At 39.7% G+C, this 69,740-nt stretch overlaps 6 protein-coding genes and 2 long non-coding RNA genes across 11 annotated transcripts in view; 4 read left to right on the plus strand and 4 right to left on the minus strand.

Moving 5' to 3' along the window:
- Window positions 1-5,442: 5,442 nt before the first annotated feature.
- On the minus strand, window positions 5,443-8,175 carry polr2k (RNA polymerase II, I and III subunit K). Its single transcript, XM_036145200.1, has 4 exons — window positions 8,076-8,175; window positions 7,787-7,853; window positions 5,693-5,785; window positions 5,443-5,567 (listed from the first exon to the last, which is right to left on the minus strand). Exons 2-4 carry the CDS (start codon window positions 7,845-7,847, stop codon window positions 5,545-5,547), a joined length of 177 nt encoding a protein of 58 aa, XP_036001093.1. The 5' UTR covers window positions 7,848-7,853; window positions 8,076-8,175; the 3' UTR covers window positions 5,443-5,544.
- A 1,841-nt stretch (window positions 8,176-10,016) lies between these two features.
- On the plus strand, window positions 10,017-20,323 carry stk3 (serine/threonine kinase 3 (STE20 homolog, yeast)). Its single transcript, XM_036145201.1, has 11 exons — window positions 10,017-10,176; window positions 10,767-10,847; window positions 10,955-11,083; window positions 11,254-11,368; window positions 11,544-11,708; window positions 12,135-12,302; window positions 12,555-12,692; window positions 12,792-12,917; window positions 13,982-14,183; window positions 15,411-15,604; window positions 17,466-20,323. The coding sequence occupies exons 1-11, from the start codon at window positions 10,154-10,156 to the stop codon at window positions 17,622-17,624; spliced, it is 1,500 nt and encodes a 499-aa protein (XP_036001094.1). The 5' UTR covers window positions 10,017-10,153; the 3' UTR covers window positions 17,625-20,323.
- A 993-nt stretch (window positions 20,324-21,316) lies between these two features.
- LOC118565210 lies at window positions 21,317-22,759 on the plus strand. 2 transcript variants are annotated; one of them, XR_004932266.1, is made up of 4 exons: window positions 21,317-21,557; window positions 22,051-22,144; window positions 22,349-22,445; window positions 22,629-22,759. It is a non-coding gene; the product is annotated as an uncharacterized LOC118565210 (long non-coding RNA). The 2 variants fall into 2 exon arrangements; XR_004932265.1 differs by having other exon boundaries at window positions 22,349-22,435.
- A 529-nt stretch (window positions 22,760-23,288) lies between these two features.
- Window positions 23,289-24,289, minus strand: LOC118565535. The gene is made up of 2 exons (XR_004932423.1): window positions 24,066-24,289; window positions 23,289-23,508 (listed from the first exon to the last, which is right to left on the minus strand). It is a non-coding gene; the product is annotated as an uncharacterized LOC118565535 (long non-coding RNA).
- Window positions 24,290-25,828: 1,539 nt separating this feature from the next.
- On the plus strand, window positions 25,829-32,801 carry rida (reactive intermediate imine deaminase A homolog). 2 transcript variants are annotated; one of them, XM_012865890.3, is made up of 6 exons: window positions 25,829-25,937; window positions 27,362-27,467; window positions 27,620-27,674; window positions 27,771-27,839; window positions 30,447-30,502; window positions 32,492-32,801. In XM_012865890.3, the coding sequence occupies exons 1-6, from the start codon at window positions 25,873-25,875 to the stop codon at window positions 32,546-32,548; spliced, it is 408 nt and encodes a 135-aa protein (XP_012721344.2). In that variant the 5' UTR covers window positions 25,829-25,872; the 3' UTR covers window positions 32,549-32,801. The 2 variants fall into 2 exon arrangements, with proteins under 2 accessions (XP_012721344.2, XP_036001095.1); XM_036145202.1 differs by lacking the exon at window positions 25,829-25,937 and adding an exon at window positions 26,060-26,246 and having other exon boundaries at window positions 32,492-32,658.
- A 517-nt stretch (window positions 32,802-33,318) lies between these two features.
- Window positions 33,319-42,802, minus strand: si:dkey-284p5.3 (uncharacterized protein LOC557830 homolog). The gene is made up of 4 exons (XM_012865865.3): window positions 42,675-42,802; window positions 38,995-39,468; window positions 33,495-33,539; window positions 33,319-33,388 (listed from the first exon to the last, which is right to left on the minus strand). The coding sequence occupies exons 1-4, from the start codon at window positions 42,763-42,765 to the stop codon at window positions 33,375-33,377; spliced, it is 624 nt and encodes a 207-aa protein (XP_012721319.3). The 5' UTR covers window positions 42,766-42,802; the 3' UTR covers window positions 33,319-33,374.
- A 1,789-nt stretch (window positions 42,803-44,591) lies between these two features.
- On the plus strand, window positions 44,592-50,176 carry rpl30 (ribosomal protein L30). The gene is made up of 5 exons (XM_036145204.1): window positions 44,592-44,682; window positions 44,790-44,838; window positions 45,268-45,413; window positions 47,737-47,867; window positions 50,081-50,176. Exons 2-5 carry the CDS (start codon window positions 44,818-44,820, stop codon window positions 50,131-50,133), a joined length of 351 nt encoding a protein of 116 aa, XP_036001097.1. The 5' UTR covers window positions 44,592-44,682; window positions 44,790-44,817; the 3' UTR covers window positions 50,134-50,176.
- Window positions 50,177-56,198: 6,022 nt separating this feature from the next.
- laptm4b (lysosomal protein transmembrane 4 beta) overlaps window positions 56,199-69,740 on the minus strand; it is a 16,136-nt gene continuing 2,594 nt past the window's right edge. The window contains exons 2-7 of one of the 2 annotated variants that reach the window (XM_012865879.3): window positions 68,057-68,174; window positions 65,723-65,796; window positions 65,504-65,626; window positions 65,119-65,217; window positions 62,471-62,566; window positions 56,199-56,911 (exon numbers count right to left, since the gene is read on the minus strand). In XM_012865879.3, the coding sequence (XP_012721333.1) occupies window positions 56,837-56,911; window positions 62,471-62,566; window positions 65,119-65,217; window positions 65,504-65,626; window positions 65,723-65,796; window positions 68,057-68,174 (585 nt within the window). In that variant the 3' untranslated portion in view covers window positions 56,199-56,836. Of the gene's footprint in view, window positions 56,912-57,787; window positions 58,402-62,470; window positions 62,567-65,118; window positions 65,218-65,503; window positions 65,627-65,722; window positions 65,797-68,056; window positions 68,175-69,740 lie in introns of those variants that run through there. The other variant, XM_036145205.1, reaches the window with a different exon arrangement.

Here is a 69,740-nt window from a genome sequence, read left to right on the forward strand (position 1 = left end):
AAAGTCATTGATAAACCAATGAAAGGATGGTTTAGCATTTCTCCATTTAGCACAATGGATATATTTACCCAACAGCAGGATGATGTTAATAGTGTCAGAAACAGGCAAATGAAGATGGTCCATTTAAAAAAAGACATCATATAATGTAAATGGGGGCACATCATTAATTTTCAAAGAAAGCCAATCTCTCATCTCATTCCAGAACTGTTGTGTAGTAGGACATTGGTAAAACAGATGTTCAAGAGTTTCACTGTTATTATTACAAAAGGAACATCGATCCACCTCAAAACCAAATCTTTTTTTTTTAAATTCTGCCACAGGATACATTTTGTTTATGATTTTAAAATGAGTTTCTTTAACTTTAGTTAAAATGGGCCATTTAACACATTTTGAGAAGGTTTTATCAAGTGTTTCTGGACTAACAGCAATTTCTCCCTGGGGCCTCAGAGGTGGAGGCAGGGCCGGGTTCTCCCTCCCTTTGTCAACACAAGACCGGGCCGCAGTAGAAGCCCGTTTGGCAAACAAAGCTCTTCATCATACGACTAATTAGAACCATTAAAAGAATAAGAAACACTTACTAAAAAAGTAAAAAAAAAAAAAAAAAAAGGATTTTTTTTCCGAAGTTTGAAAACGTTTTACTTCCTATCCAGAAAGCTTTCTCAGTTCAAAATGTCTGGAGTAATGTGGAGTTGCAAGCTTTATAGTACTGCCCAACAAAGGCCTTGTCATGGCTTAGATAACACGCAAAATGAACCAAAACAGGTCCACCCACCTAATAATCAGGAGTCGTTAAGGTCATTGCTGGCCAGTTGAGGCGTGGACCAGTTTCGGTCAATTTGCATTTCTTTCTAGATAGGAAGTTAGCTGAAGCTAAAACTGGACTCTGTATCACATGTGTCCTGCATTGTTTACATCTCTTTATCCTGGAATGTCCTGCAAAATTACTTTTTTTCCCCTGCAAAGTTACTCTACTATCCTGCAAAGTTACTGTATTTATCCTGCAAAGCTACTTCATTTATCCTGCAAAGTTATTTTATTATCCTGCAAAGTTACTTTATTATCCTGCAAAGTTACTTTATATCCTGCGAAGTTACTGTATCTGCAAAGCTACTTCATTTATCCTACAAAGTTATTTTATTATCCTGCAAAGTTACTTTATTATCCTGCAAAGTTACTTTATTTTCCTGCTAAGTTACTTTATTATCCTGCAAAGCTACTTTATTATCCTGCAAAGTTACTTTATTATCCTGCAAAGTTACTCTACTATCCTGCAAAGTTACTTTATATCCTGCGAAGTTACTGTATCTGCAAAGCTACTTCATTTATCCTACAAAGTTATTTTATCATCCTGCAAAATTACTTTATTATCCTGCAAAGTTACTTTATTTTCCTGCTAAGTTACTTTATTATCCTGCAAAGCTACTTTATTCTGGAATCAACTGCAATTCACTGAAATTCTTAAGCTCAGCTGTATGCAAATGATATTTCGTTCTGTACGCACTCTGTGCATACAAAATGACAATAAAGTTTGTCTAAGTCTAAGTCTAAGTGAAACGCCTTCAAACTTCGTAAAAAAAAGTCCAGTTGTGTTGTTTATTTTACTTTTTTGGAATGACGATGACCTGTAAATATATATATAAAAATGTGTGTATATCTGGAGCATGTAACAAAAGTAATTTCCCTCTGGGATTACTAAAGTATGTCTGATTCTGGATGACTAAGAATCTTTACCAGCAAATAAGCAACACTTTACAATAAGGTACACAAAATTTGGTTAACTACCAGAGAAAGCCTTTGGAACTAATCATGTACTAATGGGTGGTTAACACGTACTGACTGGCGAACACACAGCTAAACCTTATTATCTAGTGCTATATCATAAACATTGTATCTAACAGATCAATTAAAGATCCTTTCTTGTCAGAGATAATAAAAAAATAATTGTTAATATTGGATAATAGTCAGGTACTGATTAGGTAATGATTGGTTGGTTCTGCCATAAGTAGTCTATTTGGTATGTTACACTTTACTTTAGGGTACACAAAAACATACAAAGTAAAGACTGGTTCCTAAATAAGTACTTGATATGATGTTTCACTACATGGTTAAGAAAAAAAATAGCCAGGCAATTATTTGGTATTCAGTAAGTGATAGACAGACATAGTTAAGATGACAGCAGTGCAAGAATATAAAATTGCTAATGCCTTTCATCAATAGGTTTACAAAAGAGAGAATCCAATAAAATCAGTAATCACTAGGAAGCACTTTTTTTTTTTTTTTTTTTACAATTATGAGCTGCGACCTCACTGGTGCAGGGTTTATTCAGAACCAACATGGAGAATTTCTCCTCTGTTTCTTTGGTAACAACCCAGTAATCCTGTAATAAGACTTGGCTGCGTTTTCCCCAGTAAGTACTGCTTAAAAAAGCTGCGCTGTGTGTTCCCCAGTCAATACTGGTTAATTACCCATCAGTTCCTGATTCATCCCTCTTTGATTTCCTAATACCAGGAACCCTCTAATAAGGCTGGGCTGTGTGTTCCCCAGTATGTACTGGTTAACTACCAATTAGTGCATGATTAGTTCCCAAGGCATTCCTTAGAAGTTACTCAAATTGTATGTACCTTATTGTAAAGTGTTACCAAGTAATAATACACATTTTGATTGGTTGGAGGCCATGAAAGCAATGAAGATTCAGTTTTTCGTGTTTACACAATTCAAGGTTTCATGAATCTCAAATTTTGTTTTCAAGGTTTGTTTGGTGTCGAATAAGGCAGTCGAGATTTGACCAGATATTAGTCAAATGCAGCCCAGAGTCTTGGACTGATTTAAAAAATAATAAAAAAATCCTTTAATTTAGCGCCAATTCATCTGACACAACCGTCAGTCAGGAGGCCCTAGCCTGTCAACACACCCATTTGGGTTGGATGTGGGCTGGTGAGTGGGCCCCATCTGCGCTTCCCAGCTGGGTCCCACATATTTTTGTCCAGGGGTTCCATGTGGGCAAGCCCAGATGGGCTGAGGGTGGGTTTCACACTGGCCCCATTTAAAGGTTGCCCATTTAAATTACATGGGCAACCCAAGTTTCTCCCACATGGGGCCCACACTAGCTGGACCCTTTGTGGGCTGATTATGGGTCCCTACTAGGTCCTACACTGTACCCATAAGGCTAGTAACCATAATTATTACAGGCTAACTATTTAATTTTGGGGGGGTTCCTATTTTGTTTGTATTACTTTGTCTTTATGTAAAACATACTGAGTTTCCTCTTGGTATGACATGCACTATATAAATAAAAATTCCATGCCATTACTCGTGTTTATGATATATATATATATATATATATATATATATATATATATATATATATATATATATATATATATACATAAGATGTATATGTATATGATGTCTATGAGCGAGACCATAGACATCATATATGATATATAATATGGTGAGACTACTTACTAAAATGTCTAGTTTGACAGATGTTTGACCTGGTTTAGTTCAGTTTCAGACCATTTTCAATCTTGTTTAGTTAGCTTGGGTGATTTTCCACAAACAACGTTAGTTCTCCACTTATTAAAATGTGAACATAATGAACGTTCCCCTGTCTCGTGTTCACTGCCGCCCAAGGGTCTGGAGTTTTGTGACAGTATCAAATAAAAGAACGCATATGGCTAAATAGAAAAGCAAGGCACTAACTAAAAAAGGGATACATTTCTGCATAAATAACCTAACAGTGAAGATGCTCGACATTTATACATGTTGCTGTTTTATTTATGAAACAAAAAGTCATACATTCTCAGTCTGTTGTAGATTTTTTTAGATGTTTTTTTTTTTACTATACTTTAATCTTTCAGAGAACATGCTGAAACATCAAAACAGAACAATATTAAAATTATTTTATATATGGCTTTCTACATGTTTTAAGATTTATCTGTAATCAGATTTTAGAAATGCATAATATCGTTTTTTTTTGGCATAATCCAGTCATCTGCAAGTGAATCCCAATAAAAATGTAATCATACAGTAATTTCTGTAATTCAAGAGTTGAGAATTTTGTACCAGGGTGATTAATTATGCAGTGATATGTTTTTTTTTAAAGAAATCGGTTCAATTTCACAGCTGATGAAGATCCAACATAGTTAGATCTTCTGAAAATTAGAATTTTATGTGAAACTAATTAGAAAATGTTTCAATTTTATGTGAAACTAATTAGAAAATGTAGTTTTTATAACACTGGGGAAAGACAGCTGAAGAGGACACGTTTATATATATATATATATATATATATATATAAAAAATTGATAAATTTTGATAAAAAGTTGAGTGGAAGGAAAAACTCTGACACACAAATGTCCACAAGAAGCAAGGGAAAGCTGCAGTCCACAGAGGAGTGTGATGTAAAGCATATTTTTTTGGGGGGGGGGAGATCATTAAGGTTTAGACTGCTGCCAGTGTCTGGCAACAGCCCCCATACGCAGGCGTATCCAGAACACAAGCTATAAATGTCATACTTCTTCTCTAAAGACACTTCTGAACAAGAGATGTCAGCTAAGGAGAAAAAGTTCCCCGTTTAGGCAAAAGAAAAATTAGTTAATATTAATTTGGAAACCAGTGTTCGAGGAAGGATGGAGAGGCACAAAACCTAAGTTGCCTGAAGTCCAGAGGAAAGTTTCCACAGCCGACGGTGATTTGAGATGCCATCGCCTCTACTGCTGTTGCTCCACTGTGTTCAAATAAGCCCAAAGTCAGCACAGCCAGGTACCAGAAAGGTTTTCGGGCACTTCATCCTTCTCTCATGAATAGCTTTATGGAGAGGCTGGTTTCATATTGCAGCAGGACTTGGCACCTGCTCACACGACCAGATCACCAAAAGCTGCTTTAATGGAATTACTGTATTGTTTTCCAACCACAGGCTGATCACCTCCATGCCACATCGCAATGATGCAGTAATTCATGCAAAATGAGCCCCAGCCAAGAAGAGACTGCATATACTGGACAGTACATGGACTCCTTTTCAGTAGGTTGACCATTCTGTTTCCTTTCTAATGGCTTTTGTGTAAAAAACTTTTGTTTAGACAATGTTTTCTTTAGCTATTAGCCATAATTATTAAAAATAACAATAAAATCAACGTGAAATACTTTTACAATACATCTTTAGGAGAAACGTTTAATTTTTAAATGGAATTACTCAAATAAGTGTTATTTCAATTTATTAACTATGCTCATGTAAATGTAGCTATATCCGTTTTAAGTGTTCCCATAAGATATCTGTTTTTTAAAAAGGGGAGGAAACCCATTGCTCTTCACAACATATACAGAGAAAAAAGTACAATTTGTCTCTTTTAACAAAAACATTTGATCACAAGAAAAATCCTTCTTATTATTTATTGGTAAAATAAGCTACAAATTCATAGGAGGAAAATGAACAAAACAGTGAAAGCTGAAGCTAGTCCTCAAAGACTGTTTATTTACATGGTGGTACACTATAAAAACAGCAAACAACAACAACTAAAGTCAAATCTGTCGCTCTGCTCTTCCTCACCGGGCATCAAATACAACCACTGTAATCAGGGAGTTAAGGAAACGTGCAGAAAGAGAAGCACTGCGTTTATAAATCTACCCGTAATATAAAGAGAGAGAGATCTTATGGCTCAGTCTCGCACGCAAACATTCAAGAAAAGGATACATCTCTTCGTTCTCTTCTTGTACATGATTCTGTAGCCACACTCTCTGCATCTGATGGGATCGCGAGCTTTAATTTCATTCTCAGTGTGACATTCTGCAAGAAAATACAGAAAGAGTCAGGTCAGGTCCTTCAGCATCTTCTAAGGCATGATAATAATAAAAACTCAATTATCATTGTGAACAAGTCTTAATTGAATCATTCAATGCTAATAAATAATCACTAACAATGCTGCTTTTTAGACATTGAATGGATTACTTTTTCAGATTTAGACATTGAAATATGATACAATTTTAGATAACACTATTGTGTAACACATTACTAGAATCAAACAGAAGTTAACCATGATTCTGTTACAATTATCAAAAGTACACCACCAGACTATACACTAGTCAACTAAACATTTAAAATTAGGCTCATATAATTTCAAAACATCAAAAATACACACTGCCTCTAAAAAGAGGATTTCTGCAATGGACTAGATAAGAACTGCTGTGTCCCTGATTGATAAATTCCTATAAAACAAGGCTCATGTTTTTCAATTAATGTGTAATTTGTCACACGTCTGACTCCGAATGAGATTGAAGTGCGGCACTGGCTTAGCCTCTTGGTTCAAATGAAAGGAAATTTTAATGATTACAATTTTTATGCCCCCGAATCTGTGGGAATATTTGAGGAATAAAACACAAAACTTAAGGAATAAGACACACAATGCAGAACTCCAGATGAAAAAGAACAGATCAGCAAGAAATAAACAGTCACAAGTGTTAAATGTAGATTATTATACTAAAGGATGGGCATTTAGTGTAGCTGTGCTTGACAAAAAATGCTGTTTCCTAGTCTGTTAGCGCATTTGGTGAGAGCTGTATGGTAAGAGTTTAACATCTAAAATAAGGCAGAAATTCTGACACTTGGAGATCGTTTGTCTTCTCAGTTTCACAACTCATCACACAATTATTTATAAACTGGAGGATGTTAGAGTAAAGATTTTTCTTGTTTTAAAATGATGCAACCACCTTGGTTTTTAAACCAAATCCATGATTTTGGTACAGTTAGAAAGGTCTTCTGATGTTATTTTGAGCAAAACTGGTTATTGTGACTGCTTTGTTAACATAGACAGGGTTCTCGCCAGTATATCTCAGCGTAATGATCCGTTCCATTGAAAGTTGTCAAGGTTGCGCTGAAATAAAATCATTACGCTGATTAAAAATGAGCGTAACGGTAACATTATGGAACAGCGTGACACGGATGTTTGAGAGCAACATAGCAAAATATAAAGTAAATAAGGCTGATCATAATGTATGTTTCAATGACAATAAAGATGATATTACTATTACTATTATTACTCTTCAACATGCATCTGCGCAGCTATAAACCTCCCGAACGGAGTAAGCTAACTCGAACTGCCCCCTTCGAGCTGCACTAGGCAACGTCCCGCTGTGGGAACGCATCCAGAATAAAAACTGTTGCCGATTGGTCCAAAGTTCCCTTTTCTGATGAAAGAAAAGTTTACATTTCATTTGAAACATCAAGTCCCTAGTGTTAAAGAGTTAGATTGGAGGAGCACAGGATCCACGTTGTTTGAGGTCCAGTGTGAAGTTTCCACAGTCCGTGATGGTTTGGGGTGCCATGTCATCTCTCAGCATGTCAGTCCTCTGTGTTTTCTTAACGCCACAGTCTGCAGCCACCTAAAAAGGAAACTTTAGAGCACTTCATGCTTCCTTGTGCTAAAAAAAAGCTTTATGAACAGGCTGATTTCCTTTTCCAGATGAAGTTTGTGCCCCGCCACGCTCCCAAAGGTACCAAAAGCCGGTCTGATGGCCACGGTGTTACTGTAACTCAATGGCAAGAACCAAAAGAAATAAAGGTCTGAAATGTTTTACTCTATGTAGTGAGGCTAAAATATATATAGGAGTTACTTTTTGAAATGAGTGATGAATATATAGAACTTTATCCCGATATTCTATTTTTTTTTAGATGCACTTGTATCTCCCAATCCTTTTATGTCCGGCTGAAAACAAACGAACAGCGTCTATTGCCAGTAACAGCCAACTTTAAAGGTGTTAGTCGTAATGCTCGGTAGCGACAGCTGATTACCTCCACAGATGTAGATCATCGGCTGTTGTTTAGGCGGCTGCACGTCTTTCTGTGCGTCCATTTTATCCTACAAAAACAGGGAGTAAAACCTGCTAGTATCAGCACACTTGATGATAGTCCGGGATGCTAGCAAAAACAGCATGGTGCCTACGATAGGGTCGGGTCTAAACCTATTGCCTCGTGTATTGAAATAAAAACAGTTTACATGAATTAAACAAAGCAATAATAACGAAACAAGCTGTTAACAGACAAAAGAAAAGCAAAAGAATCAGACAAAGTATCGGTTTACCTTTCTAAATGCTAACTGTTTACCACTGCTTTCCTCGCTCCATGCGCACAAGTGACGTTGCAGTAGTTTCCGGTCTTCTTCTTCGTTGCCCTTTTTTTTTTTTTTTGCAAACCACGTTAGAGATACATTATTGCCACCTGCTGGGCTAGACTGTAGATGCAATTAGAATGAGCTTTATTTGCCAGGTATGTGTACAAATACGAGAAATTTGGCTGTAGATTGGACATTGCTTACAATGCACCTACATTTATCTATCTATCTATCTATCTATCTATCTATCTATCTATCTATCTATCTATCTATCTATCTATCTATCTATCTATCTATCTATCTATCTATCTATCTATCTATCTATCTATCTATCTATCTATCTATTTATTTATTTATTTATTCATTCTTTGTTAAATTAGTTTTTCCAGCAGTAAAGTTAGAGGACATTAATTGTGTTAATGCTAATACTTCGTTGGTGTACACATATTAAAAATACCACACAGTTTTAGACTTTATTCTCGCTTGAAGTGAAATAAGTGCACCCGCTCTAAATAATGGCATCCTTGAGCATCAGTAGATGCAGTGCCTTTCAAAAGTATTCAAGCCCCTTCAAATTTACCACATTCTAATCTGTATTTAAATTTATGTGATTTTATGTGACAGGCAAAAGAAAAAGTAGTACATACTTTTAAACTTAAAAATAAAATTATACACTGTTCCATCTATATTATTGGAAAGAATTATATGTCTCAAGGTTTATTAGAATTATAAATCTAAAAAGTGATTTAATGCATATGCATTCAATCTTTTTTCACTTTGACACCCCTCAATAAATTAAATTTCCCTTCAGAAGACACCTAATTATTAAATGGAGTCCACGTGTTGTAATTTAATCTCAGTAAATACCGCTGTTCTGTGTAGGACAACATCTGTGAACAAATAACATAATGAAGAGCAAAGACTAGCATCTGTAGCTGCAGCCTCGGGGGATTCTACAAAGTATGGATAAGGACAGCAGAATACAAGGGTTTGCAATGTTTCCTATACATACTTGAAAGGTGTGGTGTACCGTGAAAAAAAGGCAAAAAAGTTCATGGGTCCTGAAATAATGTTCAAATAATGACAAATGGAGTATGCAACCTCACTTTGTCTTCCTATTTCCAGATACATTTTTGGTGGTGAAATAGTATTACTGCAGGGGTCTGCAACCTTTACAATCCAAGTTGCCCTCAGGCTAGCTAAATACAACTTTTGTAGAGCCGCAAATGTTGCACAACCTTTCAAAGAGAGAGCATTGATAACATTGACAATAGGAAATTTGCTTTCCTTTTGTAAAGACCCACCCCTTTATTTCTTTGTTTTTAAGTTTTAATAAAAACCGCACATCTTCTGCAAAAAGAGGATGGGTAAATGTTCTATGTGATGTTGATATTTGTGAAAATTTATTAATTAATTTAATTAATTTTGAAAATGTAAAAAAATATATCCAATTTCCAACCTAATGACAAATAAAAAGACAAAAATGTTGCTGGTATTTTTAATATAATCCTATTGTAGCAATTAAACACTATTATTTCATGAATATGTTGAAAAACCAGCATTTGTTATAACTATCTCTTATAGCATTATTTGGTTCCTTACAATTTTGTGACATAAGCTGTTGAGAGCCACTGTGGAAGGCTCTGGGTTTGACCCATATGTAGTTAGTGCATCTCAACAGAAGATGAAAATAAAGTGGTTTCTGGTTAACCCGAAGGAACTTTCTTGTAATTTTACTGGATGGTTATACTCGTCGAAACTTAAATTAATCTTTGGTGTAACGTATAAATTTAGGTTTTAGTTGTAATCAGTGCTTTCCCTGCTAATCCCGGCTGTTGTTGCATTCCCTTCCGACAGGGGGCGACGTGGTGCCGTTGCAGCCACAGTCGAGTCCGTCATCTACCGAACTCCCCCTCAGCTGGCCCTCCACTAGTTTATTACAAACAAGGCTACTTCACTGACGATGTCCGTATCCTGGCCTGGTCCTGACACAACTGGCCGCATAAGTTCCCATCTTTTTTTGGCTTATTTTTTTACGTGTGCCTGTCATGGAGCCGTCCGCGCCGAAAAGGTTTGTGGACATGTCCGAAACCTTCATTAAAAAGCCGTTAAAAATGACTAAAATACGCGGTAGCATCAGCTAGCTGATGCTAAGCTAACTTAGCTTCACATTTATGTCAAAGTTTCCACTCAGAAAAACAACAAAAGGATCGGAAATACACCACAGGCGCCACTTGTAAACGGATATTGTGCTTCTGGATTATTTGTTTATTTATTTTGGTAATGATCGACGTTAAGATGGTTTTGAAAGATTTTATTTTTCGCTTTTATCCGAGAAAACTTGAGTTATTAAAAAGCGCAGTTAAATTTTTCAGGTCGTGCGTAATGCATTCTCCTTTTGTTTAAAGTGGGGGAAAACCATAGCCAGTTGGAAATAAATGTATGCGTTGCATTGATCAGGTTTGCTTTAATTGCATCTTTTTAGTCAGACTTTTAACACTTCTTACTAATCTGATCATTATACATTAGATACAACTACTTAAACATACATTTTTTTTAGGTGTCATTAAAGTATTTTATCAACCTAAACCATTCAGATGAGTGATTGATGAATAGTATCAGGATTACTGAGATCACAAGATGATTTGTTTCATTTTGCAGCAAGCTGAAAAAGCTGAGTGAGGACAGTTTGACCAAACAGCCAGAGGAAGTGTTTGATGTCCTGGAGAAACTTGGCGAAGGGTAAGAAGTGTTCTCCTTATTCCCACTTTCTAACTTCTAGGTTCTCTGCTGGCTGTTCGCGTCCTGCTATTACTATTTCCCGTTAAATGTAACATGTGTCTGTTTAGGTCCTATGGCAGCGTATTTAAAGCCATTCACAAGGAGTCGGGTCAGGTGGTGGCCATCAAGCAGGTTCCTGTGGAGTCTGATCTGCAGGAAATCATCAAGGAGATCTCCATCATGCAGCAATGTGACAGGTGAGCTGCAGCCGACCCGATCATCTGCATCATACGCAACGTTTTAGCAGCCAAAGGTCAAACCAGCTTTTGGGGTTTTTAATTTGGGAGACAATCTTTTGAAATAACAGTCTTACAGTTTAAAATTAAGCTTTTTTTTTTTTTTGACCTAATTTCCTGTCTCCCCGTAGCCCTTACGTTGTAAAGTACTACGGCAGTTACTTCAAGAACACGGACCTGTGGATCGTCATGGAGTATTGTGGCGCTGGATCTGTGTCAGACATCATCAGGCTGCGAAACAAAACGGTGCGTTTGCAAACAGTTATGACTGTGCGTGCATAGCCATTATTTATTGGCACACCACCATTACATTTCATAATTCTTTATATATGAGTAGATTCGTATCAGGATGGAGGACTCGTCCAGTTGGGCACCACTGTAATGGTGTATTTTATTCCTATGCTTGTTTCTCTCACTCCAGCTGACAGAAGATGAAATTGCCACCATCCTGAAGTCAACACTCAAGGGTCTTGAATATCTTCATTTTATGCGGAAGATCCATCGTGACATCAAGGCAGGAAACATCCTTCTAAACACGGAGGGTCACGCCAAACTGGCTGACTTTGGAGTTGCGGGGCAGTTAACGGTAAAAAAACAAAACATCAACAAACTAAATGTATTAGTTGTAGGAAAACGATTACAAAGTACTTAAAAGTAACAGCAGACGGTGATTCTAAAAACTGGTGACTGAGGGTGTCTGAATACAGAACTACACCTTTTATTTTTCAGATTGTTTCTAAAATAAATTAGAAAACCATTTATATTTCCGTTCCACTAAACCGTTATGCTCCTCTTTGTTTTGGTCCTATCACATGAGATCCAAAAAGTTTGTTAAAGTTTCTGTTATGAAACGCCGTCTATAGATGTGTTGTGAAAGATTTTTTACATTATTTTGAACTCGTGCTTTAAAGAGAAACGCAGTTTTAGGTTCATTGGAAAGGCACCAAATGTCTTTTAACAGTTTTTATGAATGCAAATGAACTAAATGTATTGTTTTATTCTTCATTCAAAGGACACGATGGCAAAAAGAAACACTGTGATTGGTACTCCATTCTGGATGGCACCAGAAGTGATCCAGGAAATCGGCTACAACTGTGTCGCAGACATCTGGTCTTTGGGCATCACTTCCATAGAAATGGCAGAGGGTAAACCTCCTTACGCTGACATCCACCCAATGAGAGTGAGTGTCAAAGTTGCCTGTGCAGATTCTCGGCTATCCGGGTCATCGCAACAGCAAACAGGCTTAAATCAGAGGCAGCCGGACTTTGCTCAGTTCTTTCGACACCTATCCTATTTGATAAAGACTCCTGGATATAGTTGTCAGGACGTTTTCAGACAGAGCTGAGCGAAAGTCTGAAAGCCAGAAGCTGGTGGTTGCATTAAGTTGCTGTTATAATTATTTCTCCTCCGCTATCTCTCTTCTCTCCCACAGGCTATATTCATGATCCCCACCAACCCTCCGCCCACATTCAGGAAGCCGGAGCATTGGTCAGACGAGTTCACAGATTTTGTCAAGAAGTGTTTGGTCAAAAACCCTGAGCAGAGAGCTACTGCAACTCAGCTCCTGCAGGTTGGAGAAGAAGGATGAAATGACTACACTCTCATTAAAAATGAGCAACGAGACCGTATTTATATCGGTAAAAATATATTTTTAATTTTTCTCATGCAGCATCCGTTCATCAGCCAGGCCAAACCCGTCTCCATCCTCCGAGACCTGATAACGGAAGCCATGGAGATGAAGGCCAAGAGGCAGCAGGAGCAGCAGAGGGAGCTGGAGGAGGAAGATGATAACTCTGTAAGTGTGCTTCAGGCGCTCCGTCCCCAGGAACAAAATGACCCGACAGACTAGGGCTGAACAATTAATCGCATTTTCAATGTAATCGCGATTTTAAAAAAACGCAATTTCCAAATCACAGAGGTCAGCAGTTTTTGGCTATGTGACAATTATGGAATTAGACACGTCCATTAGGTGTCGGTAAAATGTTTAAAGTGGGTTTGCCTAAACATGGAAGGGAAGACAGTTGCAGCAGTGAGATAATCTAATTTTATTACTTGTTTTAGAGTTTATATAAATCATACATAGCTTTAAATTCTGGTCAATAAGTTTCATACATAGACTTGCTTGTTGGTTGGACTTTATGTTCAACAAGAATTGATGTCTAGTTAAATTAAAAGCTGCACTGCAAAAATGGATCTAAAAATAAGTAAAATGTTCTTAAAATTAGTGTATTTGTCCTTGATTTGAGCAGGTAAATACGATTATTTGCCAATGGAATGAGTATTTTGACACCTAAAATAAGATAATTAGACATCCTGCACTTGAAATAAGATGATGGAGATGAGTTGTTCCTATTTCAAGTGCGAAAAATCTTATTCCATTGGCAGATCATCTTATTTACCTGCTTAAATCAAGGACAAATACACTCATTTAAAGAACATTTTTACTTATTTTAAGTCCCGTTTTTGCAGTGTGTTCTCTTGAATAATATTCTGATTAATAGAAACATTAAATGTTGTTTTAAATAGTCCTTGTTTTACAAACATCTTTATTTAGAGGACATTTTTGTTGCTTGTGGTTAACGCAGAGAAAAGTCAAAATTGCAATTTTGGTTGAAATATTTCGTAGGCAGAACGCAATAATTTCTGCTCCGAGTTTAGATGCTGTGGGTCTTTTAGCAACTAATCTGCACAGCGAGGAAACACATTGATTTGTTGTTTTGTATATGTTTAAAAAGATATTAAATCGCAATAGTAAGATATAAAATTGCAATTAGATTATTTTCCAAAATCGTTCAGCCCTACGACAGACTCTTCATTGTTATGCTGCACGTTTTTGTTTGTTTTGTTTTTTCCTCCTAGGAGGAGGAGACGGAGGTGGACTCCCACACCATGGTGAAGTCGGGCTCCGAGGGTGCAGGGACGATGCGGGCCACCAGCACCATGAGCGACGGCGCGCAGACCATGATCGAACACGGCAGCACCATGCTGGAGTCAGATCTGGGGACCATGGTGATCAATAGTGACGACGAAGAGGAGGAGGAAGACCACGGGTCAATGAGAAGTAAGACCAGATGTTTGTTTGTGAAAGAGTTCGTCCGGGAGAAGCTCGCTCTCAGCTTCTGTGGCGTTCTGCGTCTTTGAAACAAACGTGTGCGGCGCCCCTTGAACGTTTTAACACCACAAACCCAAGAGTTTAGATTTCTGCGACACACAGAGCAGGGCCTGATTATAAAGTAAATAGGCACATAGCTTTATGATTTAAAAAAAAACAACTAAACAGTGGTGTGCCTTTTGTATTAAGCCACATCCTGAGTCAAAACCTTGAAGCAACTGGTGTTGGCTGCAGATTAGTTGAGGTGACGTTTCATAAAGCTCTTTGCACGTCGAGAGGCTGAAATTTATTTATTTTTTTATTGTGCAAATTAACAAAAACCTGCAAGCAAGTCCACAGAACTGAGCCAGAACCAAACTCTTCTCCAGCCACGCTGCAGGATGGACAGGTCTACCGAGTCGACGGAGATGTGCTCTTAAATCTATTTTCGTATTGCGGTGAAGGCGCCTTGCCTTGTTTTTCCTGACATCTTTTAGCAGCAGCCAGATGCTTTCTTCACTCTCAGGTCTCTGTCGTGGTTATAATGCAGGAGAACACGACTCGCTCGCTCTCCTCTCCACTATCTGTTGCTGCTGTGGCTGTTTCCTGCTCAGGAGCTGCGGCGTTTTACCTCCACAGCTGATAACCGCACTTTGCATCCATGTAGGAGCAGCGTAGGCTGTAGTTGGTGGAAGTGAGAGCGAACGTGTCACACCAGTCGCCCCCTCCGGCTGGAACGCGGTGAACTGAATGGTTAACCAGAATTCAACGAAGCTTTGAATCATTTTAAGGACTCGATTCATTTGAGGAATCACTTCAGCTGTAAACACTGTCTCCAGATTACACAAGCATATTATTTTTTCTGTTTTCCACTGATAATTGTCAACTTGATCATGTGATATAATCATAACTCATGGTGTGAACAAGTGTGTTTTATTTTATTTCTGCTGTTGCTCAGTTTGATCCCAGATCCTCTTTTTAGTCTTTGGCTCTTCCTGGAACAGATGTTGTCAACAAGAGTTTATTCTGCATTTAGAAACCAAACTGCTCAGGCAGTCTGGCACGAAATAATGTATTTTCACAGTGATATTTTATTTATTTTCAAATAAAAAATAAAAATAAGACTATAAATGGTTTTAAAAACAACATATTTTTGTTTTCTAAGGTGTCATACTCGAGCCTCTCTCTCTCCGACAGGGAACGCCACCCCCCAGCAGCCCATGCGCCCCTCCTTCATGGACTACTTTGACAAGCAGGACTCCAACAAGGCAGCCCAGCAGCAGGAAAACTACAACCACAACCAGCCGCCCGAGCAGCCCGGCTACCACATCCAGTCCAAAAACGTCTTTCCTGATAACTGGAAGGTCCCACAGGACGGAGACTTTGACTTTGTGAGTGCTGCCGGGGGTTCTCAGCCCGAAAGCTAAGCATGATGGGACAGAAGCTGGATCCCCGCCGCAGTCTGGGGGAAAAACGTGGAATAGGATTTAAAGATATTGAAGTTTTTGATGAATATTGGGAGGAAAACAAAATGTGTTTATATCTCCAGACTTTATTTCTTGTCTTTTGTTTAAATGTTTTAATCTTTGGTCCACCAGCCTTCCTTAAGCTTTGAGTAGGGCTGGGCGATAATAAGTTTACATTTTTTTAAGAATACATTTATGGAAAATCGGGATTTTATTTTTCCAAATTAATCATTGGGCTTCTGTGAATAGATCAGCACGTAATGCTGAATATATGTTTAGGAAAATATATTGTCAAAGTAGTGTAAAAGGAAACCCTCTTATTTTTACCGTAATGCGAGGCATTTTAATTTACTCATTTTACTTATTTTTTTCAAACTTAGTTTGAAGTTACACAAGTGATGTGAAGCCTGCTCTTAAAAGCAAGTTTTTAAATTAATTTTATTTTTTTCATTTCTTTTTATGAAAAGAAAAGGAGGAAAAAAAGAAATCGATTAATCGGATTTGGTAAAGTCAAATCGGAGATTTTATTTTTAAGCCATAACGCCCAGCACTAGCTTTGAGTTTGTCCGTTGATTCGAGCCTCTCCAGATCCATTCGTTTATCAGATCCCTCCATCTGTCATCTCTCCATCGCTTCATCTGTTTTTGTCCCTTATCCATCTTTGGTTGACAGCCTATTAGCCTGTCCGTCCGTTTGTCTTTCTTTCAGTTTTTGTCCAATCTTTTCATCCATTTGTCCATCCATCTTTTGTCTATCAATCGATCTCCCCGTTTGTCCGTGCGTCCCTCCATCCTTTCAGTCAGCGTAGTGAAGCTCGGTCGACGTCAAAGCGTCTGCCGTAAACTCTCTGACCTTCATTACTATTACTATTTATTACTATTACTATTTATTACTATTACTATTACTTCTGTATTTCTGCTTTACAAACAGGACAAATCCTCAGTCTGACAGTGTTCGGGGTTTTGACCAGGGTTCCCACGGGTCCTTGAAATCCTTGAAAGTTTGTGAATCTGAAAAACTAAATTCAAGGCCCTTGAAAGTTCTTGAAAACAGCCAAAAAAAAAACACCTTGTCCTTGAAAGTCCTTGAATTTTTTTGTGGGGTTGAAAGTTCACACGGATGACGCCTCATGTGTCATTATTTTACTACCACACGATCTTTTAAAATTATGTTTATTCCGGCGACTTTTAATTTGCAAAAGTACGTTCGCTCTTCTTCGTTAGTTGGTAGGCTACGGTTTAGGCCTACGTGCGTCCAATAGGTTACATTCACGCAGTGTTGCCAACTCAGCGACTTAGTCAAAACTAGCTTAATCAAAGATGAAAGTAAGTGAAACAAATTGATATAATTCTGAACATCTCAATGCTGCACTTTTTTCCATAAAACTCCATGAAACGGTAGGCTAATGTATGTCTTATATGTAATGTAGTATGGCATAGCCATGCACTGTGGATATAAATGTAGGCTATGAATATGATCAATATCAATGTAGGCGATAAATTAAGTCCACTTTCTTGCATTGCTTCTGACCCAACAACTTCTATGCTGTTTAGTCTTTTATTGAATTCGCATTGTATTAAAATATGATAACCTATTCAGCGGTCACAGTAGGTAAACGTCCTTGAATTTGAGGAAATTGGTCCTGGAAAGTCCTTGAAAGGTCTTTGAATTTGATGTTCACCATGGTGTGGGAACCCTGTTTGACGTATCTGTGGGCCTGCTGTTGTCGGTCTGTCTCATTTCGTTCCAAACTTTTTTTTTTTTTTTTTTTTGTGTGTGTTTCCAGTTGAAGAACCTGGACTTTGAGGAGCTGCAGCTGCGCCTCACTGCCTTGGATCCCATGATGGAGCGCGAGATCGAGGAGCTGAGGCAGCGCTACACTGCCAAGAGGCAACCCATCCTGGACGCAATGGATGCTAAAAAGCGACGACAGCAGAACTTTTAAGGGCTTCTCCATTCACCACCCCCCCCCCCCCCCAAAAAAAGCCAGCAGGAGAGCGAGACCACCTTGTCGCTCTCATCTACACCCCCTCTGACCTCCTGACTAACTAACTGGCCTCCTAGTGACATGGAGTGCTGCGTTTCCTGGTTTCTTTCTCGTAAACGCCGTTCAAGGCTGCGGGCAAAAAAAAGAAAAGAGAAGTGACCCCCACCCCCCCACCCCCCCTCCCCCTTGAGGCCATCTTAAAAAGGAATTTCCTCTTTTCTCAGCGAGCTGCCGGCCGCGTCATCCGCAGCGTCCGCTGGGAGTCACCGTCTGCACACGAGGAAGCGAGTCCTCCAGCGGGGGGGCAGCTGTAGACGCAGCCGGTTTTAATGAAGTGCTTCTTTCCTCCCCCCCCACCCCCACCACCAGACTTTTTACTTCTAATGTAAATATAACACAGAGCCTAGTTTTTGGAAACGACCTCCAGTCAGATGCGGTGGAGGTTCGTCCATGACCAAAGACAATCAGAGTCACGCTGACATTGACCATGCCTTAAAATAAGCGAGCGATGTAAGAAAAGCACCAAGCAACTCTGTTCTAGAAGCCGCGAGGGGAAACACGGCGCTCGGGTTATCTCGTCTTTTCACCCGGAGCGCCAGACGTCCAACGCTCATCCGTCTGTCGTGGTTCTGCTTCACCGTCTGCGCTGAGCAGACTTCGTGTTTCTCCAGTGCCTCTCGGGTCAGAAACAAACGCGTTATTCTCTCAGCGACCGTTATGCATTTAAAACCAGAGCATTTTATTCAGCTAATTGATCCACATGACCAAGTAGTAAAAAAAAAAAAAAAACATTCCTGGTTCTTGGAGAAGTCAAATGTTTCACTTCCATCATTCGTTTTTAAAAGGATTGATTCACAGCGAGACTTTCGGGTTCTGAGGCACTGACAGACCGAACTGTTGCATTTTAAATCCCCTTCTTTTTTTTTTTTTTTTGGTTGCTGGATTCTTCCTGATTTCCCCTGCATGAACTGCTTCATGTCTGTATTTAGCGCTCTGCTATCAGTGAGGGAAATGCAGTGGTTTAGCAAGACGATCCTTGTCCCTTTTAAACAGAAAACCTGTTTTGCACACAGATATTTGGCTCCCTTTTTTTTTTTTTTTGTAAAATAAATCAGTTCATGTGTTTTTTAAGAATCAGAGATAAATAAGATGATGTCTAATGAATGGAAACTGTAGCAGTGGAGGTTCTTAAGGCGGACGGCGCCACATTAAGAGCCGGGGTGACGGTCAATTATCACTATCACAGGTCAGCTTTTCAGCGCAATCTGAATGTGAAGAAACTTTTTCCCACTATAAACATTAACAACGTTAACGCTCAGCTCTCATTTTCTACATAAATGCATCGACTAACAGCGTTTGCTTGGATGCACATTTGCTGAAATTGTAATAAAAAACAAATGAAGGGTTTTGGGACAATATTAGGAAATAGTGCGATTTATTCTATCGGTTGTGATAAATATTTTACACCCGGAGCATATTGGCCTATAAATATTACATGTCAGTCATTTTTAATATAAATATTGCACACGCTGATGTAAAGGCATATTTGCAATATATTTAGTCCCATTAGGGCCCTATGGTGCATAAATGGTGAAATTTTGTAATTCTCTAGTTGTTCTTGTTTGATCTCTGTCAGGAAACCTATTTTCCTCTTTAAAGCTGTTATAGTCGCTACCGGGGGAATAAATACATCAGCAGGTTTGACATTAAAGAGAATCAGTAATCTGTATCGGCTCAAAAAAGGTTTGATTGGTGCGTCTCTAAATGTTAGGATGACTTTTATTGAAATCAGGCTAAGCTGTCCGAAACGATCTCAGAAATACAACAACAAAAAAACAATATTTGCTGATTTAAAAGCTGCTAAAACATCTAAGAAGCTGTTGTTGCTTTGATATTTGCCTTTTGTTCAGTTTGAGATTTTTCTCGGTTATTTTAAATGTAAAAAAAAAAAAAAAAAAAAGACCCTGAATGAAATAGCCCTGTCTTAACATCTGGTACATGTGAGTTTTGCAGGTTTCTGTTACATCTGAATGTGGATCACTTTTTTTTAATGAACAGATCTGTTACACCCGTCTCACTGACTTATCTGGAATAAGCGGATCATTTAAACAGGAACATAGACGTTTAGATCAGTACTGTATCTAAATCAAAGCTATTCATTTTTTTCCCCCATTATAATTGAAGAGAATCAAGTAATTTGCAAAATATCACCTTTAATCTTAATGCCTTTAGTCTGTGCTCCAATAAATTGCATAGGAATACGATTATTCTTTTGTTTGAACCTTTTTTATTTATTTAAAATGTGATCTTGGCTGTCGATAAATTTCACCCGCCGTGGGCCAAACCGATGTTTTGATCCATTTTTTTTTTTTCCGACTATGCATGTTTGCGTTTCAGAGGGAAGTTATTTTAGTGAGTGGACTGTTGAAATTAAGAACTTTGCAAAAATCCAAAATGGGAAACTGACCTGGCTTTCCACGTCACTTGTGCGATTCTAAAAATCGGGTTTGTGTTCACCTACGTTATTTCAGCTTTATTTTGACTTGATGCGTAGTGGAATGTAAGCATTAAACCTTTTTGTTTTTTTTATTTATATTTTGTTTGTAACACTTTGACAACGTGTAATAATTAATAAAAGTCGCATATAGTTACTTGGACCTTGGCTTCTTATCTGTGATTGTCTGAAATGAACTTTGAACCTGAGATTTGGACGCTTCAGTATGAAAGCATAGACATTATATGCGTAGATGTCTTGTTGGGCGGGTTCTGCCTATGCTGCAATGCGTCAGAGCGTCCGCCATGTTGAATGTGGCAAATCCGCTGTTACACTCAGTCACTTAAACAGTATCAGAGGGAGTTTAATCTCAGAATATGCTTTATGTTCGTAATATTTTTATTTTTGTAATATTACGAGTTAATTTCATATCCCTTTGGCTTAATTCTCCTGACTTTATTCTCGTAAAGGACAAAAATAATTATAAGAATCTAACCTGGTCCTATTACTCCAGGACTAAGATACTTCTGCAAACTGTGACTATTCTGGAAATGTTCCCTCTTAATTGTCATAATATGACGTTATTCTCATAATATTACCACTTTTGTCTTTTTTTTACTTTATTCTCCTGTGACTTTTTTCTCATATTAGTAATTTTATTTCTTTAATACTCCCCCAAAAAGTCTGTTGCTAATCTGTGTCTACCAGGTTGACACGGTTTTAGGAAATAATGAAGACCACAATGTTTAGATTTAACCAATTGATTTTTATATTCATAACAAGTGCACACACACACACACACACACACACACACACACACACACATATATATATATATATATATATATATATATATATATATATATATATATATATATATATATATATATATATCTTTCTCTGTCTCTCATATATATAAAGACACACCTATTTATTTAGAATACTTCAAAATCTATATGTGCACATTGATCAAAACATCAATCAAAAGCCAATTAGGCTACCAATCTCTATCAATTAATCTCTATATTTTTTTAGTATATGTAAGCTCCATCTATATCTTTCTATCTGAATACATATAAGCTGTGTCTCAATTCGGCGGCTGCGTCCTTCGAAGGACGCATTTTAAGGCCGGTGACGTCACAACGATGCGCGGAGGCTGTCCCATTTGGCAAAAATTCTGAGGACGCTTAAAATGCAGCCTTCAAATGCGTCCTCCTTTTCCCCGAATTCTGAGGATGCACCGCGACCATCCTTACTGGCCTTGCCTGCCATAAGATTTCCCAAGGTGCTTTGCTCGCTTTTTTTTTTAGTAGTTTAAGAAGAAGAAAGAAGGCGGATTTTCATCAAGACTAAAGGAAAGCAGCAGCAGCGCTGGCAGTAGTGCTGAGTACAGCTATGTAAGTAGTTTGTTTTTATTTTTTTTAACTGAACATTATTAAAATACATGACGGTAACGGAGCCACCGGAATTTGTAGGACCAGCTATAGCTAAAGCTTAGAGCTAATCTGTTGATACGAGACTTTTAGCAACATTAAAAGACTGAATAAAAATGTCACAATTTTTTATTTTAACCTACATCTTATTGTAACTGTGCTGATAGCCATGTCCCTCACAAATCCGATCAATTTATTCTCATACAGTTTATTACAAGTGATTAGAACTGTCAAAGCTTAAGGCAGCTGAAGAAATAACATCAGTCCAGCTGTGCTGGGCTGTCAATACTGCAAACGTTTTGTTTGAATACTCAATAACGTATAGTTAATTTACAGTACAGTATAATAAGGTTTAAAGTATAATTCACTTGAAGAACAATACCAGCGTAATTATACAGAACAGTCATTTTTCCTGTTGACATAACAGAAATATGCTTTACATGTCGTTTTGTTCTAGGGAGCAGGGAGCATACAGAGGAGTTGATAAAACTCCGTGGGCAAAATGACCACCTCTTTACCAGGGCCAAGAACACTGCCGCAGTCGAATGGAGGTAAGAGTTGAGACATAATTCCATATACATGTTGCATTTATATGTAAAAGTCACACAAGTTCAAAGAAGTCCTGTTCAAACACCAACGTACAAATATAATCTTTTGATCACATCAAATGATGCCCAGATGTCACTTTTTTTAATCTTATAGTTGTGATATTAGTGACCCTTGTGTGTTTATCTCTTCTCATTTCTCTTGTTTAGAACAATCCTGCAAAAAACGGGCCTGGAGGGTGAAGTTGAGCCACAACAGGCCAAAAAAAAGTGGGACAACTTGGAAAAAAATACAAAGTATGTTCAGGTTTGGCTAATGTAATGAAATACACACACACACATGTATATATGTATATATATATATATATATATATATATATATATATATATATATATATATATATATATATAAACACTCCTTTTTTCTAGCTTCAAAGAAACACTACAGAAAATTGCATCTGTTGACACAAATTGTTTTCCTCTACTTTAGGAATGCAAAGATCCAGGGACAGGGCAGGGGGTCAGTGGGAAGCCTACTGCTGCCACCTGGCCATGGTTTATCCTCAGGTTCTGTGTTGCTGTTATTGTTAAATTAAATTATTAAATTGTTTATAAAAGTTATTGTTGTCTGTGTGTTCTTAAAGTCTTTTAACCTTTTACATCATCTGTTTCATCACTTCTTTACAATTTAAGTAAACTTAGAACAACTTCTCAGTGATAACATCAATTTATTTTTAGGGAAACAAGTATTTACAATAAACTATCAAAAACATTTTAACTATTTACAGAAGATATAAAATAAATATTACTAAAGAATATATATATATATATATATATATATATATATATATATATATATATATATATATATATAATTTTGACTGAGCAGGAGTCCCTGGTGGTGCTGCTGGACTGGATGGGATGCCACACAGATGACCTTGGAGTCTTATCACTGCGAGTGGGACATCATCTGGGGGGTGGGGGATGCCTCTCTCCACTGTTCACCACATCATCCATCAGGGTTTGCAGGGCTGACCCAATCGACGGCTGCCATGTTCCTAAAAATGTTTAAGACGACGCAGAAAATGACTTTACTACAACTGTTTTCATAACCCTTACATGAGAAAAGCTAAAAAGTGATTATACTTGCCATCTAAATGTAATCGTGGTCGGGTAGACCCTCCTCCAGGGCAGACACCTCGGCAGACAGCTGGTCCCGCCAGGGAGCACCACTGACTGCCTCCAACACGTTCTCCCCCTCCTCATCCTCTGGCATGTCGTCCTGCACTTCATCGTCTGGGGCCATGAGATCACTGGCTCCCAGGCAGATGTTGTGCATTTAAGTTGATGCAGCGGTACATCGGCCTTGTCTGGATAGAGACATGAAGATTAAGAACAACAGGATTAGATGATAGCAATTTCATTTTAGCTGATATAATTCTAGTGAATGTTAACCCCTTAACGCCTGGTGTTGCTAATTTGTGACCAAACAATTCTGGCCTTTACTTATTTTACTTCATCTAGATCCCCTATTTAACTTTTTTTTTTTTTACGTTATATATTTAGATTTATATTTCCTGTATTATTTTTTCGTTATATAATTACAAATAAAATCAGGCAGTAAGGGGATAACAATTTAGACAAATAATGATTTATTTCTCAATATTAGTTTGGCTTCTCAACACAACATTAGTGATAGTGAAAGTAGTGATTTAAGTCAGTTATTTACAGGGTTTGTACACATTTAACTATTCAATTCAAATTACTAAAGTTACAAACATAAGCCTATATCAAGTCTTACAAATAAATATAACATTTTATATTTAAACATATTCATCAATCTGCTGACAAGCGTTTGTTTAATAACTGGTATATTATGATCAGTAGCAGACCCCTGTGGGTGAAAATAATAGCAGGTAAATGTTACCTCTCCACTGCGCTCCTCCACCCTGAGAAAAATTCGTCGCCGGTTTTACTGCTGCCGAAGCCGGCTAAACTGACTCTCCTCCTCCAATAACAAGTAAATAAAAAAAATAATTCAATATCCATTTTTTTGCGTCGTTTATCGGCGCTGGTGCTGTTTTCGCCAGGCTTGGGGTAGACGTGATGACGTCGTGTCGCAACCAGGAAGGGCTCCAAAGGCTAGACCGTCCCATTCATAGACATCATATACGTAGACGCCCCATTGTACGCTGCCGGCCGCTGGGCCGACGTGCCTACATGGCGGCCATCTTGGGTCAGACCACAGATCAGACATCTGCTGTCAAAATGAATAGGAGGCAGCTCAGATCTCATTTTAATCATATGTTCACAACGCTCGTGACATTTCAGACAGATTACATATATTTATTCAGAACCAAAACTATTTAAATTGAAGTCAAACTGGATGAAAAATGTACATGCACTTACATATTTTGCAGTTATATATTAATCTAATATACACACACAATTTATACACACATAAATTTCTCTCTCTTTCTTCCTATATATATATATATATATATATATATATATATATATATATATATATATATATATATATATACTGTATGTATAGGCTATGTACACAGACACCGATCTACAGACAACAGCACTGATCTACATAGGAGCAAAACTATATACAGACAAGTGAGAGCAGAGGTGCTCATAACAGCATTTAAAAATTATATATTACAAACCGCAATCTGGGGGGAAATAAATCAACAAAAAACCTTACGCATCTAAGAATCAAATACATTACAAAATCATAGCAAAAACTGTATAATATCCCCCCCACCACAAATCATGTCTATCCAGTAATTTAGGACCATTTTGTTTGTTTTTGGTGTTTAATGTACTTTTCTCTGCTTCCATCCCTGCTACCCATTAGCACATATTGTGTTTATGCCAGAAAAACTGTAACTGTAAAGCATGAGGAATATCTATTATAAAATCTTACTTATGGAAAGTAATTCCCCAGGATCTGGTTTCTAGTAGGCCTATCCTTTTATTTGCGCACCCATAAGCGGAGTAAAAGTCAGGCTTCCTGGGACGTAGCTCTGGAAGTTTGCTTACTTTCAATACAAAATCGAAATTATATATTAAGTTAGACAATAATTTAATTTCATTCAATTGGTCCCATGTAGCCCCTAAAGGGGTGACGTTTCAGTCAGTTGATTTATCTGGAAATCGGGTGAGAATTCACCGCATTCAGAGTGTCTGAAAACATAAAGTACATTTTTCTGAATTGACTTGTATTCTCTCTGAGCGCAGCTAGGTCTGACCTAAGATGGCCGCTCTGTCGGCACGCCTCTCACCCGAGGACGCGGCGTCTACGTATTCATGTCTGTGGTCCCATTTACCAACGGCTGAGGATCCTCCGGAGCATCCTCCAATGGCTGGGTCCTCCTAAGGCTGAGTAGGCTGGGTCCTTCGAAGGACGCAGCCGCCGAATTGAGACACAGCTATAGACGTTCACTACTTTCTGCCACATACAATATGGCGGTGACGTCGACGTGCAAACCTGCGCCCAATCAGGGGTCTACGTGTATGAAAGCAGCAGCAAATTTTTTGTACCGTAACTCTTGGTCCAAAAGCGCAATGCTACTTCACGCATGCTTTTCCGCCACTGTAACCCCGCTGCTACGCTAGTGTGGGTTTTACGGTAATGTTTTACAGCCAAAGCGTTCCCAAAAACTGCTGCGTGCGCAGCCATTTCGTCCAACCGGGGAAAAAAAAAAAAAAAGTGGCAAAACATGTCTGCTCTCGGCAGAAAGATCGTGTTCACCTCATCGGCTCCAGCTGCCATCGGTCCGTACAGGTGAGACCAGAAATCTGAACTGCTTTCTGTTTTTATTGCTGCAGGATCTGGGAGGTCTGAGTGGAGCAGTGTGGTTAAAAAAATAAATAAATAAAAAATAGAGACCGACGTGTTTGTTCAGGGGCGGGACTTCCTGTCCAGTGAACTCACCTGCAGTTTCAGGTGCTAAAGTTTAACTTTGCAGAGAAAGAGAGGGAAGGAAACGCTGCAAAGCAGATAAATCTGTGACTAGGACACGTTTGAAATGGCAGCAACTCCTCGGAAAATCGTTTACACAGCAAAAGCCCCGGTGAGGCAGGGCATTTATAGGTAAGGTTATCAGAATTACGTCCCCTGACTCAACTATCTGGATAAATAAGCTTAAAATTCAACACCGAGTTGTTTCTTACCTTCTTTTTTTTTTAAATAATTTTATTATTTAGTTATTTGTTTTGATTAATGTGGTTTAAAAGAACTGTAGTACACTGAACCAAAAGGGGTGTTCCTACTCTGACCAATCAGCTGTTAGTTGGAGGACAGAGCTTAAATTTATCAAGTGCCTCTTTTTGTTTGCGGTTTACTCAAAAACAAATCAATAAGTGTTATTTACTTTTTAATTTTTTAATTTTTTTATTTTTTTTTGTCTGGTTTAGTTCATTTATAATATCACATCTGAGCTGTAGTGACTTGGAAACAAGCGTTCAAACTTGCTTCATGTAACGCGCCTGGGGGAGTTGCACCGCCCTCTTGTGGTGACTGAAGATAACAGCAACCTAATTTATCACTACGGATACTTCTGAATTAAAAGAAAATTGAAGTTAATCTTTTTCAGCAATTCAAATAAAAAACGAAAAGTCACAATGTAGCGCGTGTTAGGGCTTTTTTAAACCGCATTACGTTATAATACAAATGGTTAAATCATATTTTCCCCATTCTCATTGTCTGTGAATAATTTTTTTACTTAAGGGAATCAACTATTGTGGTTTATTTTTAAAACCCCAGCAGTCAATCCGTTTCTCGGCATTGCAATATACATCTGTCAGAGATGAGGACCCTGAAGCAATAGCTTGAATCAAATCTTTTATAATTGATCCATCTATCCATCCATTTTCTTACACGCTTCTCCCTCATGGGGTCGCGAGGGGAACTGGTGCTATCCAGCTGTCAATGGGCAGGAGGCGGGGTATAATTGATCCAGTAATCTATCTTTACTGATGTAAGTAAAGGTTTTGTGCAACGAGGATGACTAAAATGACTTGGAGGTGATTAATAGTCATGATAAAAGTTGCTTGTGAGTTATTCAGTGCTCTGCTGATAAGGTTGCAGGAATTAAGCCAATCAGGATGGGATTGGCTTAATTCATGCTGGAGTAGCAGAGGTTGTCTCACTCATCTTTTCTCTGCTTAAATGTTTAAATCCTCCATGTGTATCTGTGTTGCTCTCAGCCAGGCGGTTGTGGTGGACAGGACGGTGTATGTCTCCGGTCAGATTGGGATGGACGTGGCCTCTGGTCAGCTGGTGGATGGAGGGGTGCAGGCTCAGACCAAACAGGTGACGCACACAGGAGCCGAACACCTTCAAACACTCTTTTAACTTTCACTTCTGACGCGTTAGACAGAAAAAGGTTCACCTGACCCCAAGTTTAACCATCTAAACTTTAACAGCTCTTAATTCCTCCTTGGTCTTCCTTCCTTTTTACTCAGGCTCTGAGCAACATGGGGGAAATACTCAGAGCTGCAGGCTGTGACTACAGTAACGGTGAGCGCTCACACACTCGGGCCGGTCCGGGTAGTCGCCTGCTTTTTAAGTTTGCTGCTTGTTTTTAAACGTCTAACCCAAATTGTTTTCCCTCAGTGGTGAAGACCACCGTGCTGCTGAAGGATATAAACGACTTCAACTCCGTCAACGACGTCTACAAGACATGTAAGCCGATATTTGTCTTTAATGATGGGTTATTTTGATCCCAAAAGCAGCAATAACTTCAGCTCCAGTCTAAATCTTGTCTGTGCATATAGAGAATCCATTAAAATGGAAATAAACTCTACTTAATAATAGCTGGAGTCACAATTAAATGAAACATTTGAGTGTGTTTGATACAACTTAATCAAAATTGTAGTTCCCTGGTAGTTTAGGATGTTTTTTTTACTCCTCATGTTTTCCTTTTAACTGCAATAAGTTGCTTTTTTTTGTCATATAAAACTAAAAATAAGTGTGAAATTCTAGCCATTGTTGGCTTTGTTCATTTTGGTAACAAATAACCCATTAGAAATGAAAGCAGCCAAGGGATTTGTTACAAGATAATTAAAAAAACAAGAACTCACATATGGATGAACTGTTAAAAAACACATAATAAAATTACTTATTTCTAAAGCTTTGGGATCTATGTCAAATAAAAGTCATTGCAATGTTGAACTCTCTTTTTAACAGAAAAAGTTGGTAAAATCAGGTGCCACAGACTCTATTACTTAATATCATGGAGCTTGGACTCATTTTACCACATAACAATCTTTATATAACAGTTTTTTTTATATTTCCAAATTTCAGTTGAAAATGTTGTTTTGTTCATTTTGAGACAGGGCATTGTTTAAAGGATAAATCAGTATACTTATTGGGGTAAATGGATTAAATGTTTTTACTTAACGTCGCAGCTGTTAGACGCATGGAGAATTTAATTTAATTTTTGCATGTATAGTTGTTTTAGGTTAAATAATTTCCCTCTGGGATTATTAAAGTATTTCTGACTCTGATGTTGTACCTGAAATTGACCACAAGGTGGCAGCTTTTAGCCAAAATGATGAGAACTGATGGAACGTGTGCCCTGATTGGTTAAAACCTGCAGGCTGCCAGCATTTCAGGTACATTTATTTAGGCGGTATTGACTTTTACTTTCAACTAGAAATAAAGATAATGGCAAAGATTATGATGATACAAACTCCTCCAACAGTATTTTTGACATGCACTTAAGTTTTTTAAGTTTTCACATTCATTTTTATATCGCTCCTAAATTTTATTATTGTTGTTGTTGTTGTTGATATTTTATAAAGATCAATATATAATATTTTTTTGAACATACTGTTTGGTGAAATAAAGGCTGGTTTGTCCCTACTTGAAGGGCTGCTTCTTTAAGAGTAACGAAGATTTAATCAAAACCCGGATTTGTTATCAATTGCGGGACATTGTGTCCACTTATTTTCTGCTTCCTTTTGAAGAGCAACTAAAACCGTGACAGCAGGCCTCGAGTCAAAACGACATTTATTGTAAATGTGATCAGAACTATAAAATAAAGCTCACGTCTTTACAGGCGGTCGTGTTTTAACTCAGAGCAAACTGTATTTTATTCACGCAGGGGGAACATAGGAACTACGTTTTTATCTCATGATCAATAACTAAATCCATAGATAAGAGTCCTGAGATAGAAAGTGACCCTGTGCAGCCTGCTTTAGCTCTTCCTCTGCTGTATCAGTGCCGTGGAAGTGTTGGGGCTTTTCCTCCTAGATTACAACAGTCCGGTGTAATGGAACCTGCAGCGTCCACAGAGTTGTAAGTGGACACCGCGGCACAGTCACGGCCGATGTAACCCAACCGTTCCCAGCAAGCACTGCTCCTCAGGACGCTGACTCTACGCGCCTCTAGCTCCTGCCTCCCTGCAAGATGCTATCCAACCCTGCAAACAGGGAAACTTTCCCTGACCCTGCTGGGGGGAATCAGACGACGAGTGTTCAGAGCGCCTCAAAGCTAATCCAAGTGACCGCTTTAATTGGGTCACAATGAGCACAACAGAGTCCTCCCGCGTTCCTGAGGTTTTGCTTTTCATGTTTTAAAATGCTCTTAATGTAAAATGTGATTTCTAGGTCTGACGCTTTCTATTTTGTCCTGCCCTTTTATTGTTTATTGAGCTATCACTCAACAGGAAATAAATCATCAAATAAAAGGCAGCCAAAATCCAAATAATTTTTTTCCCCTGTATTATTAAAAAAAAAAAAAAGGAGAACCTTTGAACAAGAAAGACTTCAAATATTATAATGATGTCAGGCTCAGGGAAGCCAGACTATAGATTGCTGGTGGTTTAAAGCTCTTATCAATGGCTTTATATTATTATTTCTACAAAGCTGCTCGTTAAACTTGTACTGAAATTGCTGTTCAATACTAAACTGTTAATCCAGTTCGCAATGATCAGAACTCCATATTCAAAATATGACCTGGAAGCAAACAAAAAGCTGCCATAGGTAGTAAAAAAAAGAGGATGTTGGAGTAATGCGTAGTAATTTCCTCTAGTATGGAAGCCACCTGGACAGTTCAGCCTCCACTATCCCACAAAACCTATAAGGGCGTGTTTAACAAACTTAATGTTGTCTTGCACTGCAGCCAAACTGGTTTCATGAACTCACATAGAAACAAGTACAACTAAAGGCTGAAGTATGGATCATCAACAAAAAGACATCTGCGACTTCAGGAAAATCAACAAAACAAAATAATTAAGTAGACGATAAACTCCCTCAATAAGCAATCATAAACTTCTTTCTCTTCCAGTTTTCAGCACTAACTTCCCCGCCAGGGCTGCCTACCAGGTTGCTGCTCTGCCCAGAGTGAGTACTGAGCTTTATTTTTAATTTTATTTTTTTAAATGTGACTATTTAACGAAGGAATTGGTCTGGTTTGTCAATTCATCTCTGCCGTTAACTTCATGTTAAAACCTCTGCAGCTGGTTTCTTAAATGATCCTTATCAAAGGAATGCAGCAGCATTGGATATTTTAACTTAAGATGCTCTTTTTGACATTCAGTGTGATTTCTTTAAAGATTTGGTTTTGCATGGATAGTTGTTTTAGGTTATCACAGTAGGAAGTTGTTTCCTTTCCCAGTCTAGATAAATGACAACGTGTCAACCTGAGACACCTTGATGAAGAAATCTGTTAATTGAACAAGACATTTTAATGTTTGAGACATTTTTTCATTTATTTTTAGATTTCCCAGTCATTTATAGTGTGTTTTTTAATGAATATGGCTTAAATCTGCCAGATAATATTTTGTTTAATTTTCTATTTTTATTATTATTATTTTTTATTTTTTTTTACAAAAAACACTTCAGTTCATTTTTAAAATAGCAAAGCCACAAAAACATACCCTATTAGAACAAATATCCTATTGAAAACAATTAGGAATAACATTTTTGGTGCCACTTTTATCTCAAGATAAACTAATGCATTTCTTAAGATTTTGGACTACAAACAATTTAAAAAAAATCTTTCTCCAGATATAGCTGCCTATCCCCCATTTAAAGCATGCATCAAAATGTTCCAAGTTTTACAGATAGAAATCTAAATGTTTCTGCCATATACTGACCATGGACCAATAAAAATAACAAAACAATCATCCTTAAACAGTTTTTTTGTAAAGAACAGTGTAATTTTTCAATAACAAAAAAGTTGTTGACCTATGTAAACATAATGGTTAAAAGCCTCCCCAAAAAGTTAATAATGTTGACCATTATATTTTAGTCTAAAGCGGCTTTAAAAGATCGATTTGTTTGAAGTGGGGAAAATTTTCTATAAAATAGCTTCTTTTTCTTCCTGTTGTTTTTGGGAAGATCAATTTTTATTTTTCTTGTGGTTAAATGTGTTCAGGATTTTAAAAAAGCTCCTGAAAGGTATCATGCAAAACTTGTCCTTTTAAGCCCTTAAATACATTTTGTTGTGTACTTGGAGTCTCTAGGAGTGCAGAAATGTTAATGTGGTTTTTACAGGAGCTGCGCAGACATCTTTATATTCCGTTTGGGTCATATGTTTCTAGCTCTTCAGTTTTCTCTGTTCTCTGTTAAAAAAAATTTTTTATACAATTATGTCCTGGTATTTGCTGCAGAGCTGCTAAACAAGGTCATGATTTTCCAGCTTACCATGCTTGCAAATCTGCCATTTGTATTTCTGGATGTGCTTTTGTAGTCCAAGCTGAAGGTTGCCATAGTTAAAAGTGGATAAGCCGCCGTTTGTTCATCACACCGTCCCCCAGCATACCACAAAACTATCTGAACAGGGTGCAGTGGAACGCTCTGCGACCTGAAAGGGGGCGGGATGTGAAGTGCCTCCTTTAGATTTAAAGGGACGGCACCAAAACGAGTTGTTCTAAGATGCATCTCAGAACAGGGGTGAAAGAGTGGAATGTGGGGGTAAATTAACGAGGAATTTGGACCAAAGCATTGCATTTCCTCATTATATAAACAACTGAATGATTTTATTGTGAAAAGGAGGAACTAAAAAGCATGATATGTCCCCTTTTAATACGGTTAAATAATCTCAAACTGTAAATTAAGAACTTCTTTGTGGTAAATAATTCAAACCAGTTCCAAGGTTCCTAATCAGCACTTCTGCTACAAAATTATCTACTTGTAAGTATATATATATTTTCTAGTTATTTGATAAGTGTTAGATTTTAATTTAACCAACAAGGATGAGTCTTTCTGTTCCAAAGCAATTAAACTTGCATGCTTTTTTTTTCAGCTGCAGATTTAACCAGGTTTAGTTTCCATCGGTCTAATTTGCTCTGTCATAGAAACGTTAACCGGATGGTCTCGTCTCTGCAGGGCGCGCTGGTGGAAATCGAGGCGATCGCCGTCCTGGGGCTGCTCTCTGACTCCTGACTAGCCGACCACGTCCCAAACAAGCTGTAACCAAACGACAAGGTGTCCTTTATTTCAGGTTTTCCTGCAGAAGCGTCGCGTCTCCAGTCCAAGCTGTGGCCGGATCACTCAACGGCTGAACAGCATTAAACCCTTTTAAAGCAGCACCTAATGGGCTGAAGAGCAGGAATAAAGCAAAGCATAACTGCGGCATAAAACTGTTTCAGGTTGATAATTTTTACATAGAAAATGATTAATAAAGTGGTTAATGCCCCTTAATTGTCAGTGTGTTGATTAAAAGAAAAACAAACACGTCTTTTTTTTTTACGCTGCCTTTTTAATTTAGGTGACAGTTCAGTTTTAAACAGATTTTAGCCTTTCATCATCATGACACATAGGAATATTCTCGTTTAACCCAGCAAGGCAGCACTTCTTACTACAGGACCTTTTTATATATATATAATCTTATACCATTATTATCAAATTGGTCAAAACATAAGTTGTAGAAAAAAAAATCTGAATAGACTCTTACTCTAAGTTTATGCTCAACATATTTCTATACAGATAATAAATATGGATTTTATAATCTAAACTTCTATCCAATTATTTTAGCCTCCATCTATGTACAGTAAAAACTGTAGTTGTACATCATTAAGAAAGAGGGGAAAAAAGGCACAATGGTGACAGAGGAACCCTGAACGAAAGCATCATTAGGGTCGGCATCTTGGCAACAAGGCAATGTGTTTACTCACACACACACTCACACACACACACACTCACACACACTTTCACTCATGCATACAGATGGGGAGCGACTCTTCCAGCCTGTGGTCAAGCTCGTCACGCTTCACTCGCTGGCTGCTGGAAACCCAAAAGAGGGAGAGCGAGTGAGAATGCTGCTCATACCGTGTTTTGTGGATCATGACGTAAAGAGTAATAATTTTAATAGTAAAGCAGCTTTGCTCACCAGGTGCCTCCTCTGGTTTGGACTCTGCATCGTCTGCTGTGGCCTCTAGAGAGAGAGAGATAAAAAAAATAAAAAAAACTGAGCAATTGCATTATAATCGGATTAACCAAGAGTTTGCATGTCAACCGGAGGATCCAAAAGCGGGCTGTGGATATTCATTCCTGGAGTGAATAAGGGTTGGCTAGTTATTTAAGAGCCCTGCTTTCTGGCTCTCAGTGCCTCTGACATGTCAGCTGACATTTGTTGTTTCATGCAACATAAAAAGTTTAAGGTGGTCAAGAGGTGGACATTGATACTACAGCCAAGTTCTTTGAATGCCAATACATCGCATGTCAGACAGAGGCAACTTTTTCATTAAAACCTTCTGTTTGTGATGGAAATGAAGGTTTTTGTTTTTTAGTAGCTGAATAGACTACTCACTATCTCCGGTCTATGTTTGCTATGATGCTGCAGCTGAAAGTCATTAACCATTAATTCAATTCAATTAAATTTTATTTATATAGCGCCAATTCATGAAAGATGTCATCTCAAGGCACTTTACAAAGTCAATTCAATCAGATTATACAGACTGGGTCAGATTATACAGATTGGTCAATAATGTCCTATATAAGGAAACCAGTTGATTGCTTCAAAGTCCCGAATAGCAGCATTCACTCCTGGGGAAGCGTAGAGCCACAGGGAGAGTCATCTGCATTGTACATGGCTTTGCAGCAATCCCTCATACTGAGCAAGCATGAAGCGACAGTGGGAAGAAAAACTCCCCATTAACGGGAAGGAAAGACCTCCAGCAGAACCGGGCTCAGTATGAACGGTCATCTGCCTTGACTGGGGGTTAACATTTTAATTTGTTCTGTATTTGTCACAAGATGTATATCGTAATCGCAACATTTACCAATTTTATGGCATCTTTTCCTAATATCATGCAGCTCTACAGGCAGGAGTGATGTTTTTAGATGAAAGGTTTTGCAACGTGCATGGGCCAATTAAAAAAAATAATTATTTGGGCATCTTATTTTATTTTAGCCTCTTCAATAAACTAAACATGTAATATTCTAATGAAACTAGGTCTGATGTTTGAAAAAAAGGGATCTAGAAATTCTTGTAGATGTGAAATGTAAAAAAAAAAAAAAAAGGGTTTTGCAGTTTCCTACTTTTGTGGGATGATTGCTCATTCTCAGCGACTAGAACAAGTTAAAAGGACCTCATCTGTTTCTCTGGAAGCATTTTGTTGGATTTTACTGAGTTTAATCAATCAGCGTGCCCAAGTCTGCTTCTGAGAAAAAGGTTGCTGGATGTTTGGGGTCCTGTGAACCATAAAATTATAACAAAAACCCAAACATAAATAGCAAAGGACCAAAATGTTGTGTTGTACAAAAAAAATCCCCATTTTAAGATTTTAAGTGGGTAATAAAAAATCTCTTCTCTGCATTAGATGCCTTTACTGGTACCACAGAACGTGTATCACTTTTGGGTGTGGGGGCCACCAAACCTCCTGTTTTAAGACCATCCAGATTTGGACACACTTAGTAGCACCATTTTTAAAAACTTGCCATGATATTACAAACTTTAATGTATTCCTGTAGGATTTTATGTAACAAATCACTATATATATATATATATATATATATATATATATATATATATATATATATATATACAAATTGTAAATTTTTTACAAATTCAGCTCCCTTTTATTTCCCTAAATAAAACCCAATGCAACTAAATCCGTCTTCAGAAGTCCTCTAATAAATACAGTCGATGTAACTTAATTTGATCTGAGTAAAAATCCCAGCAGTCCTGTGAAGGCCTCAGAGGTCTGGCAGAGAAACACAGCCGACAGGTCAGGGAGAAAGTTGCTGGGACGTTTTTTTAATCACTGTTTGGTTATAAAACAATATCCCAAACGTTGGAAATCTGCAAAGCTGTTACCACAAAACTCCCGCTGCTGTAATCGCATTAACAAGTGGTTCTTCAGAGCAGCGGCTGAGAGGGCGGAAGATAAATCAACCTGGTTTTGTAGATGTTTCAATTTTTAGACGTCAGAGTACAATAAAGGTCTATTCCAACATAAATACTAATATTTTTTTCACACTGGAGGTGTGAAATCTCTGTAATTGCATCATGCAATCACATGGTTACTTTCTCCTTTTCATTTGTTTCTTATTAAAGGATTTCAGTTGAATATTTTTGTACATATGAGCCCTAAAGTCCTCCTCTAATAGACTCGGACAACGGACGAGCTTCTCCGTGAGCTCTGCTTTGCACGTCATCGTCTCTCTGCGTTGGCTGTGAAAAGCCCGAGATCGTGGAAGCCCTGCGTCGTGCTCCGGTTTCTCTTTGGACTCAGATTGCAAATTAATGGGAGCGCGCTGACAACAAAGTGCTGACAAACACGCACGCTGCACGCAGGAACGACTGAACTGAGGAGGAGTCAAGTCGATGGGCGGGTCAAGATCAAGTGAGAGCCGGGACGAGCATTTTGTTACCACTTCAGGTGAATACCTTTACTTTTTTTGTGGGGTGGGGGGGTCTACATACTAAATAGTAATAAGCAAAAGTAATAAGCCACTCCCAAATTATTTAGGCTTTACTTCTGAAGAGTCAGACTTTTCTGTAATCTTATTAAGTGCTCCAAATAAATAGTTCAAGGCTTTATAGAGGTCTTTCAAGGTTTTTCTTCTACTAAATTTCTGTTTAAAGGATTAAAACGTCAATTAATCAATCAATCAATCAATCAATTACTTCAGTTTTGGTAAATAAATGATCCAAAAAGTGTTACGAGGCGAGCTTTGTTTACAGTATGAGTCTGTGATCTTTGGAGGCCTTTTTTCCCCAACTTTTCCTTGAAGAAAAGCCTGCAGACGACCCTTCTTTGAACTTCTCTTTTGCTTTTCTCCGTCACCGCTTAGAAATATGCGCCGCTCAACACATCTGAGGCTCATCTCAAAATGTAAAGCCAATAGTTGTTTTTTTCCAGTCCCAAGACTTTTTTTTTCCATATATAAAGAGAAAACCTTGTGGCACAATCATCCTTTTGTGTTGCACTTCAAAAGCTGTCGCCTCACTGGCCTGCGCTGTGACAGGGGTGGATGCTTTGCATTCGGCGAAGAGTTAAAACCCAGCGTTGAGCTGTCGAAAAAGTGACTCGCCGCGCGTCATTTGCATCACTGAGAGAGATGAGAGCAGCGAAAACTGCCCTCAATGTACAGATACGGACTTAGGAGCAAACGTCCTCTAAGAAACGTTCACACACACCAAGCTTTGTTTGACGGTTTCACGCAAACGCTACAACATATTCTGACGGACTTGTCCAACTCTGCTGAATTTTAAAGGCATGTTTTTAATCTCTAAAGTCTGGTTCTCCTTCTTTCAGCTTTTCCCGTTCAGGGGTTCGCCACATTGAGTCATCTGTCTTCATCTAACCCGACCTCCTGTACCTTCATCTCTCAGACCAGCTGCCTTCTCGTCCTGGTTACTCCATCCATAAACCTCCTCTCTGCTCTTCCTCCAGGCAGGAGGCAGCTCCAGCCTCAGCATCCATCTACCCATCCTGTCTCTTCCTCATGGCCACTGTCTCTAAGTCATACAACATTGCCGCTCTCACCACCGTCTTGTCCATCGTTCCTTTCATTCTCAGCGATGCTCTTTCCTCGACCCGTTCATTCCTGCTTGGACACGTCAGGGTTAGGACTCTACAGTCTGGTTACACCCATACAATATCTGATCCTGGATCCGCGGATTAAGACAAAGTACCTAGAATAAAGATATCCTATTGTTTTTTTTCTACTAAGGCTGTGATTAGATGACATGTAGTGCCTCGTAAGAGTGTTCAGACCGGTTGAAGTTTTCCCATTTTTGCCACATCAGAACCAAAAAAACTCAACGTGTTTTATTGGGGTTTTATGCGACAGACCAACATAATATTGTGTTTAATTGTGAACTGTGTGAAAAAGGATACATAACATGGTACACTAACAATTTTAACAAATAAAGCTCTAAACAGCGAGTTGCTTTTTCATATCCAGAATTCAGTTCCTTGTAGAACCCACCTTTTTTTTTTTTACCCCACAGCTTCAAGTCTTTTTAAGCATGTCTACCAGCTTTTCACATCTGTAAACATCAGTTTACGAGTCTTGCCAGATGATGAAGATGGATTTTGGTCCGGACTTTGACTAGGCCATCCTGAACACGTGAACATGCTTTGATGTGAACCACTCCACTGTAGCTCTGGCTGAATATTCAGTGTTGTCCTGCTGGAATGTGAACCTCGGCTTCAGTCTCTTTTGCAGCCTCTAACAGGTTGACTGCCCTGTATTTAGCTCCGTCCACATTTCCACTAACTCTGACAAGCCCCCCCTGTCCTTGCTAAATGATGGCTTTGAACGGTAATCTTTTGGATGTTTGAAAATATTACCTTATAACCCAGCTCTGCTTTAAACTTTGTCACAACTTAATCGTTGCCCTGTCTGCTGTCTTCAATCGTGATAATGATTGTTCTCTGATTTATACACAGATCAAATTACACAAAGGTGACTTCTGTAGGCAGTATCTTGCATTGGATTTTACTCAGGGGGGCTTTAGATCAGAGAGGGCTGTAAACAAATGCGGGCAACGATTTCATTTGTCGAAATTCAAAACCAATACAGAATGTTCCTCCCACTTCACAATGATGCATCAATTCGTGTTGATCCATCACAATCTTCAACAAAAAGCCTCCGCCAAGACCCTAAATACGGTCAAATATAAAAACTGTGAACAATAATAATGGGAATAGTTCAGCCAGTCCCTGTGTCAGGATCCAGCAAACCCACACATAGGCAGGTTCTTCAGGTCAAGCAAAAATAATCAGAGGTGTGGGCTGGAAACGCATTCCTGCAGCCAGCTTTGGAGTGTTTGTTAAAGCCGGGGCAGCGTCAGCGTGTTGTTGGATACTGCGTGGTTACAGCCGACGCACAGGGGATGGGGATGGTCTGGGGGAAAGATAGAAGGGACGCCACGTACCTTCACAAGGGCATTAAAATGACTCGGGTTACCATTGGCCAACGGAAAAAAAAAATCGGCACATCTTGTCTTCCTCCCACTGGGAAGCAAAAACTCGGAGCGTTCTGGTGACGAGTTGTACTGATGTCAAACGATACGAACATTGACTTTTTTTTTCCTCAGATAAAAAAAAAAAAAAACAAGCGCTTGGATGCATGATTCGCCCACGACCTCATCTGTTTCACCACTCTGAGAAGTCAGTCTGATACTTGTCTCAAGGCTGTCATCGGCCGTGCCGTCAGGGGAGATTTGCATATCGGGAGTAATTTGCATTGATAAGAACACAGGAGGCTCCTTTAAAGAAGTTATTCTCAGTTTGAAGAGAGAATTTAGATGCTCAGAAATAATTTAACTAAATTTAGAGACGAGGGAGCTTTCTGCAGCTCGTATTCTGACGAAATGTTTGTAGCTCAGTGTAGGGACTCTCTGTAAGTCCTTTGCGGATGTCGCTGCTTGTTACCTTGCTCTGGAGCCGCAGCTTCTGAGGAGCTCGGTGCTGCTTCAGCAGAGCTCTCTGCAGGTGGTGCACCTTCTGCAGCTTCGGCTGCTGCCTCCGCCGGTGCAGCATCCCCTTCCGGTGCAGCAGGTGCAGCATCTTCTGCCGGTGCAGCATCTCCCGCCGGTGCAGCATCTCCCGCAGGTGCAGCATCTCCTGCCGGTGCAACATCCTCCGCCGGTGCAGCATCCTCCGCCGGTGCAGCATCCTCCGCCGGTGCAGCATCCTCCGCCGGTGCAGCATCCCCTGCCGGTGCAGCATCCTCCGCCGGGTTGGTGTCCGCTGAAGGCGGAGACTCCTCCCCAGCTGGGGGGCTTTCTGTAGATGCAGCGGCTGCAGCAGCTTCACTCTCTGGTTTAGCATCGCCGCCCTCAGCTGGTGTTTCGTCTGGGAGGGTCTCACTGTCCTCGGCTACTTTTCCATTCTCCCCGGCCGCCCCTGCGGGGAACACGTATAATGCCTCAGCATAGAATCGAAGATTTTTTGCAGTTCCTCCAAACTAAGCTAACATTATACATTACGTTGAACAACAGAGTGCTGTGTAGAGAAATATCCCTTCAACTTAGCCACACGGGGTCACGTTATGGGCACAAACTTCGACATACTTTTACCGGAGGTTTATGTGACAGACCAACACATGGTAGCGCCTAACTGTGACGTGGAACGAAAATTAGGGAGGATTTTCAAATTTCTGTCATTAGTTGTGAAAATAAAAAAAAATGAGTTTGCTGTCCGTTTGTGTCGAACCTTTCTGAAGTCTACTTAGTACAAACACCTTTTCATATTATTGCAGCTGCAGTACTTTGGGCTTATGTTTTTTACCAACACTGCACTTATAAAAGATGAACATTTTGCTTCACATTTCTTTCAAAAATATCTGAGGCTCCATCAGACTGGATGGAAACCCTCTGTTGACGCCATTTATCACGGATCTTTAATTGGATTTAGGTCTGGGCTTTGAATGGAGCATCCAAGTGTTTATGCTTTGATGTGAAGCAAACCGTTCAATCTCTTGCTGCATGATTAGGGTTTGTTATTCCGACTCGAAGGTTCCCCCTCAGCCACCGTCTTGAGTCTTTTGTAGCCTCCGACAGGTTTTTCTTCTAGGATCACTCTGCGTTTAGCTCCAACTACCTTCCAGCTTTGAAACCAGCTTTCTTGCCCCTGGTTAAGAAAAGCATAGCGGGCGCGGCTGTGGCGCAGGGGCAGTAAAAGGCGACCCATGTACGGAGGCTTTGCTGCATTTCATTCTGTCAAATAAAAGCTACTTGAGGCACAAAATGAAAGAAGGGAAAAAAAATCCCTACAGCATGAAGCCGCCGCCATGTTTCACCGAGGGAATATGTAGCCATGTGTTTGAGTTAAAAAATATTTCCTATATTACATTTCTGCTTTTATGTTTACCTGACATTCAGTGTCTATATTATAACCAATAAAGTATATGTCTATTGAAAGACTGCTGAATAAAGTTCAGCAGTAATTAAACCTGCAGTATCACCAGAGACCCATAAAAACGTATTATCAGGTAAGTTTGAAAGTCTCACAAAGCAGAGAAATGTTTAATCATGATGAATTATGGCACATGGCTTTAGATACATGTATTGATTTCCTCATGTAGAGAAATGCTAAAGTCTCCTGGTTCAACAAACTGAGGTCCTGAATCACGGCGACACAGGTAAGAGGAAGAACTGTTGGTTCCCTGGTGACCAAATACCAGCCCAAACACAAACACCCAGATCCCAGGCTCTGGTTTCTGCATGAAAAACCAGCAGGAATGGCACATTTTTATTTGTAGGCGCCTTTAAGGACACTAAAGGTCCATAGCAAACGCATAAACTATAAAACTAAAGAGTCGGAAAATAAAAACTGTTGCTTGTTATGTTTATGTTATCTATGTTAGAAGCTAAAGGTCTGACTTAACACACAACCAGAAGGAAGAGTTAATATATATCCAGTTTGTGTTATGAATATTTTCTGCAATATATTTCAATAGATCCGAGCGTTTTCACACATCTGTTTTTAAAATACACGGCTTTGTCGCTGCTATATGAGAAAAATAATTACTTTTAAAGAATTGTGACACAAATGTAATAAAAAAAAGACAAGAAGAAAACAAGCAAATCTGTGGAAAGTAAAAACTTGGACTTTTTCTTCCATTAAACGTGCACTACGCTTGTTAGATTTTAAATTAAAAATTAAAGTATGCCTTTGTTCACACATAAACCTGTGAGTTAATGTTTAGGAGGCCTGTTGTTCAGGAACGTTAACAGCACAGTTGACTGCGCCAATGGACAGGTTGCTGCGCGTGTCCTGCCGAAATATGTCGTATCACTTCCTTGTAGACCTTTTGGACAGAATGGTTTGCATTGCTGTCATTTGCATGGATCACAGAAGTCTGAAGTCTCAGCCTTCAATATAAGAGTTAGCACAAACAAAGCTGATCCCCATCCAAAAAACAGCAGAGACGTTTTATTAATTAAGACCAAATATGTCATATTGAACATCTTGGCTATAAAAGAAAAATTGACATTAGGGTAACGTGTCCTCAAGAGGTGCACGTTTCCTTTTTCTCTGTCTCTCAGGCATTCAGAGAAGTAAAATAAGATGCATGCAAAAATAAGAACACATCCTGACAAATTTCCATTTGACCTCCAGGAGGGTGATAAGAAGAAGATACTGGGATACTGCTCACTGTCATTTGGCTGATAAACTCAAACCAGGAGCCAGTGAGAAAAGAGAAACTTTTATGAGCATATCTCATTTTGACTACTGCCTCTCCTCCACAGGGAGGTCAGAGACGCTTTTCCCAGCTTTCCTCTGTGGCATTCTTTGCCCTTAAAAGTGTGACGTCTGCATGCTTTCCGCTCAGAGGAGGTCCCACTTAGTGAATCTTTTACCGTTTGGTCGACTGAGACGCTTCAACAACACGGCTTACTGCGTTCAAACACATTATTTTATTGACAGCACAACTTCCCTTCACTCTGCAAAAAGTGCACCTGGGTCGTTTTCCATCGTGAAAATTAGCGCTAACTTGCGCCAAAGCAGGAGATCCTCTCTGACCCGCTACAACAAAGTCCTGCCCGGTACCGCTTCTCCATTTCCCCCTTGAAACCGTAGACTGTCACCAAAGCTGCTCTGGTGTCACTCTCTGGGAGGACGTGGCCAGAAACAACTGTTAACTAATGACAATAAACTTTCTCATCCTGTCCCCTTGGGGACGTGGCTCCCTCAAAAGTGAGCACAGAAGGTGCCGGCTGCAGCCAGAGGAGAAACGCTGGCAGCAATTTGCATCCCTTATCTAGAGCCACTGCAGCGCAAGATGGTTGATGCAACTTTATATGGAGAACGTAGAGAACTTCTGTCCTGGCGCAAATGTCCGCAGTCAGACTCGTGGCTATTTTATACCATTTATTTTACTGAAGCGGGTTACTGATACAAGCATTTGTATAATTGTACAATTACGTTCATATTACCTTGTAAGTACTGATTCAAGTAAATTATTGAGATACAAGCTGCTTAAAATTAAATTCCACTTACACTACCAGCACGCTCATCTCTCGTTTTGTGCATTTATGCGTCTCTCAATTAGCGTTAATAATTTGTCTACAGGAATAAAGTTTTTTTTCTCTCTCTTTTTCTATCACCTGTGGTGCTGGCTCCGTTGCTCTCCTCGGGCTTGGCGCTGGGTCGAGTCGTGTCTACCGCTGAAGTTTGCGAACTGGTGGAGCATCCCATCCTGCCCTGTGCGCACCGAGGAATGGAGGAGTTGTCTCTGCAGACGGGCTAGAGCTGCAGCGATGACGTTGCGCACATGTGTGTCGTCTCCCTGTTTAAATGGGGGAAATGCAAAACACCGGCTGGTGGGAGAGGCCAAAAGGCTATAGCTGCTGATTGAATTCCTCCGGTGCCGTGCGTAATTACGCATCATCTTTCTCTTTTGAGATTTTTTGTTGTTGTTTAAGGTTCCTGGTGTAGTGCGCGCAAGCTTCGACGCAGTTAAGCCGAGCGGGTACAATGTTCTTGCAGACTGCTGGGATGGAAATATTTTGTTCAGCCAGATGCATCAAACGAGGCCGAGGTAAGTGAATCAGGGAGTCTGTCATCGTTCTCCCTCTGTGCCAAATCTATTCTCTGCTGAAACTAAATGCACCATTTCTGTATAGAGTCAAAGGTAAACACAACGTTGTTAACCTCTTGCACTTGTTATTTATTTATTAACATCACCGCTTGTGATTTTTTTTTTTTTTTTTTTTTTTTTTACTTCTGTTGTAATGGTTAAAATGCGCATAGGTCACAGGTGGGCTACTTTTGGTGATATGCTGGTGAAGGTTCTCAGTCATCTAGGTCATGGTCATTCCAAAAAAAGTAAAAAAACAAAACAAAGCAACTGCACATTACTTCAGACTTTTTGAATTGAGAAAGCTTCCTGGAGAGGAAACGAAACGTCTTCAACTAGGAAAACAAGTCCAGTTGCTTTGTTTTTTTTTACTTTTTTGGGAATACTTTTGGTGATATGAGAAGGCAAATGACTCTATCGGATGCTATTTGGGGGTATCAGGATTTAGGGGGCAACACCTTTCCTCCTCCCGCTAGGACATGGCAGAAACATGCATTTGGAACAAATCCCCCAAGCCACCTCAGCTGACTCCTCTTGGTGTGGAGGAGCGGTGGCTCTACTCCGAGCCCCTCCCAGATGTGTGAGCTCCTTACCCTATATTTAAAGAAGTGCCCAGCCACCCTGTGGAGGAAACTCAGTTCAGCTGCTTGTATTGAAGACCTTGTCCTTTCCCATATGTCGTGACCATATTTACGGGTGCAGCAAACACACTGATCTGTCTGTCTGTCTGTTGATCTCCCGGGAGAATGGAGCGGGAGTCACCAACCTTTTTGAAACTGAGAGCTACTTCATTGGTGTTGTCATACTAAGGGCTGCCAGTACTGAAGAGTTCACCTTAAGTTTATGTAAAATAAACAAAATGTTCATGCTTTGTTATGGATATTGTCATTTTTAAATCTATATAAATGCAAGTGTGGATAAACAGGAAGCGTAACATAATAAACTAAAGTTTTAGATGCAGTTCACTGGTGGATTGTACTTCTTTTTTTATAACAGGCTTGTGGGCACCACATGTGGTCTTCGGGGGGCTACCTGGTGCTCGTGGGCACCAGGTAGCAGTGACCCCTGCACTAGAGGCATGACACTAGACCCTGAACTGAACTCGTCCACTACAGGCATGAAGGAGTAACTAACCATGATAACTATTATTATCTTAACAGAACACCTTGTGCTGCATAACATTTGACTCAGTACTTGTATGTAGGAGCGAAATTACCATAAACCTAACTTTTGAGGCTTGCTTGAGGGGGAGCAACCTTTTTCCCCCAGTAGTAATATGATAAAAAAAAAATACTGATTTGATTAAAATACAAAAGTCCACTAAGCTTGCTTTTATGTAATGAAGTCTAACAAACTGTAAAGAGTCAAAACACGATTTACCAACTGATTCATATTATTTACTGTTTTTTCTGGGATGGGGGGGAACGGAAAAGCTGTCGGCGCGGTAGCTGTTGTCGCACACCGAACGGAAGAAACGAGCGCAACGAGCTACGCAACTTCCTTTTTCTCCGAGGCCATTTTGGAGTGATTTCACTGTAAGTCGAGCTCCCGAGTTTTCACGCGCAAATGTTCCCTTTTCTGGTCGTTATTACGCCGATAAAACCATAACTTTAGTCTCCCGCTGCTTCTTGTTTGTACGCAGGTTGGCCGGTCCGGAGTAAACCGCAAACATGGTGGCCGCAAAGAAGACGGTGAGTGGAGGAGTCTCGCGCTGCGGCGGGCTGAGCCTCACGTGGAGACATGGTTCCGCTGGGGCCTGCTAGCTAGCATCAAAGCTAACGAGCTAAGCGTTTTGTGTCGTTATTTGTAGGGTTTAATAGAATTGTCCCTGCTTGATCTATATATATTTATGCGCATATTATTTATCTCTTGGCTGTCTATTCAGCTAAGTTTGCATGTATAACGTAAGTGTCCCGGAAACCGATGTAGCCGGCAGCTAATGCTAGTTAGCTAACCCCGACGCGAGAAGGCTGCTGAAACGTGGAAACATTTTACATTAATCCACGTTACCCGCATACATGTTGCGGACGAGTGACGTATACAATTTTATGTCCGATTGATGTTTCATTTTGTTGTCGTTTTGCCATCACTTTTGACTGTTTTTTTCCCCTTCTGTTTAGAAAAAGTCCATGGAGTCTATAAACTCTCGTCTCCAGCTGGTGATGAAGAGTGGGAAGTACGTGTTGGGCTACAAACAGTCCCAGAAGATGATCCGGCAGGGAAAAGCCAAGCTGGTTATTCTGGCCAACAACTGCCCTGCTCTCAGGTACATGCTTTGATTAGATATGATGACCTGCCATCAGATGAAAGGAATATCATGTAACACAGGTGCTCCAGTCCAAGCCGAGCCATTAGGTGTGTTTACATGCGCTTAATTCCTAGACCGGATTGAAAATGTAATACAATACATCATTCATATAGGCTTAAAATCAACCAGACTTTATTCCGAATAAAAGTTGTCTGGTGTCAAATTTTCATATAAAAATACCAGAAGTTGTAATTCCGCTCGTGCTATAAAACAAACGTGGAAGTGTGTTGGTTCTGTGCCTTCTTAGCTCCCATTGAAGTGTTTGATTGTCTTGATCTCTTTTTAAGATTTCTAATAAAGAGGTTCTCTCGCCAACAGACAAGTTATACCTCCCTGACGGTGTCTAGCCATTAATGGTGGAAATGTGCAGTCAGGGCGGTTTGCTAAAATCCGAATGACATGATCGGAAACAAATGTTTCGGATTAAAGATTAAAAACCATTAAAGATTAAAGATTAAAGGGCAAAAACCAGCCGTCTTATTCGGAAGATGATTTTCCCCCCGATTGAGCTTAAGCCGATCACAATATTCCAATTAGTTTGTTTACATGACTCCTTTTTATCCCTAACGGTTGTTTTTAATACGTTTATCTATGTCCATGCAAACACACCTTCTAGGGCTGTATGATTTTGGTGATATGTTTGTGATATATTTGAACCATAATTGCGATTTTAATTTGGACTTTTGTCTGCATTAATCACAAGCAACAAAAAATGATCTGTAGGTAAAGATGTTTGTAAACAAGGGCTATTTAAAACAAGCATTGTGACTTTTGTTTTTATTAATCAGAATATTATGATTCAGGAGAATAGCTTTTGATTGATTTGAACATATAATACAACAAACACACAATTCTGTTTTAAACAGTTTGACCGGTACTTAAAGCTATGGTGAGATTCGTTAAAGTTCCTAGTTAAAAATATTGATTATATAAGCTGTAAAACAAACAATAAAATAAGATTATCTCACTGCTGCAACTCCATTCCCTTTCATGTGGAGCCAAACCCACTTTAAACATATTACAGACACCTAAAGGCAAGGCAGATTTATTTGTATAGCACATTTCAGTACAGAGACAATGCAAAGTGCTTTACATGATTAAAATAGAGGAAAATAAAACGGAATAAATGCAAGTAGGAATAAAATGTAGAAACAAAAAAGAACATGAGAGAATAGAAACTAAAAGCAAACATTAAAAACAGTTGGACTACAAAGTTGAACTGATTATGTTTCAGTAAAACAGTTTAACTTGAACAGTCGAAGGCAATTTGTAAAAGGATGCGACTTATCCATAAATTGTTACATAGCCAGACCTCTGCCATTTGGATTATATTGTAAATTAAATTGCGATTATATTGCAAATGCGATTAATTGTCCAGCCCTAACAGCTACTGAGTAGGTATAGGCCAGTAGAGAGTCATTGTGTGACATTTTTTAAGTTAAGGGCATTTCTATTAATTGTACCAAAATTGATTGATAGTGAATGAAAATCTAAGAACTATTACACATTAAAAGAATAACGCTTTGTAAGGTCTTTGATAGAGTTGGTGGTTTAGAAACTAACAGTAGATGAAGATAATTGACCGCTTTGGCACCCAGGAGGACTGCCTGGCTCTGATTGGTTGTTTCCGTGGCAGTAGGACCACTGGGAGGAGCCGAAAGGAGCTTGGGTGTTTTCACAGATTACTTTTAATTTTTTACTGTCGGGACAAAATAATTTGTAACAAATATGTAAAAAAATAAATGTTTACACCCGGTCATAATTTTGACCTTCATACAAATGGCTGCAGTGTGTTGTAGGTTTCCGTTTTAAATATTCACAAACTTATTTGCCTTTCCCATTTGACTGATCACTGAGAATTTTCTCCTTCCCACGGCCCTGTTCTGAGATTTACTTGACCTTTCCTACAGGTTGAAATATATTTAAGAACTTGAAGTTGGTGAAACAAGAATGATTGATTTTAGTTATAGTCTCCTCACTCAGTTAAGTTTATAACATTTAAAAGTGCAATTAAGACTGGTTGTTACCAAGATCTTAAGCTGCTGCTTAAAACCCTAATTAAATAATCCTGATAAAGAATTTGATCTAATCTAACTGTATTATTTAAATAACGACCCAATAAAAGTTTATCTTCTAGTAATTTAGGTCTTCACAAAAGATTGTCTTCAGCTGCTAAAGCGCTCGTGTTGCGTGGGAATCGGCGTCGTCGGCTTTGCAGTATTTGCATTGATTGTCAGCTGCTTTGACTCTCGCTTTGCGTTTTTGTCTCTTTCATTTTCAGGAAATCTGAGATCGAGTACTACGCCATGCTGGCCAAGACCGGTGTCCACCACTACAGTGGAAACAACATCGAGCTTGGCACCGCCTGCGGAAAGTACTACAGGGTGTGCACGCTGGCGATCATTGACCCCGGTAAGAAGCTGCGTGCAGGGATTGGGTCGATTTCTCCACTACACTTACCTGGTTGTTCTGGAACCAAGAGCAGCTCGGTTGCTCTTGGTTTGAGGTCCCAAAGAAAGAGCAAGCTTTTTTTTTTTTTCACAGATCAAAATAGAAACTCAGAATACATCAATAGAATAAAAAATGTGATGGAGTGTGACAGAAACCCCTTAGGGCTTATACCAAAGGCCACACCCCTAAACCAACAAAACATCAGGCAGCTCACATTATGAAAGTCCTTTCATTCAAGAGAGAAAACAGAATAGACATGTACAGTAACATTATTTTTACATTTTAGCTTTCAGATTTCAGGGAGTCAATATTTGTAAAATCATACATCACTGTCTTTTTTGGATAACAGTATTTTTTTCAAAGACTTTCTACCATTTACTTCTGAAGATTCCAAATATTTTCCATATTCATTCCATAATTTTGCACCACGATGCCGAAAAGAAAATTGCACTTGAGTTTTAATACTTAACGGTAAATGAAAAGGCAAAGCTTGTCTAGTATTATAAGAATGCACTTGGCAGTTCTTAACAAAATAATTCTTGAAAGTATCAGGAGACTGACCTTGTTTTATCATAAAAACAAAAGTACATGTTTGATAAATATTAATTTCAAAAATAATTCCCTCCATCGCTGAGCAAAATGTCGCTCCGTTTCTCTTCAGACCAGTCGGTCTAAACCTGCTTTTTGTAGTATTCACAGCTAACTTTAGGCCTCTTTTGACCTGAACCTCCTCTTTACTTCAGGCTTATCCAGTCGGTCTCTTTCAAACCAGTAGCGCAGTAGTTATCCGTTCCTTTACTGCTCTGTAGTTTTATCTCAATGGCATATATTGACGTTTTTAAATTTATATGGCAGTAACTCACTCTGGTTGCATACGTTTTATCATGTTCTGCTGGCGTAGTGTTTATTTTTGTCTTTTAAGCTTCGTTTTTGCTAAATTTGTTAGTAAATATAGCCTTTTCTGTGTATATTTACCATTACACCGTCATGTGACCGAGGTTACGTCACTAAACACGCGTACAATCATTCAATTAGCCGAAGCAATGGAGGCGAGCGAGTGGGGAAAGTCTCAGCGTAGTTGTGAGAGGGAAAAAGAAGTCCAAGATTAAGTGTAAAAAGGTGCAAGATGTTTGATTCCAAGAGGGATGAAATTTGAGTTGCGCTGGGAAAACAGAATGACCGTTCGGCTCGGTCAGGATTTATTTAAGTAGCTGCATCAATGGTGACCATGGGGCTTTCTAATAGTTCTGCAGTGCTGCCAGCAGATGGCGCCATGACTTTTTAGTCAGCTCATCGAGCTCTGCTGGGTGATATTTAAGCTCAAAAATGACAAAAACACCATCTGGGTGAACACTTGGAGTATATAGCCTTATTTTATCATGATCATCTGGATTTTGGTCTTCTGGTATAGACATGTAACGTTGCTTTATACCTTTTTAAAAGGATTTCTGTTCATTTTCTGCTCTTCATGTTTCATGATCAACATTTTTTTAACATCTTAAAGCATTTTCCTGAGATATTTAGGGCAGGCCACTATAACCAGCAGGAACATTCGCTGCCTTCAACCCTAAATGAGGCGCCTCCCTTGTTTCCATCCCCTGATTGAACAGAATCAGCAGCTTGCAAGTCAGGGCTGATCTTTTTCTCCATTACTATAACACCTCTGCTAGTAAAGTTTTTACCACATAACATTTTCAAATAAATTGATCCTGCTTTAGTGATGTTGGCCTTTCAGGTGTGACTTGGTTCCATTTTTAACTTTTGGTGTAAAGAATTTGCAAACTAGTAACCAGTAGCCACACAATGGTGCCTCAGCCGGCTGCAAGTGTCTGAATTTCTGTGAGTGGAGAAGATCAGCTCACTGCTGACTTTTTTACTTCATTAAAACCTTTTTATTTGTGCGAATTTTTGCGCCTGATGGACCTGAGTGCCAAAGTGGTCCAGTTCAGGACTAGTGGTTCGCTAGATCAAAGCTACTCAGAGCGTGTTGGTGAACCGGCCCAGCCTTTTGGCCAGTTCATAAAATGCTAGCTGCTAACATTTATCCACCTACTGTGTGTTGTTTTTTTTTCTGCCGATGAGCAGCAAGTTTCTGACCCGTAATGAGATGTGACAATGGTTTCTTTTTTTCTCTCTCCATTTTTCCTGACTTTGTGCATCTTTTTTGTCTTTAGGCGATTCTGACATCATCAGGAGCATGCCGGATCAGCAGCAGCAGCCCCAGTAGATCTGTCCCCACCCACGTTGTTATAAATAAAAAGAGACAATAACACTGTTGTCATGTGGTTTGTTATGATGAAACAGCTTCACTACTGAATTAGCACCTACTCCATTACTTCCTCTCATCATGGCAGGAACATTTTCAGCAGCTGTAAGGTTCACCTGAGTCTGTTTGTTGTGGCAGCAGAGCCGTCTAGCTGTAATATCCTTCAAAGATGCCATTTTGAACCGATCCTATTTTTAGGAACTTGTGTAACAAAGCATCACAACTAGATTAGCGCTTTCAGTGTAAACCATGGAGATGTAACGGCTTCCATGTCAAAATTACGCAACTATTAATCTTGGCGCGCGCCCCACCCTCCCCCCAAACACTTACATAAACTATAGAGCAGAACGTGTTTTTGGCTCGGTGCTTGTAGTCGTGTAAGGACGCTCTGTCGGAGGCATTAAGGGCTTTACAGGGTGATGATCCGTCACGTAAAGTGTAAACGGGTCACTGCTGGCCTTGTGTCCTGCAAAGCTACTGAAATTCAAATGGCGGCTCTGTTGTTGGGCGTTTTGTGCAACTTAAAACACAGCTTCATGAATGTCCGTGTTCAACTTTTTTTTAAGCATCTTTTACTTAAATTTTTCGGTGAAGCTGCTGATCTGCAGCAGGTGAGGGGGGCAAGTCTCAGCGCAGGAATTTAGGCCAAAATAAGATCCTAGCTGCTGCTTTACATGAATCAACCGTTTAAAAGCTTAATGGACTTTGAGATTATCACATAAAAGGTTAACAAAACAAAAAAAGAAAGTAAATTTGATTATCTAAACGCTGAACTAAAATGCCGGATGGTGTCTGTATGCCAGGCTCCTTAAACTCGTCCACATTAATTCTACAAACCCAACAGGATGTTTGGGCAACGGGACGAGCCAAAGCAGTGCTAATCGTGACGAGGCAAGAAAAAGCATGCTCATCAAAATATTTTACAGATAAAAGCAAGAGTGGTTTAGATTTTTATTCCTCTGAGGTCAATACTTGATAACTGAAACAGCTGACAGTCACTAACACTGTCCACAAGGACGGAGAGTCATGGGTCACTGCTGAAGAGGGAGCGCTTTGATTTGTGTAGAGGTTGTAATAGAAAGTTGAGTGGAAGGTAAAACTAGTAGAAAATGGGCATAACCGTAGCTTTAGGACGATTATGAAGCCAACCTGTTAACATTTTTAACAAGATTTATAAACTTGTCTAACGGGTCAAAGCTACAGATGTAGCTAGAGCGGGGTAAAAGCTCATATTTTGTGTGTTAAGCCACTCCTGTACCAGACAACCTCGTATAAACGTCACACCTAGAGTAGTGAGTTAAAGGACTGAGGCTGTTCCTCCGTGGGCCTAGTGAGACGTTTGCACGGTGATGATTTGGAGAGCTATGTCTTCTGTTGGGGTTGGTCCACTGTGTGCACCTCGTTTAGGTGTACGGCCATGTGTTGGTAGGTTTGCAGTTGTGCCACACTTTATTTTCAGAGGAGAGGAAAGGTTCAGAGCGTAAGATATTTGTTGCTTAATATTCCAACCCTGACCTGTCTGCCGTGTTCCTTTTAAACTTCCACGATGCTGCTTGTTCTCTAATGTTCTCAAACAGCTGAGGGCTTCACAGAACAGCCGGATTTATACCGAGATTACAAAACATGAGGACCCTGTTTATCAATTGAGTGACTTGTGAAGGTTGCATTGGTGTTAAGGCGCATCCTAGTAAAAGCTCTCACTACATGCCTGCCACACCTGGTTTTCTACTTCTAAAAACAGTAAAGACTCCTCCTTGGTAGTGTGTGTTAGGACCAATAATAACACACATTTAAGGTTGTAACCTGATAAAATGTGGACAAGTCTAAGGGGTGCCCGCGTCCTCACTAAGACGAAAGTAGAGAACATCACCCCAGTTCTAAAGTCCTTACACTGGCTCCCTGTATCTCAGAGAATAGACTTTAAAATACTTTTGTTAGTCTATAAATCCCTGAATGGCTTAGCACCTAAATACATCACAGACTTTTTATCAGTGTATCAACCCTCCAGACCACTAAGGTCTTCTGGCTCCAGCCTGCTCTGCATACCTAGAACCAGAACTAAACAAGGAGAAGCAGCATTTAGTTCCTATGCTCCACTTATCTGGAACAAACTTCCAGTAAACTGTAAAGGTGCGGAAAGCCTGAGTTCCTTTAAATCAAAATTAAAAACACATTTGTTTAGGATTGCCTTCAACTGTTCTAGTTAACTGAATCACAACTTTTTTGTTCTATTTTCTATCAACATTTTATTCCTACATGCTTTTATTCTGTTTTAATTCGCTATATTTATATCATGTAAAGCACTTTGCATTGTCCCTGTACTGAATTGTGCTATATAAATACATTTGCCTTGCCTTGGGTGTGAATGCGTTTTCCACTGTAAAAATGAAAACTTACCTTTTTATCTAATAAAACATTTGCAGTGCACTGAAAGTGTGCAAACTCTCCTGAGCAGAGAAAGCCAGAGCAGCTGGAGCCTGTCGGGCAGCCCGGCTCCATCCCTCATCGAGCAGTTTGGCCCAGTTTCCCACCCGCTGCATCCCTAAGCTGCTTCCTGGATTTCCGATTACATTCAAATCACTTCTGCTGATCGGATTCACGTGCAGCGCAACAATCAGGACAACATCTGCAGAGGCGCCGGGGTCAACCGCCCTTAAGTGGAGAGGAAGAGCCTCTGCTGCTGCTCTTTCTGTGCAGGTTTTCATACAATTAACAGGCAAAACTGCTTCTTTTGCTTAAAAATTATCCAAAACAGGCATTTTTTTAAACATCCACCGTATAACGTTAAATCTGAAAGTAACACAATATCAGATCCCTGTTTTTCATTTTAATTTTAGAGGAAGACAGGTAGAGCAGGTTTAAGCTCTCCAAAACTAATGGTCTGAAGCAAGTATTATCCTCTAATCTTGTTTCCCCACATCCATCTCACAAAGAAGGGACAGAATGTGACCCGATTATTTTTCCCGCTGCACTGGCAGCAAGGGTAGACGAGGGCGTCCGTCTGGCTTCATTCTGTTGTTTTGTGATCCAGCACTTTAACTTTAACAAGTGTTGTTTTTTGGGGGTTTTTTTTAGCGTTAGAGTGATGGTGACCTGCTGCCACTGTTCTCCAGAACAATCTTAGGGGAAACACCGAAAAAGTTCCTCACTCAGAGACCTTCATTGGCACAAATTGGATGCAAGTCCGCCCATTGTGCTCAAATTGGGCTTAGGGTGCATTTTTATTTTCTGCTGAGCGATGTTTCCCAGGATGTCCTCGCTGTAAAAAGACACTGTAACACGATCACTTTAGTTCAGCTCCAAAAAAACGAGCTGACTCAATTTAGAGAGCGCGAGCTTTGTTTGCAGGATCAATCCCTTCAGAGCACGTGAGGCGACAACTTTGACGAACCACAGCAAGAATAGATTTGTATGATAAAAATCCATATAATTTGCATGCCAAAGTTGGAAAAAAGATGCATTATTAAGCAAAACCCCATAGCATGCACTTTTAATTATAGGTACAATATGTCCTGCAAACTCTCAAAACGGATTGTGTGCTCTGTCCGTGGATCTCCTTGGAGTGGGCTCCATCTGGTCAACAGCAGGGACAGTAAAGTCACGCCGTCACGCCTCGCTCTAAGACAGAGCAAAGAAAATCTGCAGGCTCAGAAAACAAGGGCAGGTTGGATCCCAAGAGACGAAGTTAGGGGGTGAGGCCCTAGGGGTCAAAGAGGAGCTAAAGATATTTGCTCCACAAGGTGAAATCTGAGCACAGAAAAACACTTTTGAGGTACGACAACATCTTTGTGCTCCAGCATGAGAAGAGTTTTAAGAGCAGTGAAACATCTCAGTTAAATTAAGACACCCTGCACCTCTATTCCTAAAACAGTGGGTATTTCTTTATCGTTCTCTCTCTCTCAATATATATATATATATATATATATAGGCTTTTCTAATATCCAAAGCAATCTTCAGGAAATTACAATGATTGGTGAGTCAAAAATGAATGTCATGTTCCCACTGTTATCCACGCAGTCAGAGAAATCAATATTATAATCAACTGTTATTGGGGCTGGGCGACGTGGCTTAAAAGTAAAATTTCAGAATTCATTATACTAAGTCTGATTGATAATTTTTTTTTTTTTTTTACTTTTGTTTCACAAAAATAAATTCTTTTAAAAGCTTGCTTTTATGTGAAGCACTTTGTCTGGGAGTTGACCTGAATTCAAAGTGCAGCTAAATACAAGCTGTGAAGCATATTTCAAAACAAGATGGCGGCCCTGCCTTTGTAAACAATGAGAATATAACATGAATGCTGCTAGTGGTTTTACACGATGAGCTAAGAACAGGCTTCACGTCACTTGTGTAACTTCAAACTAACTTTAAAAAATAAATGAGTAAATTGCATTGCCTCTTATTATGAAAAGTTTCCTCTTTTCACTATTTTGACAATATATTTTCCTAAACATTCTCTTCAATGAAGCCAAAAAAAAAAAAAAAAAAAAATGAAATCATAAAAAAAATTGTACATTTGAATTAATCGATTCAACGCCCGGCCGTAACGGGTAAAATGAATCAATAAATAAAACAGCCAACACAAGTTGATTAAAAGTTTATTGTTTATATTTGAAAACAGGAGCTCATGCAGATCCAACAAAAGGGGAGGTGGAGGTCCTGACAGGATAAACGAGCGATTAGCATCTGCGATAAATGGGTTCAGACACCTCTGATACATCTATATCTGTCGGCGTCACGTTAGGAGACACGTAGCGACAGCACAGGACAGCTAAAACACACACATCAGTTTCCAGGGGCCTGACGCTGACTTTAAAGTGCATTTATATTCTGAGTACCGTAGGATTTGCAGAGGCATTGGGTCGATATTAAGCACTGGGATTAATGTTGGTGGAGGGGGGGCCACAATAAGAACAGGATTCAAGTATCAAACGGAACAGAGCTAGACTGATGAACGCACAGTTGCATACGATGGAGGTGCATGTCAATAAATTAGAAAAGCGCTGAAAAGTGAATCCAGTAATTGGGTTTTAAAAGTCCGACTCCTACATGACATAGATTCATTACAGGCTGGATGGGTTCAAGTGTTTTCTGTTCATTTTAAAGACGGAAACCCCAAAATGTAACTCCTCAAAACATAACATCAGATTAAACACACATACACACACAAATTATTTTTAATTCAGAATCCTCCCTAAACTCTTAGATGGACTTTGCTTCACAATCCTCTTAATGTTGTGGTTATCATTTTGATTTGTGCGCCCTGGTCCACCAGTTTCTCCTTCCACTAAACGTTCTGCAGAGATGGTTGGATACTATGTGATCAACTGGCTTCTTTAGCATTAACCTTTTATTATGTTGACAATCTATCCTGCTAGCAGTCCTTCACATGACTGCGCATGGAGAGGACATTTGTATTAATAATAATAATAAAAAAAAACGGAATGACAGATATTAACTTTTTAACTATTCTAATTTATTGAGATGCACTTATAAACATCACTAACTCAGACCCAAAACAAAAAAAAACACTATTATTTTCTACTTTTTGGCTCCTAATAGTCGCAACAGTCACACATTTACACAACAGATACTGAGCTGACTTCAACATCTCATACGATTCTGCAGGATGTGCAACAGAAATATTCCACGGGTGCACAACGCAGACAAAAACAAGGATGCAAGTACAGCAGCACGTCATGCGGTCTTTACAGGAAAATGCCCTCAGTCCAGCAGAGCCGCGTTAACTAAAAAGGTCAAATTATACACCGAACAAAGCACGAAAGCACAGAGACACAGTCAATGCTGCTGCAGTGTAGAAAGACAACGTTTCACCACATCTACTCACTGTAGCTCTATGTGTTTGGACGTGGGACTGCAAGGGGTCAGGGTGTAAACAGCTGTCGGATACAGGCTTCACCGGCTGATCGCGTTGGAGCTCGGAAAACAAGACAGGAAGGCAGGCTGGAATATTTGGACAGAACGGCGATGGGTAAACACACAGAAGACATTTTCTCACTGGTGTCTTCTTTTTTTCCCTGCATACCTTCCCACAGGATGAGAGACGCATGTTAATATTCCTACATCACAGACGGCAGCTCACACTTGTCCCGTTTCCCCCCCGGTCGGTTTTTACCGTAATAGAAAAAGTCATAGAAAAATACCTCCACGTTACATTCATAGAAGAAAATGTGTTAATCTTTTCTTTTTTTTTTGTTTAAAAAGTGCTATTTCACTCGATAACATTTGCTGCTTTTTCTTTCGCACTCGTCTTTGCTTCGTCCACCGTCGTGTAGTCCGTCTCTATTCAAGGACACCAGGGTTAATTCACAGTATCGGGGCTTAACAGTTGGCGGCCGGACGGGTGCGGCTTTTTTTACTAAAGCAACAAAACAAACAGGAGTTTCACATTAAGTCGGGTCGGGGCGAGAGTTCAGGCGCCTGCAGCGCAGAGCAGCCGCCTGCAGGGGGCGCTGCTGGGGATGGGCACACTGTCCTTGGAGGAGAAGACGCGCAGCAGGAGGGAAGTGGTGGTGGGGGTGTCAGCTTTATCTAAGGCTGAGACCGGCATCTAAAAAACACGGGTTTGGCCTGAGTTGGGCTCCTACTGCTGAGAAGTAGAAATGGAAGGTGTCGGGGGGGTGTAACTGAGCGGCAGGGCCGTCTCTCATGCCTCCAGGTACTGGGGGGGAGGGTCCTTCGCTGAGATGGCGACCGCTTCCTCGTATGGCGGCAGCAGGACCTGCATCGCAACAAGGAACCAAAACACAGCGCAATGACTCAGAGTTCAATAACAACCCTTATCTTTCGATTTAGCTTAGATGCTAGATACTCATTTACATGAATATTTGGAGAAGATTTATGAAATATGATCAGATTTGAGACCTGGATCGCCTGAAATAATTGTGTTCTCTGATTCCTCCAGACCGGTGCTGCTCCTGCTCGTACTTTTCACCACGCAGGTCAGATCAGTCAAATTCAAAATATTCACCAGGGGAAAAAAAAAAATGCTTTACTGCAAAAACGGAACTAAAAATAAGTAAAATTTTCTTACAATTAGTGTATCTGTCCTTGATTTGAGCAGGTAAATAAGATGATCTGCCAATAGAATAAGATTTGTGCACTTAAAATAGGAACAATTCATCTCCATCATCTTATTTCAAGTGCAGGATGTCTAATTATCTTAATTTAGGGGTAAACATACTCATTCCATTGGCAAATGATCATATTTACCAGCTCAAATCAAGGACAAAAACACTATGTTTAAGAACATTTTGCTTATTTTTAGATCTGTTTTTGCAGTGTTTAACCTTCAGCGATCGTTGGGTGGGAGGCGGGGTCCATCACAGGGCAGCGCAGAGACACGCAGCCATGCACGCTCCCGTTTAAGGGCCATTTAGAGAGAAACTAGTGAAACTAGCAGTCATGTTTCTGGACTGTGGGAGGAAGCAGGAGCGCCCAGAGAGAACCCAGGCATGCACAGGGAGAACATGCAAACTCCACGCAGAAAGACCCCAGGCCAGGATTTGAACCCAGGACCTTGTTGCTGCAAGGCAACAGTGCCACCGAAATTAAATCCCCGAACAATAACACGACAAAAAGTAAATAAAACCTCAAAAAGCGTCACAGATGTTTATGAACTGTAGTATCATGATGGTCTATTTGCACCGGCAGCCACATTTCTACAGTTCATAGAAACAGTATAACACCAAGGAACAGAGGAGCAGACGTAAGGATGCAGGACAAGCAGAGAGAGAGAGAGAGGACAGACGAAGGGAAAGAAGAAAGGAGACGAAGGAAGAAAGGATGGAAGGAAGGACATCAGAAAGCAATGGCGAAAGAAGAAGATAGACGAGAAGAAAGAGTAAAAAAGGACACGAGGAAGGAAGGAGAGAAGGAAGATAACTAGGGAGGACACAAAGAAGGAAGGACACAACGTTTTAAAAAATGGGAAAGGGAGCAAAGCAACCCCCCCCCCCCCACACACACACACACAGGATCATTTATTTTCAAATTCCCGATGTTTTCCAGACTGTTTGGGAACCCGGTGCAGCTCTTAGTAAACATAAAGGGCTGCTGGACACATCTTTTGGGTTTCTGCTCATCTTTTCCCTCCATCCAGCCCTACAGACAGCATGACCAGCTCCAAGGAGCGCTGGCACACAGGCGAGCTAGTGTTCCCTCCATCAGAGGTCTTTCTCTGTAAATGAAGTCCTGAAACCAGCCCTGCTGCTGGCTCAGAGAGAGAGAGAGAGAGAGAGAGAGAGAGAGAGAGAGAGAGAGAGAGAGAGAGAGTGAGTATGCTGGGAGGGGAGGCAGAGCGGCCCTGCAAACACATCACAGCTAGGATTTGAAATGAAGCAGACAAGCAGGCCGTTATGTAACGTTTCCAGAAGAAGGGAGCGCAGAAAGAGATATGGAGAAAGAGGAGGAGGGAGCGGAACCCACAGGGGGATGACCCTTGTGCATTTTAATGGCATTTATAGAAAAGCCCCAACAGATAGGAGGAAGCAGCTGGGTACTTTATGTCCGAGGGCTGCAAAAAGCCATTTCATCACATTCTTGGCTTTAGAATGGAAAAAAAAAACAAAAAAAAAAAACACCACAGCGCTCTATTTTTTTTAGTGGGCGGAGTTAATGAAGCGATAACAGCTTGTTTTTATGTTTCTAAGTCAAAACTAGACGTTGTTTTAACCTTGATGTTTGCCACAGATTTCTGCTGCATTCAAAAGCGAATTGCTCTTTCATACCTCTGATTAAAATGCAAGCGGCAGACGCTCCGGCCTTCGTTTGGCTCGCTGACTCCAGCAGCCTGATCACTCTCTTCAATGCATTTAACTACAACACCAACCAAAGGTTTTCCACCTTCTCGTACAACGGCTTTATATTCATTACCACTTCTGGCTCTCAAAAAATACAATATAATCATTACAAATTATGCCCATTTTTATAATCCGCCTCCATAAACCAACAACACGTTTAACTGCCAACAGATATGAGCTGATAGGTGTGTTAAATTTCACAGCTTCCTTGGCATCTGGACCACCTGAGATTTGCTCCACTGCAAAAACGGAACTAGAAATGAGTAAAATGTTCTTAAAGTTAGTGTATTTGTCCTTGATTTGAGCAGGTAAATAAGCTGATTTGCCAATGGAATAATATTTTTGCACCTAAAATAGGAACAATTCATCTCCATCATCTTATTTTAAGTGCAGGATGTCTAATTATCTTATTTTAGGGGTCAAAATACTCACTCCATTGGCAGATGATCTTATTTACCTGCTCAAATCAAGGATAAATACACTAACTTTAAGAACATTTTACATATTTTTTGATCCGTTTTTGCAGTGTCATCTTATTTTATAATCCCTAATCAGACTAGTTAAACCCTTGATTATGGCACATTAACACTTGTCTTCTTCTACTGTCTGTGAGAATAATAACACGGCCTTGTGACCCAGTGATGTTTGTGTTTGTATCTTTATTTTTTTAGTGGCAATACAAAGATCTCTGTGGCTGTTTGGAAGCTCCACACTGCAAAACCAGATCTAAAAATAAGTAAAATGTTCTTAAAATTAGTGTTTTTGTCCTTGATTTGAGCAGGTAAAAAAGATTATCTGCCAATGGAATGAGTATTTTGACCCCTAAAATAAGATAATTAGATATACTGCACTTGAAATAAGATGATGGAGATGAGTTGTTCCTGTTTTAAGTGCAAAAGTCTTATTCCATTGGCAGATCATCCTATTTATCTGCTCAAATCAAGAACAAATACACAATTTTTTAAGGAAACTTTACTTATTTTTAGTTCCGCTTTTGCAGTGCACGCTATCATTTGATCTTTTTTGTTTTGTTCCTGAAAGACCTACCACTTTTCTCCTTTCATGATACGGGAGTGAAACAGTGAGCGGCACAGACCGAACATTTGCTGAAGGAACGCATAATGCACAGGGTGAGATCAGAGCCTCCTGGATAGACGACTGTAAACAGAGTCTTGCATTTAAGAGGAAAGCGTCATCGGCACGAAGGGTGGCCAGTGGAGCACAAGGACAAAGTGACAGACAGATAAAGTGCTGCGCATGGAGTGGATGGGGGGGTGTGTGAAGCAGATTAATGTCTTATCTACCAGGATGGAAGATTATAAACACAACAGACACATGGAGACCATGACTATGCTAAAGCCTCTTAGAAACAAGTGGAGGTAACACCAAAGGGAAACGGAGCGGACGGCACCGGGTTCTGTTTATCCGAGCAGCAACGCCTCAGAGGAACCAACACAGAACCAGGACCAGTTCCCACAGTGGACTCAGCAGTGCTACTGTTTCCCAGAACGAATGAATGAACACCTAAAACACAACGTACTACAGTATTTAAACCTGCTTCTGTTAGGATTTAAAATCAGGTTATTTTTCAATCACTGTTGCTTTAAATCCTTAATTCCTTTGCTGTGGATGATATTCAACAAAAAAAAGCTTCTACACATATTAAATACTCCCTCATGGGCAAGACTATTTGACAAAATCCCATTAAACAACTGCAGGGAGCTGATTATCAAAGACACAGACCCAAAAGGACCTGCTGCCAACGGCCCAAACAAAACCTCACTGGATCAGAACCTCAACGGATCAACGTTGTTTTGGTGACAAAACCAGGACGGTGTTCTTTATTTGTACAGATTTCCCCTCTTTCACCACTAGATCTAGGTATGAGATTCCTGACTGAGTTAAAACTAAAACTACCGTATTTTTCAGACTATAAGGCGCACCTGAAATCCTTACATTTTCCCAAAAATTTATGTTGCGCCTCATATATGATTACTGTTGTGCTTACTGACTGATTTTATGTGGTACAATGCGCTCAAAAATCTGTTAAATGTTTAAGTACGACTCTGGTTAGCAACAAAGTCGCTCCACTCAATGGATATTCGGAGCATTACGGTACTTTGTGTCACTACCTGATCGGACCCCTGAGCTGTCTACAAGACTGCCTGACTGTAATGTCTAAACTAGAAGTGCATTCATGTAAGGCAGCCCGCGCTAGCAACAATAAACCCAGTAAGTTAATTCAATATAAAAGTTCTGTGTATTTTGGCCTTATGTTAGAAACAGAGCAGTGTAGGCCAACTACTCTGTCCTCCCCACAGAGACGGATAGCTCTCCCTCTCAGGAGAATGCGAAGGAAAGTGATATCACACACAGGAAGAATATGGAATGTGCCTTATAATCCATTGCGCCTTATGCTCCGAAGAATACGGTAGTTTCTGTCCAAACATCACCGTTTAATATTTATAAGCTGTCTTCCAAACCAAAACATCAACACTTTTATGTCCATACCTGAGGTGTCATGTCACGTTGCCACTAGGGCATCTAACAGAACACAAACATTTCATTAAAACCTATTTTTTAAATACATTAGTATTTATTGATCCTCACAAAGAAGCAAAAGGGAATAAAATGAGGACTTTTGAGTTTGTAAATATCAGAAAGAGATTTTAGTTTTTACAATAAAATACTTTTTTTTTCTGATAATAAAAAAACTAAACATTAATAACCATCCGCTGTTGCCACAACGAGACCCCGTTAAACAGCAGTATTGTTAAATTTAAAGCTTACAGGAAATACAAAGTTATTTCTCAACATTAAGTTCATGAAACAGCACCATAGTGAATTCCTAAGAAAACAATTTTTTTGTTGTTGGGTACATCATTTGAACACCACAGTGGGGATTTGTTTTAAAGATAATAGGATAGTTGAATAATTTTAGTTGGCTTTTAAATATTTAATAATAAGCAGTAAATCATCAAAGTAAGCGTTGTCTTTCACTTATAGCAACACTATTAATAGTAACAGGGGCAATATAATTATCCGAGCAATGAAGACTTAATGAGTGGCTGGAATTAAAGAAAATAAAAACTAAGTCCTGAAATATCCAGTGCTTGACACATTTAAGGCCCTTCTGACAAAGATGAGGAATGTTTTATTGTAGCGGCACAATTTAACCAGGAAAACATTTGAAAAGACATTTTTTATGTGATAATATTCCTCCAATCTATAATAAAAACTCATTAAAAAACAATAGTTTATAAAAAAAAATCAATAAAAGCTTCAGTTATAGTTATTTCACAGGGGATTTTTATGGTCGCCAATACTCGTACCCCACAGGGATTTTGTCAATGATCGCAGCTTACACCACAAACCTGAGCTTCAGGCAAAGGGGGGTAAACTCTGCTGCTGTGCAAATCTCCTCCCAACATGTGGAGACGGGTGGGGGCATAACCCAACTGCTGAATAAGACGACTCACCGTGGTGTCGTTTGTGGTGACATAAACCAGGACCTCCGTGGTGCCTCTGCCGCTCACATATCTGTAGCAGTTCCACACGCAGCCGATCAGGTAGGCCTAAAAAAAAAAGAGAGAAACGAGGTAAAAAGATTAGCACACAACGGGCTTGAATGACAAATGCCGCCTGCTTGTCGTTTACGTATTCGGCTGGGTCAGGGAGGGCGACGGCAGACGTGGAACTGTGTTATAAGGACATTCTGGGATATTTCGGCCTTTGCCATTTTACCAGAAGTAACTTAACAGGCGTCTCTTGATTCGCTGAGACCAAAGGCTGGTCTCTGACTTGGCAGGAGAAGAGGAACTTCATTGTGTGTGTGTGTGTGTGTGTGTGTGTGCGTGTGTGTGATTAGCCTGCTGAGTCGGTGCCCCTGCCAGCACCAGGAGCAGTCAACCAGGAAGCCGGGCAGAGTGCGAGCCAATCACTTTAGCATCTGCTGAGCTGACCTCCTTCTCTGTGCATCACCAGCGTAAGGTCAACTCAAGCAGTCAGCATCAATTTGCACACATTTGACATGTTGCCTCGCTCATCACCTCGTTTTTATTCCTAACACTGCTTTTCTGTCCCCAAGTTAACATTTTTTTAAATTTAAAACAACATAATTTATGAACAGTACCAATGTAAATCGGCTTTCCTTTGCTTCTGATACATTTCTAATCGGATCACTCCCAATTATCTTTTTCTTCCAGTTTCTAGATCTGTATCTCTTTTCAGCCTAATCACTCAGCCATATAAATCTTTTTCCCTAAATTGTCTTTTTTTTATCCAGCTCTCTCCTCCTCTCCATCTGCCTGTGTCATCTCTGCCAAGTGCAGCCAAGTGAAGGATGTTGGCTCTAGGAGCGACGTCAGCAGGTGTTCGCTCCATCCTGAGAGCCGAAGGACTCCTTGAGCGTTGACATCTGGTGCTTTCTGGGGGCTCCGTATAAAGAATAGCAGCAACTATACAGTGCGCGTATACCGTGGCCAATGTCACAACCGCATCATTTCTGAGCTTCGACTCTATAAACTAAAACAAAGTTCCCTGTCAAAGGCACAACGTTTATAACAGTTTTGACTGAGGGCTGTTTTCCAGTGGCCGCTTGCTGTCATAAAAACCAGGGCTCTGGCTTTGGATGTCTGCCGAGCGCGGTTCTAATCTCATCTTAGAGGAGAAACAACTTGATTTGATTGTACAGATGACTGCAGCTTTATGCCCCGTCGCATCCCAGAGCCTCGGAGTGTAGCTGCGCCTGGAGAGTCATCCATGCGTTAGGGGACAAATGGAGTATGACCCTCTGCTCTTCGACTGTGACCGCCTCACAGAGGCCGCTGACAATCAGGACATCCACACCGCTAGGTTTCAGAAATGTCACATACTTCATACCGCTTACCCCTTACATCTGTTCACGTTTTGTCACGTTCAAACATCTGAAAAGTGTGGCTTGCGTTTGGAATGCGCCCCCCATGAGGAGAACCACCATTTGTAGCAAGTCTTGTAAGGAGACAACATTTTTTGGTCCATTTTTCTTTGTAAAACAGCTCAAGCTGAGGCCAATTGCATTGAAAACATCTGTGGACTTTGATTTCTCAACACAAATTATAACCAAACATATAAATATACTTTAATCCAAACCATTCCAGCCCTGCTCAGGTTAACGGTCCTGCCTGAAGGTGAACCTCCACCTCCATTTCCAGTCTTTAGCAGAGCAGGCTTCACCCTGTTTCTATCTTCTCACCAACTGAGGAGCGCCTCTATCAATAAAGAACAAACGCACGCCAACAGCACAATGCTACCACTGCCTCGTTGCACATTAATGGTTGTATGTTAAGTGTTGATTTTTGTCACACATTAGGTTTTATATAATCCGGTCTAACTGACCAGAGCACCTTCCACATGTCTGCTGAGTCCTCTAAATCACTTAATGGAGATGGTACTTTAAATGGCTTTCTTTTAACAATATCTCTCATCCTGTCGTGTTTCCATGAGGTCCAGATTTATCAAACGTTTGCCAAATAGTTCTCCTGTTGACAGACTCTTTCCCTGTTGCTTCTCTGACTATAGTTTCTATCCAGACTGTCAGTCTAAGTGGACGGCCATGTCTCCATAGGTGTGCAGTTGTGTCATAGTCTTCTCGTTTTTAGACAATGTTCAACGCAGCCCGGACCTGTCTGTTGTGTTTGTTGGTGTTTTTGTTTATTTACTAAAGTTCTCTAACAAAGCTCTAAGGACTTCACAGAAAAGCTGCATTTATAGTGATCCAGTAACACACAGGTGGACTCTCTTTACCAATAGGGAGACTTTGGAAGGCAGTGGGTTGCACAGGATTTTACTTAAAGACACAAATGCAACCAGAATGTTTTTTATTTTGAAAACCCATGTATTATTCTTTCATGAAACATTTACATGATTTCTTCATAACCGCTGTAGATAGGCACCAGCCCCCCAGTGACTTTGCACAGATTAAGCCAGTTTAGAAAATAGATGCACGGATATACTTTTTAGCGTTGGCCTAGGAAATGACAACCAAAATAAAATACATTGAAGCTCGCGGCTGTACTGTAAGAAAAGGCGCTTTTATGTGCATTAGTTTTATTTCAATCCGATCGTTTCTGATCCAATGACCTCCTACCTTGAAGGAGAGGATGCAGCCGATGAAGAGCAGGACTGCGAAGACTAGGCACATATTGTTTGTGGACATGATGTCCTCCTTGTAAGGGAATGTCCCTGGCTGGAAGTAAAGGACAGAGGAAGATAAAAAAAAAAAATGTTAGAACAGAAACAGAAATCAAGAAAAAGAACCAGAAGACCACGTCTGCCTAATCTACACGGCTAACATCTGATTTTCTGTCTGTGTGGCCTAGTTTCACTGAATGGCTCTGCAGAATTACACCTTGCTGAAGCAATAAAATCCAAAGCTATCAAATCTATATTCTGACTGCAATGAGCTGTTCATTGATTTCAAACACAACAACAGAACCTCCAGAACCACGTCAATATGCGCAGCGGCGGCTCACCAGCTGCTGAAGGTAGTCTTGCACCGTGTTGGGGTAAACCACCACGCTAATGGCCACCAGTGTGTTGAGGGCAAAGTCGAAGATCTGGTAGCAGAAGAATGGAATGATCCAAGCAGCGTGTTGCTATGGGGGGCGGGGAGAGAGATTAGGATTAAATGGAGAAATTCATTTTGTCAAATCCAGGCTGGGGTCTGTTTCACGTCGGCGCTGCGTGTTTACCTTGTAAGCGCCATATGTTGCCATGCCACATATAAGAATCATGAGAAGGGATATTGCAGTTGCAATGCAGATATCTGTAGGGGAAAACAGAAAAAACATTAGAAGTCTAGTTTACCACTGAAGAAATACCAAATGAGATGCTTTATCTATATATATAGATATATAGATATATAGATGAAGTGAAATGAACTGACTCATTCACCACTGACTGGTGCAATAAATGATGACTTTGTTTTTCGTTTGTAAGCGCCGTGCTGAAACGCGTTGAAATGTGCCTCGGACTTTCCGAACCTTAACTTTGTTTATCAGCGCTGCAAACGCAGTGGCCTGTTCTTGTTTTATAGAGATTAGGCAAAGAAGTCCAGGTTATCTTATGTCAGAAAAGCTTATCATTATGGGAGTTTCGTTTATTACAGTAAAACATTAGCTTTGACATGTCCAGGGAATGTTGTGTATATCAGAAAAAGGGCCCTGTAAGCAAAAGCGTTAACCCGACAGCACAGTTTGCGTAAACTATGTGGACTAGAGAAGAATCGAGAAAAACGGATGGTGACAGGAGTCAGATGATGATTTTCAGTCTGATCGACCGTTCGGAAACTAAGTGAACCGAAATAAACCAACCGTGCATAAGCACCGACGGATCACGCTGACAGCAACACTTTTCATTGTGGGCACTGTTACTGAGGGAAGACGACTCGGAGTTAGACATTTTCTGTGTATGGGAGGCGTTTAAAAGCAAACTATTTAAAAGGAACTTGCATTTTCTGTGACATGTCTGCGCTTCATTCAGGCGAAGAGAAATCGCTAGAATTGTGTAAGCAGTTAAGACGTAATAACTTATTACAGCAGAGTTGCTGTTTTATCTCTTAGAGCTACCAACCTCTATTTGCTGGGTTAAAACATGCTTGCAGCTTCTTTGATATCGCAGAAAGCAGTGTTTAGTATGCTAGCACATATTAGCTGAGACAATATTTTCAGTGCTGTTTTTATATGCTTCAAATATCTAAGTGTGGAACAGAAATCATAATCAACTAAAGTCTGCATCAGCAGGTCAAGCTTAATAAGAAACGGAGATTGTGTATTACAAAGTAAGCAACTAGATCCTCAAGCAATTTTTTTATTTTATTTATTTTACTCAAACCAAACCAGGTTTTCTCTAAATGATTCCGGATTTGTTACGCAAAACACTTAAAGCAGTTGTTTACACTTACAAGAGCATTTATCAAGGTTGAAAACCAGAAAAAAAAATCTCTAATTTTCCCCCAATTGAAGTTTGAAGCGTTATACGTTTAACTGGAAGGTTGCAGGTTTGATTCCAGCTACCCCCAGCTACATCGTGAGGGGCCAAGGCAGTGAGCCCCCGTTGCCTACCAGTCTGCGTTCGTATAAGCAGACGGGTGGACGGGTCATTGTGTAAAAAGCGCCATGACCCGTCTTATACTGTTCCACAATTAAATCTAAATATATTGTTATATGTGTTCGGGGCAGCAACAAGATACATTTGTTTTCTAAAAATGTTTCTAAAGTGTTTGGATTTCATTAACTTTATTTGTCAAATAATACAAAAACACTGAAACTATAGCCTGTTTAGTTAAACTATATAAGCTAAAGAGCTAAAACATTAAACTGAACACAAATATTGTTTTAAAAATTAATCTTTATAAAACTGCTTTTTTGTTGCCACTGATAAGCATTACAGTAACAGTAATCCATACCAACAAGTTCCCAAATCTTACATTAAAAACAGTAAGGAAAATAAAATAAAAAGTAAACAAAACCCAAACAACGTCAGACACTTTTCTATCCACACACTCCTACTGGATCTGAGCCGATGCCCAATGCGGAGCAAACATGTCGGGGGGGCTCGAGTTAGTCAACATGGCCGTTTTAATCTGGGAATTAGAGCAGTCGTTTTTAATCAGCTGCCTGGGACGGTGTCTGAAGTCAGGCGACTGTGACGATGACAGTCGCTGCAGGGAGAGCGCTGAAAATACACATCATGCACTCTGATTTGTTTGCTGCGCCGCACGGCTAACTCAGCTACGTCTGAGCCCAGGGCAGCACTCTCACACAAAACGCACACAAAAAAAGAAAAGAAAAGAAAAGTCTGACACGTAAGAACCAAGATGATCCAAGTACAATCTGTGAGGTCCATCCATGCATGCATGCATACTTTCATTGCTTTTAAAAACCTTCAGAACAGGAGAACAGCTTTCATATTAAGTGGTCATATTTTAAAACCCTTAAAAAAAAAAATCAACATTTTACGATGTGAGTCTCGTAAACAAAGAGTACGATTCAACTCCAAAACGAAACAGAACTCCTGGGCCTTACTTGCATCATCCATGACATCAATGTCGGTCCCCAGCTCGGAGCTGGTGAGGTGGTAGCGGTACTGAACGGGATCGTAGAGAGCCGACAGCAAGATGAGCAGGACCACGGCGTTGATGATCTGAGGGCGGAAAGAGACGTGAATAACGGCGGTGAGCTACGTCTTCAGGTGACGGAGCAGCTCACGACGTCTGGTGCAGCACAGACAGAGAAAGCAGGGCTTTTTGAGGCAATTTTAAATAACATTAGAAAAGTTATTTTACTAGTCTAAGTCAATGGCTTTATTTCAAATCATAACTAAAAGATTTGTATGGTAATAATGCTGTGGAATAAAGTGTAAGCATTTACCGTCTGGCTTGCTGAACACCGTGTCTAAAACTACATGCATTCATTTATTTCACCTCCAAGGACTAAAAAGGAAGAGTGTTGTTGTTTTTTTTAGCAGATTTTAAAGAGTAGCCACATCAAGGTATATAGAGATGAATATATTGTACTGTGATCATCACTGTCTTATATTCCCAGACTGATTTTTGAGGAATGTTGATACAAATGGACACAAATATGTCTTTGGCATTAAACCAAACAGTTTGGCAGACGCACAAATTTCACAAACTTCAGCGTCAAATAAATAAATAAAAGTGCAGTGGCATAAAAAGTAAAGCTTTTCCTATGTACACATTCACTGGGCCATCAACCTGGTCCATTTTAAATTAAGATTAAAAATAACCTTAAACTTTATCGCAGAGCTAGATATTGTTTTCCCTGGAACAACAGCTGCAATGGGGCAACTTTAATCGTATGCATATGAACATAAACACGCACCGGCCTTACTGGAATAGCATGTTCTCTTGTCTTTCCCATTTTGAAGCGCGGCTTATGAAAATCAGCCCTTCTGTTAGGCCAAATTTTTTATAACGATTTTTTTTTTAACAGGATTTTCCGCCCCCCAGGTGAATAAATTCACAAAATAAATATAATGGTTGGATTTTTCTTATGTTTTTCTGGGTGAGATTATGTTAGCTCAATAAAGATGGATTTATTTGACATTTTTGAACACACTTATACCAGGAACTGTGGAGAGCAATGTATATTATTCTACTTTTTTCATCTTTTTACACCACAGAAAAAGATTGCTGCTAAGATTGAAACTAACAAATGCAGAATTTTAATTCTTGGTCGTTCTGTTTTTGTATCGCGTCAAGCTGCTAGTTGTTGATTTTTAGTGCAATTCCTTTCTTTTAGTGACTCAGAAAAGGTTACCCCTTATTGTCATGTTGCTAGAATCGCTGTCATGGTCTTTACGTTAGCATTAGGCACCAACTCACCGAGGTCTTTGGAATAAAGGCTTCATGCTGATCCCGTAAGAGCCCAGGCCTGTGCAGTAGCTGCTCAGAAATAATAATAAGAAATGTCTCTACACATAAGGATCCCACCAACTTTAAAAGTTCTTAGAACTTTTTAGAAAGTGTGTTTTTATCCAATGACTTTTACACCTGAACTTTTATTTACAGCTAGGCTTTTATGTTTAATGAGTGGAACGGCACTTTGGTCAAGTACTGATGCTTATAAATGTGTCCACGAAAATGGTTGGCTCGTTTAAACCGGGACTGAATGCCTGACAGTTTACTGGAGCTTTGGCTCAAAGATTGCTTTATCAGCAACTTTTTATCATGTTTGAGCTTTTTGT

The sequence above is a fragment of the Fundulus heteroclitus genome, chromosome 13 (assembly GCF_011125445.2).
Source record: "Fundulus heteroclitus isolate FHET01 chromosome 13, MU-UCD_Fhet_4.1, whole genome shotgun sequence".
Classification (NCBI taxonomy): Eukaryota; Metazoa; Chordata; class Actinopteri; order Cyprinodontiformes; family Fundulidae; genus Fundulus; species Fundulus heteroclitus.

Coding starts and splice junctions, on each gene's coding strand:
- stk3 (XM_036145201.1), top strand. CDS start 10,154: ATGGAGCCGTCCGCGCCGAAAAG. Junction 10,177..10,766: donor GAGCCGTCCGCGCCGAAAAG/GTTTGTGGACAT, acceptor TTCATTTTGCAG/CAAGCTGAAAAAGCTGAGTG. Junction 12,918..13,981: donor AGGAGGAAGATGATAACTCT/GTAAGTGTGCTT, acceptor TTTTCCTCCTAG/GAGGAGGAGACGGAGGTGGA.
- rpl30 (XM_036145204.1), top strand. CDS start 44,818: ATGGTGGCCGCAAAGAAGACG. Junction 45,414..47,736: donor AACAACTGCCCTGCTCTCAG/GTACATGCTTTG, acceptor TTTCATTTTCAG/GAAATCTGAGATCGAGTACT. Junction 47,868..50,080: donor GCTGGCGATCATTGACCCCG/GTAAGAAGCTGC, acceptor TTTTGTCTTTAG/GCGATTCTGACATCATCAGG.
- polr2k (XM_036145200.1), bottom strand. CDS start 7,847: ATGGACGCACAGAAAGACGTGCAGCCGCCTAAACAACAGCCGATGATC. Junction 5,786..7,786: donor GATGATCTACATCTGTGGAG/GTAATCAGCTGT, acceptor ATTTTCTTGCAG/AATGTCACACTGAGAATGAA. Junction 5,568..5,692: donor CAAGAAGAGAACGAAGAGAT/GTATCCTTTTCT, acceptor CCCTGATTACAG/TGGTTGTATTTGATGCCCGG.
- si:dkey-284p5.3 (XM_012865865.3), bottom strand. CDS start 42,765: ATGGGATGCTCCACCAGTTCGCAAACTTCAGCGGTAGACACGACTCGA. Junction 39,469..42,674: donor CAACGGAGCCAGCACCACAG/GTGATAGAAAAA, acceptor TGTTCCCCGCAG/GGGCGGCCGGGGAGAATGGA. Junction 33,540..38,994: donor AGCTGCGGCTCCAGAGCAAG/GTAACAAGCAGC, acceptor CTCTCTCTCTAG/AGGCCACAGCAGACGATGCA.
- rida (XM_012865890.3), top strand. CDS start 25,873: ATGTCTGCTCTCGGCAGAAAGATCGTGTTCACCTCATCGGCTCCAGCT. Junction 27,840..30,446: donor CAACGACGTCTACAAGACAT/GTAAGCCGATAT, acceptor TTTCTCTTCCAG/TTTTCAGCACTAACTTCCCC. Junction 30,503..32,491: donor AGGTTGCTGCTCTGCCCAGA/GTGAGTACTGAG, acceptor TCGTCTCTGCAG/GGCGCGCTGGTGGAAATCGA.